General features: G+C 46.5%; 3 protein-coding genes and 1 long non-coding RNA gene across 9 annotated transcripts; 2 read left to right on the top strand and 2 right to left on the bottom strand.

The window, feature by feature from the left end:
• The first annotated feature begins 9,079 nt into the window (after positions 1–9,079).
• FUS (FUS RNA binding protein) lies at positions 9,080–20,020 on the top strand. Of its 6 annotated transcripts, none has more exons than XM_025854051.2 (15): positions 9,080–9,197; positions 10,742–10,766; positions 10,859–11,013; positions 11,754–11,895; positions 12,119–12,309; positions 12,505–12,712; positions 14,326–14,360; positions 15,847–15,879; positions 16,979–17,082; positions 17,488–17,617; positions 18,132–18,233; positions 18,383–18,506; positions 18,840–18,940; positions 19,269–19,416; positions 19,664–20,020. In XM_025854051.2, the coding sequence occupies exons 1-15, from the start codon at positions 9,185–9,187 to the stop codon at positions 19,701–19,703; spliced, it is 1,551 nt and encodes a 516-aa protein (XP_025709836.1). In that variant the 5' UTR covers positions 9,080–9,184; the 3' UTR covers positions 19,704–20,020. The 6 variants fall into 6 exon arrangements, with proteins under 6 accessions (XP_025709836.1, XP_073744283.1, XP_025709838.1 ...); XM_073888182.1 differs by having other exon boundaries at positions 16,976–17,082; XM_025854053.2 differs by having other exon boundaries at positions 11,751–11,895; positions 12,119–12,285.
• An 8,876-nt stretch (positions 20,021–28,896) lies between these two features.
• LOC112810516 (apoptosis-associated speck-like protein containing a CARD) lies at positions 28,897–30,463 on the bottom strand. The gene is made up of 3 exons (XM_025854183.2): positions 30,122–30,463; positions 29,808–29,861; positions 28,897–29,260 (listed from the first exon to the last, which is right to left on the bottom strand). The coding sequence occupies exons 1-3, from the start codon at positions 30,393–30,395 to the stop codon at positions 29,004–29,006; spliced, it is 585 nt and encodes a 194-aa protein (XP_025709968.1). The 5' UTR covers positions 30,396–30,463; the 3' UTR covers positions 28,897–29,003.
• A 10,531-nt stretch (positions 30,464–40,994) lies between these two features.
• On the top strand, positions 40,995–49,092 carry TRIM72 (tripartite motif containing 72). Its single transcript, XM_025854211.2, has 7 exons — positions 40,995–41,150; positions 41,557–41,953; positions 44,908–45,003; positions 45,090–45,320; positions 45,778–45,800; positions 46,696–46,814; positions 47,730–49,092. The coding sequence occupies exons 2-7, from the start codon at positions 41,564–41,566 to the stop codon at positions 48,302–48,304; spliced, it is 1,434 nt and encodes a 477-aa protein (XP_025709996.1). The 5' UTR covers positions 40,995–41,150; positions 41,557–41,563; the 3' UTR covers positions 48,305–49,092.
• On the bottom strand, positions 42,838–43,386 carry LOC112810529 (uncharacterized). The gene is made up of 2 exons (XR_003204849.2): positions 43,227–43,386; positions 42,838–43,058 (listed from the first exon to the last, which is right to left on the bottom strand). It is a non-coding gene; the product is annotated as an uncharacterized lncRNA (long non-coding RNA).
• Positions 49,093–69,649: the final 20,557 nt, after the last annotated feature.

Genomic DNA, 69,649 nt, shown 5'->3' with positions numbered 1-69,649 from the left:
CTAAAATATTTGCTGTCTGCACTTTACAGAAAATGTTTAATTGACTCTTGTTCTAGATGGGCAACTTGTGGACCAAATTCCTATTTATTTATTTATTTTTATTATTTCAAAGATTTTATTTATTTATTTGAGAGAGAGAGAGACAGAGAGAGAGGATCTGAAGCAGACCCTGTGCTGAGCGCAGAGCCCAGCTCGGGGCTTGATCCCATCACCACGAGATCATGACCCGAGCTGAAACCAAGAGGTGGCCACTTAACCAATTGAGCCATCCAGGCGCCCCTAACATTATATAGTTTCTAAAGATTATCAGTGAATAAAACAAAGATCACCAAAAGTTTGAAATAGCTTTTTTAGCTGAATGTGTTTGACAGAAGAAGAAAGTCACTGGGAGGGTTGCTGAGTGGGAGAGGTCAAGAGTTTTAAGTATTAGGAAGGGGTTTTCATGGTAATATGCTAATTAAGAAGGTAAAGTGAACACTTTGGATAGAATGGAATGAATCCATAGGTCTGACCCAGTTGGTTAAAACAAGGCCCATTGCTCATTGGTCAGGAAGGAGTCTTCAGTTTGGTCCCCTAAGGGTCTGGCATCTGGAAGTCACTCAAAGTCCACACCTGTTTATTAGCTTCAGTTGGTTGGAACCAGTTGTGATGAAATACAATATTCAGTTTTGCTATCTCTTAGACAAGTATTGCTCTAAATGGAAATCTTCCCTTTTAAGAGATAAAACTTGGAGCCCCTGACTCAGTCAGTAGAGCGTGTGGCTCTTGATCTCGGGTCGTGAGTTCAAGTCCCACATGGGGATAGAGTTAACTTAAAAAAAAAAAAAAAGAAAAGGAAATCCACCCTAAGTATGTTTTCTGCCTATTTCAATATACTATTTCAGATTGCTAGTGGGAGACCCGACCGGAACAAAAAAGAAAGGGGAAGATGGTGATAGCTATTCCTTTCCTTCCTTCTTGCTGGTCAGACCCCAATTTTGTTGACCCACTGGGTGGGCAGCAATTTGTTCATGGATGTAGGTCCCCTACCCTCTGTCCAGGAGTACGTGACGTTGGTTCTGAGCCTCTTTGGATTAACACTGCTTCTCTATCAGAAACTGGTCAAATTCTGACCCATGGAAAGTCTGGTGGGGCTTCTGAGAAAGAAAAAATCTTTTCAAGGAGAAAGGATCATTTTCACAGGGCAGGATTGTACTTCCTGGCCCCCTGCCTTGTGGTTGAGGAGAGCCATGTGACTAGTACTGGCCAATGAATTGTGAATGGAAATGAATGTACAACTACTGGACCAGAGCTTTAATTCTGAGACCTCTGGCACTTGCTTCCCCCCACCTCACTCCAATAACCAGCAACGTTCTAGTTTGGCCCCATTCTGAGGATGATGCAGAGCAGAGCTCTTGGGGGACATGAAGCATAAGCAAGTAAACTCATGTGTGTTAAACTACTGAGATTTTGGGGTCGTCTATTACTAGAGCATAATTATCTAGCTCAGCAGTTCTCAAAGTGAGGTCCAGGGACCTCTCTGGGTTCCCAAGCCCTTCTAGAGGGGCTGTAAGATCAAAACTATTTTCATAATAATACAAAGAGGTCATTTGCCTTTTTCACTCTCTGGAGTTTTCCAGAGACTACATAACCTGTAATGATAATTAAAAATTTATCAATTTCTTTTTTTTTTTTTTTAAAGATTTTATTTATTTATTTGACAGAGAGAGACATAGCGAGAGCAGGAACACAAGCAGGGGGAGCAGGAGAGGGAGAAGCAGGCTTCCCGCTGAGCAAGGAGCCCGATGTGGGACTCGATCCCAGGACCCTGGAATCATGACCTGAGCCGAAGGCAGACGCTTAACGACTGAGCCACCCAGGCGCCCAAAATTTATCAATTTCTAATATGGTAACTGTAAGTAGCCATAACCTACCTAAAGAAAAGCTTCTTGGGGTTACTTTCTTCTTTCTTCCTTTCCCTACTTTCTTTTCATACATGTATACATCTCCCCAAAATATTTGTTTTATGACATGTCTTACCACACAAAAGTGTATCTTTAAATTACTGTGCTATCCAGAGCTTTGTATTTTATCCATAGGAGAGCATCTTTGCCCATTCCACTTCGGGCTTCTGAAGTACTAACATAATTTATAAACAGAGTAGCTGGCCAGCACATCTGTTGAAGCACATGCAATGGTCCCTGTGGCCTGGGCATCCTGAAACAGCCTCTGTAGTGCACACAGGTCCCAGTGGTGCTCCCAGGGGGCCCATCCAACACTTCCAGCCATAAGGTCCCCAGCATGCCAACTGGAATCCACGCTGTTGGAACCTAATTTTTTTTTAATTAAAGATTTTGTTTATTTATTTGAGACAGCAAGAGAGAAAGCATGAGCAGGGGGAGGGGCAGAGGCAGAGGGAGAAGCAGACTCCCCACTGAGCAGGAAGCTCCATGTGGGGCTGGGTCCCAGGACCCCAGGGTCATGACCTGAGCCGAAAGTAGACGCTTGATCGACTGAGCCACCCAGGCGCCCCTGAACCTAATTTTATATTATTTGATTTATAAAATCATAGGCCCTCTCTGTTACAGGAAGTTTCCTTGTTGTTCCTTTCCCTACGTTAAGGGGGAAAAGCTTACATCCTTGTGTTTTATTTTTCCATCTCTATGTCCCTCTTCCTCTGTTCAATATCAAAACATGTTTTGTCTTCAGGCCTGTGCCCATTTGCCCTGTGTTCCCCCAGTACAGAGATTAAAGATTAAAGGTTTTATTACTCAGACAGTTTAGAAGGTAAAGTAAGTGGCACCTAGGTGGCTCAGTTGGTTAAGCGTCTGACTCTTGGTTTTGGCTCAGTTCATAATCTCGGGGTTGTGGGATCAAGCCCCATCCTGGGCTCCGTGCTCAGTGCAGTCTGCTTGAGATTCTCTCTCCTTCTGGCCCTCGCACTCTCTCAAATAAAATAAATAAATAAAATCTTAAAAAAAAAGGTAAAGTAAAAGTCTGAATTATTGAGGAATTACTAGGTAAAGCAGGTCCTGTACATCTATTTGCTTTTGGTAATAATTAAATAGCTTAGACCAAAGCTGGAACAAAGGTATCTTTGGGGCGCTTGGCTGGTTCAGACAGTAGAGCATGTGACTCTTGATCTCTGGGTCGTGAGTTTGAGCCCCACGTTGGGTGTAGGTATCCTAGATCGTCCTGAGGTTTTTCTGATAAATTCCAATTGCTCTCCGGTACTTGGGTGTATTCAAATGTTTATTACATTCCTTAGGTAACACCACTGATTAACAGTTCTGGAAACTAATTCAAGATTTTTCAGGAAGACTCTCACCCAGGGAGTTTACTTGAACCATTTCAATGTAAATACTACATGACTTGGACCATAGGAGGAGGCTCTGAAATATGAAAACTCTGGTGAATTACAAACCTGTAACTCCCCTACATTTGGGTGCATTTTGGTATGATTATCAGCAAATTTCTACACTATTTTGGTACTGCTCCAGAGGGTTTTGCCTATTGTCATAGAAAAGTAGCAAATAATAATTACACCGAGCAGGGTTATGTTATTTTTCTCTGTGGACTAAAACAAACCATGCCTGTGTCTCCAAATTTACACTCAGTGGTGGTTAGGTTTTCGGGATAATATCTTTTTTCTCCTACCACAGAGAAGAAACACATCTTCTGCTAAAAATCACTAAGGCCAAATTTACCCATAAAAATGTCTTCTTATTTCAGAAAAGACCATCAGGTAAGAAAATGTCTGAAACGAGAAGCAAAATTTCCAGTTTATTATGCCATGTTTATCAGACTTATTTTTTCAGACAAAATTTTCCTAAGTTATCTCATATGAAGCTTTCACTAAAGAAAGGAGTTGCTAAATTCTCTGGTTTCTAATCAGCTAAAAGGTAGGCGCCTTAGGACAAAATTCTTTTTTATTTTTTAAATTTTTTTCCAAAATTCTTAAAAACAACATCACCACCACCATTGGAAAAACAACTGTTTAGTGGGAAACAGAAAAAGCCGTTGTGGAAATGATCAGGGACGTCCTTCTAGGCACGTGCGTGTATCTGTGCCTTTTTGGTGTGTGTAGCCTTTTCAGGCTCATCTTGGTGGCCCCCCCTGATTTCAAGGACTTAGTAGGGAAAAAAAATAATGTAAACTATCTCACTGATTTTTTTTTAAAGATTTTATTTATTTATTTGACAGAGAGACACAGCGAGAGCAGGAACACAAGCAGGGGGAGTGGGAGAGGGAGAAGCAGGCTTCCCGCGGAGCAGGGAGTCCGATGTGGGGCTCGATCCCAGGACCCTGGGATCATGACCTGAGCCGAAGGCAGCCGCTTAACCGACTGAGCCACCCAGGCGCCCTGATTTTTTTTTTAAGATTTTTTATTTATTTGAGAAAGAGAGAGGGCACAAGGAGGGGGAGAGGCAGAGGTAGAGGGAGAGGCAGGCTCCTTGCCGAGCAGGGAGCCCAATGCGGGACTCGATCCCAGGACCTTGGGATCATAACCTGAGCCAAAGGCAGACGCTTAACTGACTGAGCCACCCAGGTGCCCTCATTTGTTTTACTTTTTTTTTTTATGTCACTCCTAGGGGTGCGTGGGATCAAGCTCCTGAGTCGGGCTCTGCACTCAGCGCAGAGTCCGCTTGGCCCTCTTCCTCTGTCCCCCGCCCCTGGCCTCCGATCTCACATGCTCTCTAAATAAATAAATAAATAAATAAATAAATAAAATCTTCAAAACAAAATAAATAAAATGTCACTCCTAGAAAATTTAAAGTACATAGGTGGATCATACTGCTCTAGATAGTTCCCTTGAGACAGCCATTCAAAAAAAGGTTTTCATATTTGTAGTTTTCCTTTTAGTTGCCCCACAGAGAAAGTCAGAACTCTTCTTAATAGTTTTACTTGTATCTTCTTGTCAAAATAAGCAAATGAATCTGAAATACATATATTTTTGGCATGTGAGGGTTCAAATCTTTGCATGAACAAGTCAAGCATAAACGAGTTTTGTCAGATTCTTTTGCATATTTGTCAGGAAGCCCCTATACTGCTGCTCTTTCTTGGCCATTCTTCCTTCTCCTTTGTCTTTAGAGCTGGAAACTCTAGGGTCCTGGGTCCTTGAGAAAGGCGATGATGCCGGAATACCACCAGAGCCTTTTGTGTCCCATCTTTCATGAACCAGGTACCAGAATTCTGGGATGCCCCATTTGTTCCCCCGGCACATCTAACCCATTTGGAAGTAATTGTGGCACAATGATGGGACGATTTCCCACTGTCCCCAGACTCCTCACCCGGTGCCTGTTCAGTTTCCTGGCTCTGCCTCCTGGGAGGCCTTGCCCTTCCTGCTCTGACCCAGTGACCTGTGCGGCCCTTTACCAGCTGGTGCAAGCGGCTCTTCTCTTAGGGCAGCCCAATTATCTGCCCAGTATTTACTTTCCCAGTTCTCTTTACTGTGACAGCCTCTCCTAGAGACACGAAACCTGAGCCGGGTGGGGTGCGGGCCCATAGGGGCACTTCCTATCCTGCCCAAGGAAATAATAAAGCGGGCGCCTGGGTGGCTCAGCTGGTTAAGCCACTGCCTTCGGCTCAGGTCGTGGTCCTGGAGTCCCCGGATCGAGTCCCCGGATCGAGTCCCCGGATCGAGTCCCGCATCGGACTCCCTGCTCGGCAGGGAGTCTGCTTCTCCCTCTGACCCTCCCCCCATCTCATGTGCTTTCTCTCTCTCTCAATCTCTCTCTCTCTCAAATAAAATAAATAAATAAATCTTTAGGAAATAATAAAGCAGTTATTTCTTCCTTGAAGCCATGTATCTTGAAGGATGGGTGACAGAGAAAGGGATATTTATTCACACCTACTATGTTCCAAGCCAAGTACAGATGATTTGCAAATGGAAATATCATTTGATATTTACAATTGATCTACGAGGTCACCTTCTTCTATTCCTGTTTTGAGTGATATGAAGTAACAGAGTCTTTTCATGCCTCGAGGCCTCTGCTTAGGATAGTGTGGGTTTTGTCCTACAGAATAGCTAATGGAGGGGCGCCTGGGTGGCTCAGTTGTTAAGCGTCCGCCTTCAGCTCAGGTCAGATCCCAGGGTCCTGGGATTGAGCCCCGGTCCAGGAAGCCTGCTTCTCCCTCTCCCACTCCCCCTGCTTGTGTTCCCTCTCTCACTGTATCGAACCCCAGGTTGGGAGTAGAGGTTACTTACAAAAAAGAGAAAAAAATTTAAAAAAAATGAAGAAAGAAAGAAGTTCCGCTGCTGCTCCTTTCCCCAAACCTTGAGCCCTGAATTGGCTGCACTGGCCTGGAGGAAGGGGTGCCTTTCTCTACTTAGCACTGCAGGCTGGAAGTGGCCCAGGTCTGGCCTAATGCCAGAACACCATCCCTCCACACTGTTCCTCAGGCTCAGTAAACACTCCTGAGAAGAGGGACATTTTCAGCTCTCCCTTCTGAGCCTTGTAGACAGGGACCCAGCCAAAGTGCAAGGCCAGGACAAGAACTCCGTCAAGCTGTCTCCTCCCTCCTTCTGTTCTTGCTGGTCTTGGGCTGACAAATCCTTTTTCAGCTGGTAAACTCCCAGCTGAAATGTCATCCCCTCAGGGAAGGCTGATCCATCACATTCTACTCACTGCAAAACTAATCACGCCTCCCACCTGGTGGTCCCACCCCGTAACATCCTTTTTCCACCTTTGCCGTACTGTTCTGTAAGAGTCAATTTCTTTTTTGAATTGGTCAATATACATTCATAGTAAGAAATTAAAATATAAAAGAGGATCCAAGGAAAAGTGAGTTTCCTTCATGCACTTGACCCCAAGTTTCTCAGATTCTTTCCCCAGAAATAAACAGTCAGTAGTTTTTCTTTTCTTCCAGATATTTTATGCTTAAACACACACACACACACACACACACACCGGCTGGCTATAATGTCCTGGGGTTCAGGGACTGGATCTTTTTCATCCTCCTCTCTCCAGGTCTGTCCCGGGCTTTGTACATATTATGCAGTGCTTGAGCCATGTTTGCTGAAGCATAGAAGTTAAATAGCAGGAACTGTGAGCTAGGTGGGAACCTGGCTCTGCTACCTTCTGTATAGCTCTGGGCATAGCTTTGGACCTTCTGTGTCTATTTGCTCATCTGTAGAATGTAATCCTCACATCAACCTTTTATTGTGAAAAGTAAGATTAAACTATACTCAAAGCATTCAGAACAGTGTTTGATACTTAGTAAGCCTTGTCATAGCATTACACTATTATAAATATGTTATATATATAAAATATACATGAAATTATCATTATTAAATATTAGTCACATCACTAAATTGCTTATTTTGTACACCAATGTATCTTCAGTGCCCAGAACAGGGTCTGGAACACTGTAGGTGCTCAGTAAATATTTGTTGAATGAATGAATGAATGAGTCATGGACTTCCGTCTTACTCCAGAGTCACACTGTCCTTCCAATCGGGTAGGTGACAAAGTGTTCAAGAACCAACAGGGCCTAAATCAGGAATTTTAGTAGAAGTTTGCGGGCAGGCCTAGGGCATAGTCCTCAATCGTTTCTCTAGGAAAAAGAACCCAGGTCAAAGGTAATTTGAGAAGGAAAATCTGCATGGCAGGTGTAGCAGGAATAACGTCATTTGTCTTATTTAATACTTTAAAATTTCCTTCTCTAGGCCAGGCTGATTAGAACGCAAGTTGCAAGTTAAATTTGAATTTCACTTTTTGTCCTTGTTCTCACAGGGAATGAACAGGCTTCAGAACACTGCAAAGCGTTCATGTAACCAACAAAAACAGTGTTTTGCAGCCACACAGACCTGGACTGGAATCAGGTCAAACCCTCAGCCACTCTACAATCTGGATCGCACTTGGCCTTAGTCTCATGTTTCTTGTCTATAAAATGGAGATACCTTTACTTTCTTCACAAGATGGTGAAGGGAGAGCAATTATCCCTTTTTTTAAAGATTTTATTCATTTATTTGAGAGAGAGAGAGCACATGAGCAGGCACACAAACAGGGGAGAGGGGCAGAGGGAGAGGGAACCTCAAGCTGACTCTGGCTGAGTGAGGAGAAAATGCAGGGCTCTATCTCACCACCTGAGTGGAAACCAAGAGTCCAATGCTTCACCACTAAGCCACCCAGGTGCCCCTAAAGATTTTATTTTTGAGTAATCTCTACACCCAACATGGGGCTGGAACTCATAACCCCGACATCAAGTCACACGCTCCACTGACTGAGCCAGCCAGGCTCCCCTGATTGTACATTTTGAAACCACTTAAACTCTCTATAAATATCAGTCATTAGTGGATCTCCACACTGATTCCTTGGTAGGGCTTTAGGAAAATAAAAAGCTCTTTATCAGTAAAAGGAGTAAGGAGACCCCTAATCTAATCTCAACCCTCTCTGAGGTTCAGAGAGCCTGGGTTTTCCAGGCCCACCGCTAGTCAAAAGCAAAGCCGAGAGGGCTTGGTGGGCGATCAGTGCTGGACCAGATTAGGACCCAGGGGTCGGGGCTAAACTCCAGGTCTTCTTTTAGGTCAACCCTCACAATCCACAAATCCTGGTAGGGACCAAGGAAACGCAGCCCCGAAAGCCGACGAAGTGGAAACCGAGACGCGGGGTTTGTGCTGTCGGGGGAGGAACGTTCCAGCCAGAGAGGGAGGTTGGAGCCGGAGGGACCAAGAGTCTGGTGCAGTAGAAGGGCAGTGGAGCGCAGGGGCTTGCCATCCTGAGTGAAAGTGGGGCCCAGTGAAAGGGGCCAGCCAGAAGGATTTCGGTTCCCGCCCTGCGACTCCCGGCTTTGACTAGAGTTGCGTCCGCAGACGCCCTGGGCCCCTCGCTCCGCCCCCAGAGGGTAATCAGACTGTACCATACCTTTATAGCGGTGGAGGTGAATCGTGGGCTAGTCCTGCAGGGCGAGTCAGAGTGCTTTGCCAAAAAAAAATAGGATTACACATGTTACTTAGAAGGTTATTAGTTAATATGCTTCCCCTCTGTGTGTTAAGATCCTCTATAATCCCTGAAGAGTTGTAGGAGTCCGGCCATGCTCCCCCCCTCTCCTTTCCACATTTGGTGCGTTCCTCCGCGGTGCGTAGGCGGGGAGGCGTACATAAACCTCGACGCAGGAGGCGGGGCTGCTCAGTCCTCGAGGCGTCGGTGCTCCGTGGTGTTGGAATCTTGTTGCTTGTCGGCCTGTGCGCGCGTGCGCGGACATGGCCTCAAACGGTATGTAAGGGCGCGAGGCGGCGTTGGCGTGCCGGCCTGGGGCTTCGCTCCCTCCCAGCTGGGCTTTTGTTTTTCGGTGGGAGCTGGGCGGCGATCGCGTGTAGGGTCTTCTCGCACCACTGTGGCGGGAAGCAGCGAGAGGGGTGGAAGGAGGGAGGCGCATGTCGCCATTTTGTTTCGCTCCTCTGGCGCCTTTCGCCGGGTAGGGGGATCTTGCCTTCGCAGTCCCTTTACTTGAGATGAGATTTAAGAGGGACGCTTCTTGGTGATTTGAAACGTGAGACACAGATGGAAATGCTCGATCCCGAAGGCTTTTTTTCCCCTCGTTCCTGGCCGCGAGCTCGGGCCCGCTTTGTCGCAGTGCTGCATCCGGGCACTCGGTGCGCGCACGCGCTCTGTTGGCCCCTCCCCCCTTTCTCGCGGCGCGAACCCCCTCCCGCCTTGTGTTAGCCCTGTTTTTTGTCGCGATACCCTCCGCTGGAGACTCCGCTGCGCGCGTCCGGTGTGGGCCTCGCCCCCGGGGTCCCTTGGGAAGGGGCGGGACAGCCTGGTTCCCGCCTCGGTTGCCACGCGGCCGGGGGCGGAGGCTCGGGATCGGGGCCGTGCGCCCGCTTAACGGTTTGGGGGAGGCCCTAAGGGGTCGTCTAACGGACTTGGGACCGGGCCCGAGGGTTTTCCCGCCTAAATTTCCGCTTTCTGAGGTGGGAACCGAAAGGATCGGCCACCCGAGGCCACACCCTCTCCCGGTCCTTTGCCCTTTTCCTGCGGGGGAAGCGCCTCGTTTCCTGTACTGAGGAGATGAGTTGATCTGACTGGTGCTCCTTCAGTGGGGCGATGTAAAAGCGCTTTCGCTATCTTTGTTTTGCCAACACTCCCCACAGCCTCGGGGAAGGCAAGGTAGATGAGAAAACGGAATCATTTAGAGCCACGGGGCTCGGGACTTGAGTACCAGTTGATTGGCCTCCCAAGGCGAACTCTCTGATGATCCCTGTCATTTGGGTTCAGAGAGTTCTCTTGGTTACCTGGCTTTGCACTAAAAGCCCATTTTGCCATTCTCCAAGATGGGGCAAGGGGTGAAGAATGCCCTCATTTGAGACGCACCTGTTCTTCGGGCCTTGGTTGAGAGAGTGGGGGCCACATCCCCATCATTGCTGCCTCCAGTTTGCATTAAAATGTCCCACTTAAGTAAGTTTGTGACTTTAGCTTGACTGTTGGTGATACCTTTCTACAGAGTGGGTAAATGTGTAGATTGGTGCAGTTCCTGACATCAGTTGAATTTGCAGAAAATGTAGTTTTTCCACCAAGATTCCAGTGTTTTTTTCCAATAGTAAAAATCGGGTGTTTGTAGGAGTTCGGTTTTTATTTCACTGTAAGAAAACTCGATTGTGACTTGCCAGCTTGTCCTTCCTCTCACAAGGGAATTTTTGCCTTTGTTGCAACATAGTTGATATTATCTGGAGGCCCCAGGGCCTGAGTTAAGAAATTTAATTCTATTCTACTCTCAGGGATGACTGAAGGTAATGTAATTGTATTTTCTTTTGCAGACTATACCCAACAAGCAACCCAAAGGTGAGTTGTCATTTCATGGCTTCTAGTTTGTAGAGTGGTAAGGGGTGGCTAAGGTATCTTTTCCTGATTGCACTGTTTTTTTTTTTTCCCAGCTATGGGGCCTACCCCACCCAGCCTGGGCAGGGCTATTCCCAGCAGAGCAGTCAGCCCTATGGACAGCAGAGTTACAGTGGTTATGGCCAGTCAGCAGACACTTCAGGCTATGGCCAGAGCAGCTATGGTTCTTCTTACGGACAGACCCAGAACAGTGAGTCTCTTTTACTGGGTTACCCCGCCTCTTCCTGCTCTTTTTGAATGTAGCTTTTCTTAATCTTAAACAGTGGTGAAATGTTGAAACAGGCTTTTCCTTTAATTAGTCTGTAATCCTTAAAACTTTGTGGAGTGTGAATCTTTTCAAACAAATACTTAATTGGCTTGTAATTCTGGTTCTTTTTATTTTTGACTTTCTGTCTTTCTGTTCATGCTCTCCTTTTCTCCATTTCCCCTCAGCATGACAATGAAATGTGGGGGGGAGTGTTCCGTAAAGGGCGAGTTTTAGACTTCTCATACAGGGAGGGGATAATTTGCTTTAAGATGTTTGTGTATATCATGATGATACACAAGGGGTGGAATTTGCCCTGAGATCCTGATATGTAAATAATGTGGGTTGTCTTACTTGTATTACACATCTGTGAGCAGGTTAAAATGCTGTTAATGAACAAGACTCTCCTGGGTTATGAGTTACGATTCGTAGTAGTCCTGGAGACTGGCTTTGGGATAGGTGGGATGAGACTGGCACTCCGAAGTTGGTAGAAGTTAGATTATTAGCCTTAGGCTGGAAGGGGAAGGGCATCTTTGACCAAGATTTAAAAGATTTCCAAGCAGCTTTGACTTTTGAAGTACGGGTAGCATTAGGTAGCACATAATGTTTTCTTCAACCTGTTTTCTGCCTTTTTTTTTTTTTTTTTTTCATAGTCTTTGGGATTTCTTTTCTTTTCTTTCTAGCAGGCTATGGCACTCAGTCAGGTCCCCAGGGATATGGCTCAACCGGTGGCTATGGCAGTAGCCAGAGTTCTCAGTCATCTTATGGGCAACAGTCCTCTTATCCTGGCTATGGCCAGCAGCCAGCTCCTAGCAGCACTTCGGGAAGGTAAGGAGTTTTGGGCGGGGGAGGCCTGGAATATGGTTAGGGCTGAAATTTGATAAGGAATGATGTGCTCAGCAACAGGAGCAATTAGGAGTAATGGTGGAGGGAGGGGGGAGGAGTCTTTGAAATGGGGGTTGGGTACAGAGAATGGAATGTGCCAAACACGAAGTTTTAGACATGCTGGCATTATGATTCTGTTTTTTTTTTTTTTTTTCTTTTTCCTTAGTTACGGTAGTGGTTCTCAGAGCAGCGGCTACGGGCAGCCCCAGAGTGGGGGCTATGGCCAGCAGTCTACCTATAGTGGACAGCAGCCAGGCTATGGACAGCAGCAAAGCTCCTATAATCCCCCTCAAGGCTATGGACAGCAGAACCAGTACAACAGTAGCAGTGGAGGTGGTGGCGGAGGGGGTGGTGGAGGTGAGGGGTCTTCAGCTTTGTCTCATCCCTATTTTCTGTAGAGGTTTATATACACTGCTTGGCCTCTTGCCCTAAAAGGTTCTTAAAAATTTTGCTTTCTTGTTTCTTAGCTGTCTTTATTTTCATTGTCTTTTATCTTTTGGCACTGTTTAATGCCGTGTGCGTTTTTTCTTTAAAAAATTCCTTCTCTTACAGGTAACTATGGCCAAGATCAGTCCTCCATGAGTGGTGGTGGCGGCGGTTATGGCAATCAGGACCAGAGTGGTGGAGGCGGTGGCTACGGGGGAGGCCAGCAGGACCGTGGGGGCCGCGGCCGGGGCGGTGGCGGTGGTTACAACCGCAGCAGCGGTGGCTATGAACCCAGAGGTCGTGGAGGTGGCCGTGGAGGCAGAGGCGGCATGGGGTAGGTGTTCTTGTGAGCTAGGGAGTAATATCAGTGGGGAGTGTGGAGGGTTGCATGAATCTCTCTTGAAGCTCAGTTTCTTAGTGCATGGTTAGTTCTAGGAGGGCTTGGAGTTGGGGGTATTGATGATTTCTTTGTACATCCCTATTTTTTTTTTTTGTGAGAATTTGGGAGCCTGAACTCTCACCCACACCTCTATTGACCTCTGAATAGAGATTTGAGTACTGGCACTTGTATTTCCAAAGAAAAAGGAAAAAAATACATAGGTGTATATGGATTGGGAGTCATTGATATCCTAGGCAAGAAACGTGGAAGTAAAGTTTTCTTTCTGTGCAAGGAAAACCGATGATCCCACTCCTGGTAATAGGGAAACTTGTTACATGTCTTCCCATGTGTCCTCTAAAGGAGTTGTTAATGCTTAACCTGATGACTTCAGCTTCCAGGAGTTGGCTACTCTTCCCGTATTCTGTAGTCATTTGAATCCATGAGCTTGATTTGCAGTAATTTGACTGGCAGTAATGATTTTGTGTGTGACTTGGTTTATGGGGCTGTCTGAAGTGTGCAGACCTTTTGGACAAAATATGCTTGACAGTGGTATCCGATCTATTTGCTCCACTGTCCCCCTCCCCTGGTTACTTGTCCAGCTGGACCTTCTCTTTCTTCCCCTTCCCGCTGTAGTTGATTTGAAGTAAAACCTTAGATTTGATGTTAAAGCATTGGTCAAATCTGTTGGTAAATACGATTTGAAGGACCCTCCTCTGTCTCCCTTTGAAAAGGGGAGGAATGTCAGTGTGTTACTCCTTTTTTGGAAAAAGTAGGTTTTTTAAATGAGAGTTTGTGTATGGTAAGTATTCAGAGGTGGGTGGGGGCAATCTCAAAAACTGCACAAAAATAAGGAAAACTCTGTTGTGTGCGTGTGTTTAATGCAAAACTTTAAAAAGAAAAACAACTGTTATGTGACTGTTAACTTGCTCTGCATTTTATGTGCCACAGGTATGAAAGGTGACATTGCAAAATACTCCGCTCTTCTCGCAGTGTAGAAGGGGTGACCCCGGGGGTGGGGGGAGATCAAAAACAGCTCAGTAGTTAGGATAGGGCTTAGCTAAGTTTGTCTTGCTTTAAGGGGAAATTGCCTTTGGTTTTGACTTTTTATGGAATGGGGTTGGGTCTGCTTGCTGCTTTCAAAGCAAAAATCACAAAAGTGTGTTCAGGGCTACCCCAGCCTGGTGTGAAATGTCTTCTGGGTGAATTGGGGGTAGGGTTTTTAAACCAACTACTGGGTTGTCAACCACTCGCAACAAGAGGAAAAAACACCTGCTACATCGGAAGAACGACCAAGGAAAATGGGTCATTTTTTTTTCCAGAGGAAATAGATATATAACCTCTTAAAAGCAAAATCCTTAAAAACTGTGTCTGAGAAATTGCACACGTGTGTGTGACACGCTCAAAGGTCAGACAAGGGGTGGTCAGGAAGGGGAATGTATTTTAGTAGTCACTTGTATCTTTTTCCCAAAACACCTACCCATGTTTGGGGAATGTTAAACAAAATCAAAAAACGCCCTTTTGTAGCCGTTGGAAGCTTCATGTCCTTTCTTCTAACTTGTCTTCTCCAGCGGAAGTGACCGTGGTGGCTTCAATAAATTTGGTGGTAAGTGAACAGAGTTTCCAAAATTCCCAACTCCCAGCAATGCTTTGTCTGATTGTTCATTTGCAGATGTCTTAGCGTGTTTTAAGTGTCAAAGGTTTTGAAGTGTCCAGAACCACCTCCAGAAAGGGGTGGGGTAGAATTCCACCTGCTGCCAGATGTGTGCTAACCTGGAGGCAGGCGGGGTAAGACTCAGCAGTCGTCTGGTGCCAAATTGGTTTGACCCAGGTTAATAAGAGGAGTTTAGTAGGCCTCTGACAGGAGTGTTGCCACCCCTGGCACTTAGTGACCCACCATTATGAGAAACTGGAGAGTGTGTGCTGGAACACGTGGTGCCAACTTGGCTTTAGGATCCTTTTGATCACTGTGTCCAAGGCTAGTGTGTGTGTGTGTGTGTGTGTGTGTAAGTAACAATCTCCAAATGTTTTAATTCTGGAAGGGGGATGTGAAATGCTGCCCTGCCCTGAGGATGGTGAAGTTGGTATATATTTATATATTAAATGCTGAATGGTGTCAATGCAATTCTACGTCTATGTACTTAAACTCAACTCAGATGGGCAAATAGAAACTAGCTCTGGGAAGGAAGGTGTGGACTACTACAAGAAAGGTTGGGAGCATGTGTGGCTCATGGGAAATAACCAGGTCTTAACAGCACAAACAATTCATGGAAAAATGGCAAATTTGAGAAGTCTCCCAGTAAGCTGGAACTTTTCTGGTTTGGTTAACTAACAAAAAGGTTTCTTGATTTGTCTCAACATTTAAAGCCAAAGGCTCGGGTTCATGATTTAGGTGTCATTGAGTGTGGGTACAACATATATGGTGAATTCAGATAAACTTTGGTCAAAGATGGTCTCTGGAAAAAAAATAGAGGCTACATCATGGAAATAAGATTTCTGGTCTGTTCCCTGGGACATGCTTTAAAAATAACAATAGTTATTATGTATGTTTTTTTATTTTTATGTGGTTGGGGAATCAACATGGTTTTAAGAATGGTTTGTAAAGATGAAATTAAAAATTGTTCCACAAGGGATAAGTGTCTTTGGTGTTAAAGTTTGGAGAAACTGGATGGATGCATATCACATTGCTGGTGGTGAGCCCATTTCTCTCTGGGGTGAGAGAATAGGGCCAAGCGATGAGTTGGTTTTGTTAACTGCAATGGGTCTCCCTCCTGACCCCCCCCAGTCTGTGCTGAGGACATTTCCCAGCCTGAGCTGGGGGCGGCAGAATTTTCTGAAGTGTGGAGTTGTCCCTGTGGGGACTCAAGTTACATACAGATCTTAAGAAAAGGGGCCTGTGTCTTCCCCCAGCCCTGTCTAGGATTTTCTCTGGGCAGGCAACCCAGGACAGGGTTTGGATGAGGCTGTGAGCACTTACCTGATAATTTTGCAAGAGTTTGGATTGGTGTTAAATTTTTTCCTTGTTTGTCTCTCCGTGTTGACTAACAGCTTCTTTTTCCTTGTTTGTTTTTTTTTTTTTCATGTCACTTAAGGCCCTCGGGACCAGGGATCACGTCATGACTCTGGTGAGTCCACAGCTGGCATGAAAGAATGGCTAATGTGGTATTGGGATTTTTCTTGGCTGTTCTTTGACACTTCAGGGATCTGAAAGAGTAGGGGTAGAGGGACGCCTGGGTGGCTCAGTTGTTAAAGGTCTGCCTTCTGCTCAGGTCATGATTCCAGGTCCTGGGGTCAGCCCTGCATTGAGCTCCCTGCTCCGGGGGAAGCCTGCTTCTCTCCCCGTTTTTGCATCTGTGCGCGCCCGCGCTCTCTCTGTCAAATAAACAGATATGGTCTTTAAAAACAAAAAAGAAGAGGGGCACCTGGGTGGCTCAGTTGGTTAAGCATCTGCCTTTGGCTCAGGTCATGATCCTGGGGTCCTGGGATGGAGCCCAGCATCAAGCTGTCTGCTCAGCGGGGAGTCTGCTTCTTCCTTGCCTTCTGTGTGCTGCCTCCCTTGGCTTGTGCTCTTTCTCTGTCAGAGTAATAAATAAAATCTTAAAAAAAAAAAAAAAGAGCAAGGGTAGAGAAGAAGGAAAATGAAGGGAAGGGGGTTTAGGTGTAGTTATAATTAGCAGTGATCTGTAAATGAATCTCTTCAATGGTTTCTTTCCCCAGCAACTTAGTAGGTCTGGGAGCATTCTGATAAGCTGCATTTCTAACAAGTCCTAGGAGCTGGTGATATATTTCTTTGTAGACATGTTCTGGTACTGCTGATTTAAAGCAGTGGATTTTAACAACGGGGATCGTGACCAAATTAGTAACGCAAGAGACCCATAAAGGGAAGGATTTAGTCTCTCTTGGTTGTGTGTTGGGTTTTAGTGTAGAAAAGGTTTTTTACCTTGGGTCTTCAGTTGGGAAAATTGACACACACTGGTGTACTTACTATGTGATCTTAGGCAATGAACTCCTGAGCCCTGGTTTCTTTTGGATAGTAACACATTCCAAAGGATAGTTGTAAAACTAAATTTAAATTTGTGAAATGGCTAGCATACAGGCACTCAAATAATAGAAGGGAGATGGATTTCTTTCATTTGACCTTAAATCAAATTGGTTTCTTATCCAGTATTGTTTTTACCTTTGCTGGTTTTCTTCAAATTCACTTTGTTGTTGTTGTTCAAGCAGAACAGGATAATTCAGACAACAACACCATCTTCGTGCAAGGCTTGGGCGAAAATGTTACAATTGAGTCTGTGGCTGATTACTTCAAGCAGATTGGTATCATTAAGGTACTGTGGAACATGGTGTTTTCTTTTGTGTCAGTGCTGCAGGCTTTTGGATTTCATACATTAGTAAAAATAAAATGGTCAGCTTAATCTGTTGAGGAAAGAACATTACATGTTGCTATTTTCTAAAGGAAAGCACATCTTCACACAGAAAGGCACAGTTGATAAAGAAGGGAGTGTCCTAAGCTTTTGAATTTGAGTTTTATATTTGGTTTTATTGGTCAACATTGAAGTGAGAGATCATTGTAATGACTTTAATTCAAGTTATACGTGAGATATAGGAAACAGTAACTGGGAGGAGAGGAGCTGAAATAAGGTTATGATAAACCTCAGGTTTTTGAGAAGGAAGGTGGAATGTGGGTAGTGCTATCTTGTAGGACTCATGTTATCTCATGTGGCTTTTTTCAGACAAATAAGAAAACAGGACAGCCCATGATTAATCTGTACACAGACAGGGAAACGGGCAAGCTGAAGGGAGAGGCAACAGTGTCGTTTGATGACCCACCTTCTGCTAAAGCAGCTATTGACTGGTTTGATGGTATGTATGGGGAGGGAGGCTGGTGTGGGGGTGGGTGGGATAGGGCAACTAGCCTTGGGAAACAGGTTACATTTTGAAGGTTCCTTTTACGTCTTCCAACAGTTTTTATTTGCTACTTTAGTGTATACACTTGACCATTTAACAACATGGGGGTTTAGGGCCGCCCAACCCCTGTGCAGTTACAAATCTGCATATAACTTGACTTCCCCAAAACTCAGTCATTCGCCTACTTTTGACTGGAAGCCTTATTGATGAGTCAATAAACATGTGTTTTGTATATTGAATGTTAAGACGTTTTTAAGAAAATTCATTTAACGTGCTGTGCTCTATTGAAAAAAATGTGCATGTAAGTTCTAGCCCATGTTCAAGGGTAAACTGTTGTCTTTGGCCTCTACGTCTTCTGTTTACAAACTTTTTCAGGAAGGTGTAGAGTCTTCTCTTGATTGTACCAAACTTGCTTTTGGATCCACAATTCTTAATAAAAGGTCTCTTTATATCTTTTTTATTGCATTAGGTAAAGAATTCTCTGGGAATCCCATCAAGGTCTCATTTGCTACTCGGCGAGCAGACTTCAATCGGGGTGGTGGCAATGGTCGTGGAGGCCGAGGGCGAGGAGGTGAGCAGCTACGTGCTGCTGCCGGTATAAAGAGGTGACGGGTAGAGTAAGGAGAGGGGGAGGGATGGTAAGGGCTTGTGTAGGAAAAGGTTAGGTTTAGGCTAAGCAAACTTGTAAGGGGAGCAGACCCATATTTCTGTCTTCCCTAGGACCCATGGGCCGTGGAGGCTATGGAGGTGGTGGCAGTGGTGGCGGTGGCCGGGGAGGATTCCCTAGCGGAGGAGGTGGTGGTGGCGGCCAGCAGCGAGCTGGTGACTGGAAGTGTCCTAATCCGTGAGTGAAACTTTTTTTCTTAGTCCTTTAAATGTGTGCCGTTTGGTACAGTGGCAGAGTTGGGAGGTTTTCTAGACGGATGGTCAAGGTCACACTGTGATGGGGACAGATTTGGCTGAGAGCTTACCTAAGTAAGGTGGTTACAGTGGGAAAGATACTTGACTGGGTTCAGTAATCTGTAGTTTTTGTTCCTGGTTCTGCTGAGAAGTCTCTTTTGCTTTTCTGAGGCCCCCGTTTCCTCACTGTTACCTTTAAGGTCACTGGAATCTTCTCCTACGTCTTGGTCTTGTTTACTCCCAGCCTTCCAAACTAATTTTCTTTCTTTTTTCTCAGTATATGTGAGAACATGAATTTTTCTTGGAGGAATGAATGCAACCAATGTAAGGCCCCTAAACCAGATGGCCCAGGAGGGGGACCGGGAGGCTCTCATATGGGTAAGAAGGGACAGAGCTGGTAATAAAGGAGTTGGGACCACAAAGCCCCCCCTTTTAATGTTTTGTTTATTTATTATAGGCAGGGGGTGGGGGAAGGAGGAAGGGGCAGGGACAAGCTGACTCCACGCTTGGTGTCCGTGATCAGTGTGGAGCTCGAAGCAGGGCTCCATCTCACAACCCTCCCCGACCTGACTGAAACCAAGAATCGGATGCTTTAACTGACTGAGCCACCCAGGTGCCCCAGAAAGCCCTTAACTTTAAGCAGGGAGGTTAGAGGGAAGGTAGGGATTTGGGGGGTATATGACCTATCCTATTTCTTCTGCCCTAGGGGGTAACTATGGAGATGATCGTCGTGGTGGCAGAGGAGGCTATGATCGGGGCGGCTACCGAGGCCGAGGCGGGGACCGTGGGGGCTTCCGAGGGGGCCGGGGTGGTGGGGACAGAGGTGGCTTTGGCCCTGGCAAGATGGACTCCAGGTAAGAGTCTTAAGATTGAAATACATTTTGAGGGCTTGATTGGAAACCTGAGATTATAACCATAGTGTGGGGTATGGAAGGAGGGGTGGGAGGATTATCTTGGAGAACGAATCTGTAGATCCACATTTACATTCTATCCTTATGAAGACGAGACCTTTCCTGGGGTTGGGTTAGCAGGGGAAGATTTTGGGGGTTGGGTGGGTGGAGAGGTTGGCAACTCAGACCTAATAGATACTCTCTTTTGCAGGGGTGAGCACAGACAGGATCGCAGGGAGAGGCCGTATTAGCTTGGCTCCTGAGGTTCTGCAACAGCTTTTCTTCTTGTACCCAGTGTTACCCTCATTATTTTGTAACCTTTCAACTCCTGATCACCCACGGGTTTTTTGTGTCGGACTATGTAATTGTAACCATACCTCTGGTTCCCATTAAAAACCATCGTTTTAGTTAAATTTTTTCCTCTTCCCCCTCTTCACTCCACTGGAGGATTAATATCTGGGTCAGGAATGTGGGGAGTTTTTTTCTTTCAGATCATCCTGCCTAGCAGGAACTGGAATAATTTGTTCCTGCTTAGCAGGAACTGGAATAAAGTGTTTGATACTTGGTCCAGGGGAGAAAAAGTCAAGTGGCATCTTTGAAAGTAGAGATTAAAACTTTTCTGTCATGGCAAAAATTGGATGTATGAATGGGGTAAGTGAAGAACATGTGGTGTCATGACTGTGGCCCCAAATATGTTCAACTATGTGCGAGTTTGTCTTTTACCACGTTTATTTACATGTTGGTCTTAGTTTTTTATTCTATCAGTTTTACCTTTAAGATTCTTGGCTCTTTTGACACCTCTCTAAGGGCGGGGCTCACATAAATTAGATTGGCTTTTGGGGCAGTTTTCAGATTGGCCAGCACACATAGCTAGCCAAAGCGGGTCTTTGGGACCTTTAGGAAGGAGTGTGTACCTATTTCATGGCAGAGGTTCTGTGGCCTCACTCACTCACTCACTTTACAGGCAGAAGATGGAATGCATGGGTTATTTGGCTCTCAGAATCAGAAAATGGTAGAGCCAAGATTGAGGCCTAGTCTTAGGACTTAATTTTCATTTCTTAGCATTTTCATTCTGAAATCATTGTTCTTAAGGGGGCAAACTTCTATCCCAAAACCTTCGTTTGCTTAGGTCTTACGAGGATGCGAAGTTTGAGGGAAGAGGGTTGGGAATGAATTGATGGTAAGAAGAGAAGGTTTGCTGGGAAAGGAAGGTAGAGGTAGCTCCTTCTATTTCAAGGTGAGTGCCCCTCCGCCCGTTTTCCTGAAGGTGGGCATGGGTCGATAGGTGCTATAAGGAGACAGTGTGTCACCTTCGTATCCTGCCTCGACTCAGGGCTGACATCTGGTATTTTGAGATTTTAGGCTGGAGCCTTAATTGGTGGTGGATGGCCCTCCATTTTCAAAGGAGGGTGTTGGGAGATAAAGGGTAAGGGCCACTGAGTTAAAATCTTAGTTATTTCCCCTCTACTTTACCAAATGTGTTTCCTGACCCCCAAAACTTTTTTTTCCTCCAGCTCTCAAGTCTGAGTTTAGAAGACTTGTTTTACCTGTCAATGAGTTGTTGAGCATGAATTTTAGTTAACACAGAACTAAAAATCAGAGCCAACAGCAAAAGTATTTTGCTGTCAGAAGCATAGCTTGTGGAGTTCCTGGGACGACTCTTTGGGAAGTGCTTTCCTCTGTTGAAAGTTGTCAAGTATGTTGAAGGGTGTTCTCTAGAGAAGGATGCTTCATCAAATCTAGTTGTGAGGCAGGGAAGGGATTGCCTTGTCAAAAGAAATCGTTGCTTTACTCTCCCTACTCTGGGGGGTGCTCAGTAACCAAGAATAGGTTGAGAATGGCTGAGGTTCTCCCAGGTAATCCTTTGGTTTGGCTATTGAGTTTGGTACGTGTGAGAAGCCTCTTCTAGAGCCTAAGGCTGTGGCAGTGGTGTGATCAAGCTGCCTTTATATTTCTTTGATCTGTTCGCTTAAGTGATTGGTTTAATAACCTGATCCATGTCTCTGAGAAGTTTGTTTCTGCTTCACGTAAGAGTTCCAGTGTTAGGGTTCAGTTCTGGCTCCTGGATCCCTTCTGCAAGGGGTGAAGGAGGTTGGAGCTCCTTGCGAGCTTGATGACTGACTTGGGACTTGTTAGTATTACAATCTTACATCCTTAAAAGGGCTTGGTGATGGCCTTGCTCTTTTTTTTTTTTTTTTTTTTTTAAGATTTTGAGAGCAGGAGAGCCAAGAGCATGAGCAGGGGGAGGGGCAGAGGGAGAGGGAGGCCAGCAGATTCCCCCAGAGTGGGGAATAGGGAAAGAAAAATAGGGTCCCAGGTGTCGGACTAGTGGGTGGATCCAGTTTGGGGGTTTTTCCAGGACAGTGGGTGAAGATGGAAATACCAGCAGCGGGAATTGGTTGGTTTGGTTCCGAGCAGCTTGTTCTGGTTGCAAGCGCATTGGTGAGAAAACATAAGAGACCCATGGGGTTTTGGAATTTGGACTCTCTCTGTTCTTTGCATTCCCTTGTAATAACCTGGCCAGCACCATGTTCCTGCTATTCCTGTCCAGTTTTTCCAGATTATTTCCTTCCTTTGAACCTTCAGTACTTAGCCTCTTTCCTCTTTATTATTTTAAAAGTTTTGTTTTATTTTTTTAATTTTTTTAAAGATTTTATTTATTTATTCATGAGAGAGAGAGTCTCGAAGCAGAGGGAGAAGCAGGCTCCCAAGGAGCAGGGAGCCCGATGCGGGACTCGATCCCAGGATCCTGGGATCATGACCTGAGCTGAAGGCAGACGCTTAACCATCTGAGTGACCCAGGTGCCCTAAAAGTTTTATTTTTAAGTAATCTCTATACCCATTGTGGGGCCTTGAGTCCCCATGCATCAGGAGTCACATGCTCTTCTGACTGAGCCAGCCAGGTGTGCTTCTCATCTCTTGCTTTCTATTTTGAAATAATTTTAGACTTTGAAGAATTACTTATTCAATTATTATTATTTTTAAAGATTTTATTTGTTGGAGAGAGAGAGGGAATACAAGCAAGGGGGAGTGGAAGAGGGAGAAGCAGGCCTCCTGCCAAGCAAGGGAGCCCAGTGTGGGCCTCGATCCCAGGATTAGGACCTGAGCCGAAGGCAGACACTTAACGACTGAGCCACCCAGGCACCCCTTATTTTTAAATGTTTTTTTTGGCGAGGAGAGAGCATGGTGGCGGAGGGGAGGGCCAGAGGGAGAAGCTGACTCCATGTTGAGCAGGGAACTTCATGTAGGACTCGATGCCAGAACTCCAGGATCATAACCTGAGCTGAAGGCAGTCGCTTAATCAACTGAGCCACCCAGGAGCTCTGTTTGTTAAATTTATTAAAAATTGTCTCATTCACCTCTCTCATGAAATACAGTTCTCATGGTGCTGACACATAAGAGCCAAAGAAGTAAAGTCAAGTGGATCTTGCCAGCACATTTGACACTAGGGCTCGTAGAAATTATTGGGTCCCTAAACCCCTGGTGTTCGTAGTTAGAAAAGCTTTTGGAGGCAGTTCAGTCTAAAATTTGTTTTTTTTTTAAGATTTTACTTATCCGAAAAGGAGAGAATGAGAGCACGAGAGGGAAGAGGGTCAGAGGGAGAAGCAGACTCCCTGCTGAGCAGGGAGCCCGATGCGGGACTCGATCCCAGGACTCCAGGATCATGACCTGAGCCGAAGGCAGTCGCTTAACCAACTGAGCCACCCAGGCACCCCTAAACTTTGTATTAAAGTAGGAATAGGTGAAGTACTCAGGAGCAGAAGTTTGGCTCTGGAAATAGTGCTCCCTCTGCTCTTTGGACGGTGGCTTTTGTCCTAAAATTTGGGGCTGTAGTGCCAGAAGGGCCTTTTTTTTTTTTTAAGATTATTTTTAGAGCGTGTGCAAGTTTGGGGGGAGGGGCAGAGGGAGAGAATCTCATGCAGACTGCTCAGAGCACGGAGGCCATGACCTTGAGATGGAGACCTCAGCCAAAATCAAGAATTTGACGCTGATGCCCAACTGACAGCCATGTAGGGGCACAAGAGAGAAGGGCTCCTTTAACAGAGCAATTGAGAGCCACTAGGTGCGAGGAGCCGGGACTATCCTTAGGTTAAGGATTTGGGATTCTCTGTCCTGCAGTGGGAACCAAATCAGGTGGCTTTAAGTGGAGAAGTCCCAAGGAGGGTGAGTGGGGTGGGTATGGAAAGACGAAACATTGAGAGAACTGGAGCCAAGCATTCCAGGTGGCATCCTGCACCCGTGCCTCAGGGTAGCAGTGTTGCACAACCACACCGATGCCCTGGAGCTTGCTCACCGCGGGGTCGTTAGGGTTCAACTGCAGCCCCTTTAGGAAGTGAGGACCTGTCAGACCTAGACTGACGGGGCTTTTATTTTTATTTTTCCAGAGTTTGAGAGAAGGCTGGCCTATTCTGTACTGTTTCCATGAGTAAAACACATCTGCATCCTGATAGAGGAAGGCCTCTGCAAACCTCAGACTGAGATGGTGGAGCCGGATCCTCTCCAGCAGTGTGTCTTTTTTTTTTTTTTTTTTAAAGATTTTATTTATTTATTCATGAGAGACACAGAGAGCGAGAGAGAGGCAGAGGGAGAAGCAGGTTCCCAAGGAGCAGGGATCCCGATGCAGGACTCGATCCCAGGACTCTGGGATCATGACCTGAGCCGAAGGCAGACGCTTAACCATCTGAGCCACCCAGGCGCCCTCCAGCAGTGTGTCTTAAGTTGAACACATGAATCATTTGGGAATTTTGTTAGCATGTGGATTCTAATTCACACACGTTCTCTGGCAATATTGATGTTGCTGGTTCAACTGCACACTTAGATCCATACTTTGTAAGTTTTGCAGAATTTCCTTTTCTGCTATTTTCCTCTCTTCCTGTGAAGGGGAACTTGACTGTAAAACTGTATAAATGGCGCTAGCTAGGAGCTAAGCTAAATGTCACCTTACGGAAAGTTGGGTCCTGCTTTATAGATTTTTCTAATTAGCACAGGCCTAGCCAACACTAGCTTTTGTTCTTGTTCTCTTTTTTCCTTTTTATTTTTAAAAACATTTTATTTATGGGGCCCCTGGGTGGCTCAGTGGGTTAAGCGTCTGCCTCCAGCTCAGGTCCTGATCTCGGGGTCCTAGGATTGAGCCGCACGTTGGGCTTCCTGCTCAGCAGGGAGTCTGCTGCTCTCTTTCCTCCTGTCCCTCCCCACTGCTTGTTCTCAAAATCTTAAAAAAGATGTATTTTTTTGTCAGAGTGGGAGGCACAAGCAGGGGGAGCGGCAGGCAGAGGGAGAAGTTCTGCTCAGTGGGGAGCCTGATCCCAGGACCCCAGCAGACGCTTAACCAACTGAGCCACCCAGGTGCGCCCCCCCCCCCCGTTTTTTAAAAGGTCTTATTTTTAAGTAATTACACCCAACATGGAGCTCAAACTTAAAGCTATGAGATCAAAAGGTTCCACCAACTGAGCCAGCCAGGCACCCCTGTTACTTGTTCTTTTTTCAGTCTTGGGATGCTTGGAGATTAGAGCAAAAGTTGATTCAGGTGTTATTTGTGGTTTTTTATTTTTTTAAGGTTTTTTATTTATTTGACAGATACACAACACAAGTAGGGAGAGCAGCAGGCAGAGGGAGAGGGAGAAACAGGCTCTCCCTGAGCAGGGAGCCCGATGCGGGGCTCAGTCCCAGGACTCTGGGGTCATGACCTGAGCCGAGGGCAGATGCTCAACCGACTGAGCCCCCCAGGACTCCCCAGGTGTTAATTATGTGAAGTCATCAGGGAGCTCAGGAACGAAAACATCCTAGTGGAGATATTTGCTAACACTAATGTGTACTAGCTATGGACCAGTTTGCTGTTATCCCTACTTTATAGTTGGGGATGCTGAGGCACAAACTGGCCCTAAGGCTCAAAACTGATGTGAAGTGGAGCAGGGATTGGAGTTCATATCCTTTGGCTGTAGAACTTCTATCTTTGACCACTATGTGCTGTGCTTAAAGACTTCAGGCAGAGTTCAGTTGTCCAGGGGTACCTTGGGTGGTGCAGTAGGTTAAGCATCTGACTCTTGCTTTCTGTTCAGGTTGTGATCTGGGATTGAGCCCCCTGCTGAACCCTGTGTCAGACTTTGTGCTCAGTGTGGAGTCTGCTTGAGGTTCTCTTTCTCACTCTCCCTCTGTCCCTCCCCCTGCTTGTGCTCTCTAAATAAGATAACTACAAAAAAGAAATTCAGTTCTCCCGTGCTTCTCCCCTGCCCCCAATCTCCCCAAGAAAAAAGGCCCCAAAGGGGCGCCTGGGTGGCTCAGTCGGTTAAATGGCTGCCTTCAGCTCAGGTCATGATCCCAGGGTTCTGGGATCAAGCCCCACATCAGGCTCCTTGCTCAGCGGGGAGGCTGCTTCTCCCTCTCCCTGCCTCTCTGCCTACTTGTGCGCTCTCTCTGTCAAATAAATAAATAAATAAAATCTTAGAAAAGGGCCCCAAGAAATTTTAACCTAGGGAGCAGTTTCTTAGAGCCATTTATTTTGCTTCAGGCCTGCGTTGGTTTTTTAACTGCTTTAAAAAAAAAAAAATTGTCAGAATAAGGGGGAGTGGCAGGCAGAGGGAGAAGCAGGTTCCCCGCTGAGCAAGGAGCCTGATGTGGGACTCAATCCCAGGACCCTGGAATCATGACCCAAGCTGAAGGCAGACGCTTAACCGACTGAGCCACCCAGTGTCCCTGTAACTGCTCATTTTAAGGATAACTGTTGTGCAAGAAAGTGTTAACTATGGCACCATCATCTGAGAATCCGTTTTATGTGGAGTTTGTTTTTTTATTAAAGATCTTTATTTATTGAGAGAGAATGGTAGCATGAGAGGGAAGAAGGTCAGAGGGAGAAGCAGACTCCCTGCTGAGCAGGGAGCCCGATGTGGGACTCGATCCCGGGACTCCAGGATCATGACCTGAGCCGAAGGCAGTCACCTAACTGACTGAGCCACCCAGGCGCCCATGGAGTTTTTTTTTTTAAGATTTTATTTGAGAGAATAAGAGCAGGGGAGAGGTGCAGAGGGAGGAGAAGCTGCCCCCCGCCCCTCGCCCCGGGTAGGGAGTCTGAAGCGGGGCTACCTGAGCTGAAGGCAGATGCTTAACTGACTGAGTCACCCAGGTGCCCCTTCATGTGGAGTTTTACAAAAAAATGGTTAAGACACCGGAGATTCAGAGGAGTTACCGTTTATTACTTTTTGCATGCAAGGCACTTGAGAGGTTGAAAAGCTGCCTTTTTATGAGGGCTCAGTCCTATGTAAAAGACTAAAAAAGGTTTGCTTTACCGCGTGACCCTGGGAAATACCACTGGAGCCCAGATAACGGCATTCCTGTGAGTACTCTAGGACAGATTGCAAGGTGTCCAGAGTTAAGGGATCAGCATGTTCTAGGCAATGGGGTGTGAGCAGATACTGCTGGGATCATGGGATATGTGAAAGGAAGACAGGTTGGATGGAGTCCTTAAAGGTCAAGGTGAAAGAGTTTAGGTGTCCTAATGTTAGCAGTGAGGCTGTCCTTTCCGTGGTCAGTTTTGATCACTGTAGCCCGTGAAGGTAGACTGGAGGTAGAGAACGTGTTGGAGGTAAGGCAGGCATACGCCCGGTGGTGGCAGTGAGGTTGAAAGAAGGCAGTTGGGGGTGAGTCGGAAGAGCTAGCGAGCGTAGGCAGCATTAGTCTCGCATGCTAGTCTTTTTCTTTTTAAGTAGGCTCCACGTGCAACATGGGGCTTGAACTCAACAACCCTGAGATCAGGAGTTGCGTGCTCCACGGACTGAGCTAGCCAGGCACCCCTGATGTTATTCTTGGAAGTTAGTTGGAAGAGCTAGCATCCACAAGACTGACTAAATTTGTGCTTTGTTGGAACATGTTAGGGTTTACTGTTTCTACTAGTTAAGGTGATACCATTTTATGTCAAAATACGGGGATGATGAAGACCGCTTCAGTTTTGGATATGGCAGGGTCCTTGCAGAGCATGTAAGTGACATATAAGAACGTACTAACATCTCAGGATTGAGTATGGAATGGGGATCATGAGCATTTATTTTATGGGATGGCTGGCTAAAGAACGACGAGCCTGTGGTGCATGGGTGGCTCAGTGGGTTAAGCATCTGCATTCGGCTGGGGTTATGATCCCGGGGTCCTGGGATCAAGTCCCACATCAGGCTCCCTGCTCAGTGGGGAGTCTGCTTCTTCCTCTCCCTCTGCCCCTCCTGCACGTGTTTGCTCGCTCTCAAATAAAATCTTAAAAAAAAAAAGCCTACAGGAAGCTGGTAGGGCTGATTGCTGCATTTGGAAAGTTTTGGATTCCTCCCGGAGTCCCACCTAGCATTAGGAGCATTTAGTCCCATGTGATGAGTGGGTGGCCTTGACATATCTTACCTTGGTGCTTCCTCTTGTAGCAAACTACCTGTTTTCTCTGGTGATTCAGTAGATCAGGATAGGGACGTTTTATACAGACTGTCGGAATATTGTGTGTACACCCCTAAGGAAGTGTGTGGAAGCATAAACACTACATTTCTAGTTGTGTCCTCTAGGTGAGTGATTCCAGGTGAAGTCTGCACAGCTTTGTTCATTGTGAACTGGTGTATCACTGAGTGGCACAGAACCACTCATGTACCTGCATACCTGGATCACCTGCATCTGATGATCTATCCCTTACGAATAGGACACTGGGCTGGTGTGCCTGCTTGTTGCTTTGTCTACCTACCCCTATCTTGCTTCAAAGCCAGAAAGAATTTGGGTGCAAAGGGTATGCAGGATGTAATCCTAGCATCCTGGTTCCCCAACAGCCTTTGCAGACAGCACTCCATAAGTGCTGTTTCCTGGTGAAGAATACTTATATTAATAATACCTCTGGAGGCAAAAATTCAAGAGAAGAAAGGGCTCTTAGAACTCATTCCCAAAGTTTTGGTTTTGTCCTTGGCCTGTTTTCTGGGCAAAGTATAACCTGTAACCCCTTCCTCTAGGGGGCGGCAGGGAGCAGAGGGAGCAGTGAAGCCTGCTGGAGTCTGGGCTAGTGCCAGAAGGAACCCTAGAATTCTGCTTGATTTCTTGTGCTCTTCCTGTGTGTAGAGGGTACTGTCTCTCCCCTTGAAGTGTGCTCTAACTTTACATTTTTTTCCTTAAGGAAAAGTGAAAGAGAAGCTGTGTAGACTCGTCTGTTGTCAAATGCCTCTGACAGCTGACCCATTACAGTTCCAGAACTTTTGTACATACGTCTGTTTTCGACCTTGGCCACAGGGCTAACCATGGGTAGCACTGGAGGAGTTACCAAATGGTAAATGAGGGGATATTCCACGGTGACTCTGAGGCAGAAAGGATAAAGCGGGGAGCCTGCTGCCCTAGGACCAGGCAGTAAAGTAGAGCTTTACTTGGCCTCTGTGGCATTTACATCTGTAGCTTAGCTCTGCATGTGCTTCCAGGCTGGAAGTAGGAAAAACACACAAGTACAAGTTGGCTTTTCATATATTGTGTATAAAAAAAGATTCAGATTTGGGGTGAGTTGGCTGGAACTGCCAGGGACTCCATATGGGGCTGCTGTTGGGGAAGACACCTCAACTTTTCTCCAGGTCGACCACCAGGTAGGGGTGGGTGTTCTTCAGGGCCTGAAGGAGCAGATCTTTGCAGGTCTTGTCCCAGGCTGGAGCAAAGCTGAGGAGCTTCCTCATCTTCATTGGGTTGGTGGACTCTGCCCGCACTGCCCCGTACTGCTCCTCTGACAGGACTTTCCCGTACAGGTCGTCCAGCACCCCATCCACGTCTGTGACACGCGTGATGAGGGCTGCCCGGTGCTGGTCCACGAAGTGCAATCCTGCGGGCAGAATGGAGGCGAGCAGCTGAGCCAGTTCCCAGGGTGGATACTGGGGTCTGTTCCAGCTGAGCTCTGCTTTCTTCAGAAATTGCTCTGTAACCCTAAGGGGTGGGGCTCAAGGTGGGCAGCCCACCCACACTACAGATAAGGTGGGATGAGTGTAACTTTGTTTCTCTCTCCCTCCCACCAGCCCCGTACCCCCCAACCAGGTGTGGCCCAAGGGGTACGTCTATGGGTGGGAAGGGTAGGCCCAAGCTTGCTCCCTTTGTTCCTGGCTCTGGGGGACAGCTCCAGGCTGTGCAGGGGTGTTGTGGGGTGTGGCTGAGAGGTTGGCAGTGAAGGCCTCGCTTGGCTTGGCTGCCATCTTTTAAGAAGCCTGGATCTCAGCAGGTGCCCCTCAAATAGGTGTGGCCCAAGTGGTGTGTGGGTGGGTAGGAAGGGTAGGCCCAATCTTGCTTTCCCAGAGCTGCTGGCTGTGGGACACAGCTCCAGGCTGTGCTGGGGTGTGCTGGGGTGTGGCCGGAGAGGTGGGGAGTGAAGTCCTCACCTGGCTTGATTGCAGTCTGGTGATCCTGGATCCCACCAGGCCCTGGAGTGGGACCTATAAGGAAATCAGTCAGGTGGTCCCCTTCCCTTCCATTATCATAGCTCCAGTCTCTCTGGGGCCAGGGGCCCCTTGGTCCGGAAGCCAAGTTCAGGGCGAAGCACAGGAAACCCTTCCCAGCGGGAGGACCTTTTGTAATTTTTAGAGGGTAGGAGGAACTGAAAGCAAAAGAGCCCAAGGGGCAAACGTTGGGGTGGGGGCTGGTGTGGTGAGGGGACAGAGGAGGCCCTTGCAGAGCGTGGAGGGGGTGTGCTCACCTTTGCGCGTCATCTCCTGCAGCTGCTCCGCTGTCTCTTGCATGCCAATCTCACGCAGCACGACCGCGGTGAGCTCTGCGCTGTACTCTTCCAGATAGAAAGAGACGAGCTTGTCTGTGAGGTCCATGGCGTCCATGGACATCAGTGTCCCCCGCGGGATGCGCCCATAGCCTTCGCGCAGCGGCACTGAAAGTAGCTTCAGCTTGAACTTCTTGAACTCGTCTGCAGTCAGGTTCTCCAGCGCGTCCAGGATGGCGTCGCGAGTGCGCCCCATGGCTCTGGGGTCCTCTGCTGCTGTTGCTCACCCGGGATGTCTGCAGACCAGGAAGTCTGCTCCAGGGCGGGACCTGGAACTCCCCGCCTTCACCCGATTCCCGCCTTCGCCCCGGCCCATTGCCCGGTGGCATAGGGCGCCCCAACCATTCCATTGGTTCCCACCCACCAAGGTCTCCAGACTCACTAGCCTGGCCATCAGGGGGCGCCGGGATTGCGTCCTCCAGCTGATGTGTGAGGTGGGACCTGGGAGATGGCAGAGGGGCTCATGGGGTAGTGCCTCCATCTCCAGGCTTGCAGTAACTAGCACAGACCAGAACCTGGTTTATTGAAAGTGTCAAGGTTTAGAATCTTGAAATTCTAGAACACTAAAATGTCCACATATCCCTGAATCTTAGCATCCACTCTCACAATGTCATAGAATCTTAGAATCCTAACAACCAGAACCATGTAGCTTACCAAATTTCACACACAGAGAAGAAAAGATGTAAAAAAAGGGTAGAGGGGCACCTGGGTGGCTAAGTTGGTTAAGGGTCTGCCTTCAGCTCAGGTCATGTTCCCAGAGTCCTGGGATCGAGCCCCGCATCAGGCTCCCTGCTCAGCAAGGAATCTGCTTATCCCTCTCCCTCCACCCCTCACTCCTGCTCATGCTCTCTCTCAAAACCTTAAAAAAAAAGTGTACTTTCTCTGTGCCTCAGTTAGCTTATCTGTAAAATGGGATCATAATACTCATGCACTTAGTAAATATTCCAGCGTAACATGGGCTACCTGATGGCCTCTGAAACCTTGCCAGACACTTCTGTGACAGCCAGGATTTGGTCCCAGGAGCTGAATTTCTGGGGAATTGTTGATGAGACACTTGTAATGAATGGTTGAGAAACTTCTTGATGGAGGGAAAGTCATGGGTGCAGAGTCACCCTGGGCCCAGTGGGCTTGACCTAGAAGAGCAAGTGAAAGGTGGCATGAGTAGGCATTGGAACCCAAGCTGTGCCCAGAATCCTTAACTTGCCTTTAACATGTCTGGGAAGGCCCTGCTGGTCTGGCCCCCGTGGACCTCACCAGCCTTGTCTTGTGCCACACCCTGTTCTCCGTCTGTCTCTGAGTTTCAACCACACTGGCCTCTCAGTTCCTCAAATGTGCCACACTCCCTTGCTTCTCCAAGCCTTTTTTTTTTTTTTTTAGTTTTGCTTTTTAAAGGTTTTATTTCAGAGAGAGAGAGAGCATGAGAAGGAGACTCCCTGCTGAGAAGCAGACTCCCTGCTGAGCAGGAAGCCTGATATGGGATTCGATCCCAAGACCCTGGGGTCATGACCCCAGCCGAAGGTAGATGCTTAACCGACTGAGCCACGCAGGTGCCCCTCTCTAAGCCTTTCAACGTGTTCCCTTGATCTGGAAATTTCTTCCCTCACTTTTTGCCTGGTAAATTCTTGAAACTTTAGGTTTCCAGTTAAATGTCACTTCCTCTGGCCAACCAGGTTTAGAATCCCTCCCAGACTAGTTCATAACACCTGCTCTCATAGCAATTGTGACTGAATTGTGACTATATGGATTTGTTTAGCATCAGTCTTCCCTGCCGGTCCGTAAGTCATGCCTGTCCAGATCGTTGTTGCATCCACAGCATCCAGAACAGCGCTTGGCCTATGGTGGTGGTTCAAGAAATCTTTGTGGAACCAGTAATGAATGAAGGGGCCTTGTGGGAAATGAATCATGAGCAACTCTTAACTATAGAGAACAAACTGAGGGTTGATGGAGGGAGATGGGTATTAAGGAGGGCATGTGTTATGATGAGCACTGGGCATTATATGTAAATGATGAACCACTGAACTCTACTCCTGAAACCAATATTGAACTATATGCAACTAACTAGAATCTAAATTAAAAAAACAACAACAACAATGAAGGCACCTTGTGGTTCAACGGAGGATACCAGAGGCAGCTGCCAGGAGCTGGAAGACTGGGCTTGAAGCTGTCCAGTGTCTAGTTTGAATCTGGGCTCTCCTTCCTAGGTGGTTATTGGGAATCCTTCATTTTTCCATTTCAGCTGGGTTGTAACAATCACCATTCCTTTTACTGATGTGATCCTGACATACACATTTATTTATTCATTTATTGAACATCCATCACCCAGCTGTGAGCTCGGTGAAGGCAGGGACCTTGTGTGTCTTGTTCATTGTTGAATCCCCAGCATCAAGACAGTGCTTGATCCCTAGGAGGTGCTCAGTGAAGATTTGCTAAATGAAGGAATAAATGAGGCCGTGTCACCTGCAGCATGTTGTATTCAAGAGCTTCCAGCAAGGGTAGTGGCGGGGCTCACTCCCCATCCTTGTGCATGTTGCCTCATGTGGTCTAGGTATATTATGTGTCAACGGCCTCACCATGGGTGACACTTGTGGTCCAATAACTAGTGTTCCTTGGCTTATGGCTGTTTATTATTGTGCTTCTTCACTGGTCTTTATCCTTTTACAATCTCTGATTCATTTTGTACACTGTGGCCAAAAGGCTACATCTTCCTAGCCCACACATTGATCTTTCCCCTTCCTGCTCAGAAACCTGTGACTCTCCAGTGCCCTCAGAATCAAGTCCAAGCTCCTTGGCTTGGTCTTCAAGATTCTTGCCAACCTCCTCAGCTACACCTTCGACCCTGTTGGCCTCTGGACTTCTTTCCACAAGTGGCACCTGTTCTTTGCTTGGCCTCTTTAAAGTCCCTTCTGGTTGCCTTGATGAGTTACTGCTTGTCCCAACATCCATCAGGAGTCACTTTTTCGAAGAAATAATAAAAATTTGAGCGCCCTCTTTAGGCTGTGATCTTTTACATGCATTATTTCGAAGCCTGACAACAATCCCTGTGGGACAGGGTCTAGTAGCCCTATTTTACCAATGAGAAGACAGGCTCAGAGAGGTTGAGGGACTTGCCGAAGGTCATATAGCTGAGGGGATCATATGGCTTGTCTGTCTGGATTCTGAATTTGTCTTCTGTCTACGCTTCCCTGTTGACTTTTCTGTCCTCTGTGCAAAATGAACTATTCCTTTACACGCCTGCAGGATGCCTTTACGATGCTTTTATCATACAGTGTGTCTGTTCACTCTGTTTTCCCACCAGACTGAGAGCTCCTTGAGGACCCTCTGTGATCCACAGCACCCACCACAGGGCTTGGCATAACTCCAGCCATTATAAGCCTTTATGGAATGACAAAAGAATCCTAGAATCTAGAATAATAAAAACCTGCTCTTTTCACATTGGTAGAATCTTACATGCTTTAAAAAAAAAAGATTTTAGGGGAGGCTGGGGGGCCAGTCGTTGGGCGTCTGCCTTCGGCTCGGGTCATGATCCCAGGGTCCTGGGATTGAGCCCCACATTGGACTCCTTGCTCTGTGGGAAGTCTGCTTCTCCCTCTCCCATTCCCCCTGCTTGTGTTCCCTCTCTTGCTGTGTCTCTCTGTCAAATAAATACATAAAATCTTTTTTTTAAGATTTTATGTATTTATTCATGAGAGACAGAGGGGGAGAGAGAGAGAGAGAAGCAGAGGGAGAAGCAGGCTCCCAAGGAGCAGGGAGCCTGATGCGGGACTCGATCCCAGGACCCTGGGATCATGACCTGAGCCGAAGGCAGACGCTTAATAATCTGAGCCACCCAGGTGCCCTAAATACATAAAATCTTAAAAAAAAAAGATTTTATTTATTTATTTTAGAGGGAGAGAGTGAGTGTGCATGAGCAGGGGTGAGGGGAGGAGCAGAGGGAGAGACGGGGGTAAGAATCTCAAGCAGACTCAAGCCCATGTGGTGCTCCATCCATGATCCTGAGATCATGAGCTGAGCCGAAACCAAGAGTTAGATGCTTAACCAACTGAGCCACCCAGGTGCCCCAGTACTTTGGGTTTTTGAGTCATGGAATTTTAAAAATGATTGCCTGACTCAACCCCCACATAGAGCAGGGACTCCCTAACCACATGGCCATATTTCTGTATCTCTTGAACCCTTGTTTGGATGGGATGGCCTTGGCTTTAAGTAAACTCAATGTAACGTATTTCAATGGAACTCGTGGGACTGTGGGAAATTGTGCCTGGGGGAATGTGTGTCATCACTAGGAGGAGAAGGTGGGCTTCTCCTTACAGCTGGCTTCCTGGGGGCAATGGGGCTGAAGATGTGTGACATGGCACAAGGGTCATGTGCCCTTCCCTTGTTCCTGCATGTCACCACCCAGGACCCTTTTGGGCCCAGCTTGTCCCTGGCATCCAACCCCAGTCACATTTCTGCTCACACATATTCAGACTGGGACACGGAAGATCCAGGCTGTGATTTTCATCCGACATCTCAGAGCACGTGCTGGCCCTGTGGTGTGATGTCATAGGGAGGCAAGGGACAAGGGACGGGAGAATAGCTATTCCTTTCATGGAACTGGAAGCCTCACCAGCCGGTGGTTTTAGGATTCACCTCAGTTAGAAGAAGTGACACTTTTTGGAGGGTGGATGTGCTCTATGAGCATATTGTAGACTCTGAACTCAGAAGGGAACATAGGTTTTGGAGAATCTATTTTATTCTATTTTTTAAAAATTAATTTTTTAGAGAGAGAGAGAGCATGTGAGTGAGGTAGGGAGAGGGACAGAAAGAGGGAGAGAGAGAGTCTTTTTTTCTGTTTGTTTTGTTTTAAAGATTTTATTTATTTGACAGAGAGAGACAGAGCGAGAGAGGGAACACAAGCAGGGGGAGTGGGAGAGGGAGAAGCAGGCTTCCCGCCGAGCAAGGAGCCCGATGCGGGGCTCAATCCCAGGACCCTGGGATCATGACCTGAGCTGAAGGCAGATGCTTAATGACTGAGCCAGCTAGGCTCCCCTGGAGAGAAAGAATCTTAAGCAGGCTCCATGCCCATCGTGGAGCCTGACACGGGGCTCGATTTCACCATCCTGAGATCATGGCCTGAGCCAAAATCAAGAGTCAGAGGCTTAATGGACTGAGCCACCCAGGTGCCCCTATTTTATTCTAAATAGATGTATTAAGGATCTACTAGACGCCCACCCACATGATCAGTGCTGGTGGGAGACAGTAATAGTAGTAATAATAGCTTCCATTCTTTAGAATTTACTGTGTTCTAGGCTCTGTGCTAAGCAGTTAACATGCATAATCTCATTTAAACCTCCCGACATCCCTGTGAGTGTGTGTATTTATCACACCTTACAGAGGAGAAAACTGAGATTTTCAGAAATTACTCTGGAAGCCAACAATGGTAGTAAATGAAGAAACACAGATTGAACCATCTGACCCCCAGGCCCAAATTCCAACCACCATCCTAAATGTCCTACTTTCCTTAAAAATTGACAAACGGCTTGAAGCGATTATGTATATGGAAATTTATGCCTCCTCCAGACTGTCCACAAACATCTTAGGAAGGTAGATGTTAAGAGAGTAGTAATGTTAACACTAACCTCCTCCTCTTTGCAGAGAGCTCTAGAACTTGCATTCAGAAGATTGTGGAATAGTGGGAAAAGCAGGAGATGAGTGGTGTCAGACCCACTCAGATTCGATTCCCAGATCCTCTTAGCTGTGTGATGTAGGGAGGTCACAGCCCCTCCCTGGGGTCTGCATTCTGTAACATGAATGTGCTCACCTCATCAGCCTGTAGGGAATCAGGACCCCAAAAAGGGCAATGACTTGGCCAACGTCCCCAGGGATGTAGAGGCAGAGTCTACTTGTTCTTGGACACTGCCAGGGTGATTTCCATCTCGGGAGGTGGGGAATAGGAGCTTTGGGCAGCTCTCCGGGAAGCCATGATAATCCCTTCTCCCTCAACACCTCCTTTTCTGGGGGGAGTGCTCAGAGCTGCGAACTTTGATCCCTGGCAAGGAAAGAAACTTCAGGTCTTACCTCAGGCCCACCTTTGCCCCTGGACTAGAACCAGGGATCTTGGTGGTGGTAAGATGTCTCCTGGGTGTGATTCTCCCCACCCAACCAAAGTAACCCTTGATCACTGGAACCAGATTGCTGCTTCTGCAGCCAAGACCATAGATTGTCAGAACATTGGGCAAGCCACTTAATCTCATTCCTCATGGCCCCCTTGTAAAACAGGAACAATGGTGGGTTGTTACAAGGTTATAAATGAGGTTATGAGGTTATAAATGGATTAAGAATGGTGAAATGCTTGGAACAGGCCTGGCATATTGTAGGTGATTTTGTCATTGTTAAAGTTTCTGAGCCTTAGCTTCCCAGTCTCTGAAGTAGGGATGATGTTATTGACTTTACAGGGTTATAGGGATGATTCCTTGGAATACTTAGTAATAATAATTGTAATAATATCAATAGCCAACATTTATTGAACATTTCCTATGGGCTTGGCATTGTTCTAAGAATTTTGTATGAATTAGCTTGTTGAATCCTCATAACAATCCAAGAATCTGGTTTTTTTTTTTTAAGATTTATTTATTTATTTGAGAGAGTGCGTGAGTGAGTGAGCGGGGGCGGGGGTTTGTGAAGGGGCAGAAGGAGATGGAGAATCTTCAGCAGACTCCTCCCTGAGAGCACAGCCCGATGCGGGGCTTGGTTTCATGACCCCGAGATCATGACCTGAGCTGAAACCAAGAGTTGAACGCTCAACCAACTGAGCCACCAAGGTGCCCCAATCCAAGAGTCTTTTTTTTTCTTTTTAATATTTTATTGATTTATTTGACAGAGAGAGAGAGCGCAAGCAGGGGGAGTGGCAGGCAGAGGGAGAAGGAGAATCAGGCTCCCCGCTGAGCAAGGACCTCAATGCGGGACCCTGGGATCATGACCTGAGCTGAAGGCAAACCCTTAACCAACTGAGCCACCCAGGTGCCCCCCAATCTAAGAGTCTTAATAAAAATCCTTACATGATTCCCATTTTACAAATAAGAAAATCAGGTTAAGTGACTTGCCCAAAGTCACAGGAGGAAAGAGCAGAGTCAAGATTTGAGCCTGGTGGTGGCAGTCACTGCCTCCTAAGCCCCTGGCTGCCAACACACTGTCCCTGGTGTTTATTTAGTATAATGTCTAGTTTCATCCTCATAACAACCCGACAGGGATGGTATTGTTATCCTACTTATCTTCATGTTGTAGCGGAAGATGCTGGAGTCCAGAGAGGTAGGTGATCTTCCTGGTGGTACCCAACACGAGTTTGTGACATCAGCATTCAGGTCCTGCTCCCTGATTGGAGGATTTCTGCCTTCTTTCTGCATTTATCCCATACAAGGAGCTCTCACCTTCCATGGCATTTATGACTTCAGCCGCTGGGAAGCTCTCCCTTAGGACAAGCCAGAATCTGCTCCTTCTGAGCTCTGGCTGCAGGGACTTCACAGAGCTCCATCGTATCGTAGGGTTAGCATCACAGGTCCTTACTTTCTCCTCCAGATATGTTCCCTCCAACCTGCTGTAGACAATCAATGTCCCTCCCATGGGTCAGAGTTCAGATCTGGCCCACCCACAGAGAGAGATTGAATTGACTGTCACCTCCTTGTCCTGAGCACCCACTCTTATTGACCAAAATCTTCAGCCTCAGCCTGGCAGTGATGGAAACTCCAGGTGAGATTGACATTCAGGATGATGACTTTTTGAGTGGAAGTAAAGTGGTTTGTGGTTTCAGAGACCAGCTCCAGATATGCTCTCATCCTCACACCCTCCTGTTTGGGGAAATCCAACTTCCCTGGGTTTCTCAGGGTTCTGGTAAAAAGCCTTAGTAGCTTCCTGAGACTTTTCTTTCCTTTTTTTTTTTTTTTAAAGATTTTATTTATTTATTTGACAGAGAGAGACACAGTGAGAGAGGGAACACAAGCAGGGGGAGTGGGGGAGAGAGACGCAGGCCTCCCGCCGAGCAGGGAGCCCGATGTGGGGCTTGATCCCAGGACCCTGGGATCATGACCTGAGCCAAAGGCAGACGCTTAACGACTGAGCCACCCAGGCGCCCCTTCCTGAGACTTCAATGCTGTAGTCATTTGTGTAGTCAATTGCTCTGATCCAAAAGAATAATAAAACTTATCTCTTCCTGAGAGGCCTAAATGATGATAGCCTGTACAAGGTTCCTAGGTTAAGCCCAAAGGTGCCAGGAAGCCTGGGGCAGCTTCCTAAGTGGGCCAGGATGCAACATGGAAGAGCTTCAAGTGTTTTAGAAGAAATGAGCCGCAGAACTTGGAGACAAGTCCAAAGGCTTGTAATATTTAGGGTTTACTTATTTTTTTGAGATGCAACTCATTGTTTATCTGGATATTGCTTTGGGATTTAACAAACTATTAAAAGGAATGGGAGGGGGTGGGAGGGATGGGGTGGCTGGGTGATGGACATGGGGAGGGTATGTGTTGTGAGCGCTGTGAATTGTGTAAGACTGATGAATCACAGACCTGTACCCCTGAAACAAATAATACATTATATGTTAACAACAACAACAACAAAAAACCAAACCAAACCAAACCAAGACAAAACGAAAAGCAAGCATGGGTTGGGAGGGAGGGTTGGAGAAGGTACCAGAAAAAAAAAAAAAAGAATGGGAGGTTCAGTTCATAAATATAACTTTTTTATATAAATACAAGAATACTCTGCTTAAAATAACTGAGTTCTTCCACCACCCCAAATTCTGCATTTTCCTAGGATTTTGATCAAGCACATGAGAGCAAATCTATATTTAATCAACAAGGCTTAATAAGACAATCTTTAATATTAATCTAAGATCATGGAGATTATAGAACTGTGCTGTCCCATTTGATAACTACTATAAACATGTGGCTCTTGAGCAATTGAAATGAGGCGTCTGAAATGAGATGTGCCCTCAGTGTAATATACACACCCGCTTTCAAAGACTTAGTATGAAAAGAGGAATGTAAAATATTTCGTTAATAATTTAAGTAAGCTCTACGCCCAGCATGGGGCTTGAATTCATGACCCCGAGATCAGGAGTTGCATGGTCTACCGACTGAGCCAGTCAGATGCCCCACATTAATAATTTTCATATTGGTTACATGTCAAATGATAATATTTTGGCTCCACTTGGTTAAATAAAATATATTTGTGAAATTTAAAAAAAATAATAAAACCAAAGACTTGAGCGGAGATGTGTAGGGAGCTATCTGGCTCCTGGGGAGATTTATTTACTTGCCGAAGAGTTGGAGTAAGAAGATCTTTAAGCAGGGGAGAGGGGCAGTTGCTTTCTCCTCCTTAATAATCAGGGAAAGGAATTCTTCCTTGTTGCTCCTATCTAGGGTGTCTGGCTACCGTCATGGGCCAGTTAACTTGGCTCTCATCCCATCATCCTAGGGCACAGGGAGCCAGACATTTACTATTTCCTGGGAGAGATTTAGTAAGTCTGTCTCTGATCCAGAACACCTCATGTGCACATCTGGGATAAAATTAATAAAAACGAACATTAAAAACTCAAGAGAGAGGCAAAAAGAGGTCCAAAGGGGGAGATAAAACTGAAACATAAGCAGAAACTCAGATTAAGACCGGACAAATCCAGGGAAAGGCTGAGAGAAAGTGTGGCTGAGAGGCCAAAAGAGAAGGGTCCGGTGAATCTGTGTGTTTATTCATCCACTGAGTATTTATTGAGCACCTGCAGTGTGCACACGCTTTATTCTAAATTGGAGACAAGCAGGGTACAAAATTCATATTCTGGTAGGAGGAATCGGTCGAAAAAACCAGTAAGTAAAATTTTGCTTGTCAGATGGTAATGAATGTTACAGGGAAAAACAGAGCGGCGGGAGGGAGATATGAGATTTAAAATCGCGGAGTTAGGCAAAGCCTCACTGAGAGTAGGATGGAAACCATGTCCGAGAGAGTGTTCCAGGCCGAGGGGCCAGCAAGCCCAAAGGCCAAGGCTGGAGTGAGCAGGTGGGGAAGGTAGAGAGAAGAATGAGATCAGCTTCAGTAGGTCCTTGTAGGCCACAGTGAGGACTCTGGTTTTCATTCTGAATGCAATTTAAACTGAGTTTTGAAGGCTAAGCATGTAAAAGCCCAAAGCTCTCGGGACAGAATCAACTTCTGGGCTGCAGGCTGTGGATTCAGTTCCTTCATTTATCCAACTGTCCCTCTATCAATCATTTCCCAAGCACTTAGGGAGGCCCACTCTGCCCCAGGGCCTGTGCTGGGCACTGGAGAGACCGGCAGGGAAAAGACCTTCCCCTCACCTCTGGAGGAAGAAGATCTTTCAGGGTAGTCTGAGGTCCTGTCCTCCTGCAGATGGAGCTCATACGGTCACTGTGATCTCGGAGAGCTATAAACTTGGGGAATTAAGTGGGTGACAAACTGGAGAGGGGCCACAGGCAGGGACAGGGGAGGCTGGAGAGTGTGGAATGGGGGGGGTGGGGGGGAAAGGAGAGACTCCTCCCAAACGTGTTTCTGTCTTTTCTGTGGTATGAGAGGCCCCATCTCCCTGCTTTTGTAATTTCTGGCTCCAGGCTGAGCCAGGGAGGGGCCAGTGGATGGACCGGGACAGGTGGCCTTGACATGTGATGCTTGTCCGCTGACCACTCCGTCCTCACTTTTAGAACGGTTTCCAGAAGTGATGGAATGGGGTGGGCAGGACAACTAAAAATAGTCCTGGGGCCAGGACTCAGTCTGGGAGGGTCTGTCTGCGATTCACTGCGTGTCCTCACCCGCGGTGTTCTCTCCCAGCTGTGCCTGTGGGTCCCCTGTCCTTGCTCTGAGCTTGCTGCTTGCCCTTTGCCTGTCTCCAGACACAACTCTGACACCCACCTAAGGTTAGGCCTGACCTTGAGTGGGCCTCCTGGGAGTCTCTTTTCGCCCAAGATCTCCGTCCAGACCTGTGAGTCCTGTGGGTCTTGTGGGCCTGGAGATATGGGGGAGGGGAGGCCTGGGGCTCCCGGAGAGGTAGGAGGGTAGGCGGTGGGGGCTCTGCGGAATTTGGGGCAGGGGCTGAGGCCTGGGCCTAAGACCGGGGAAGGACGGCAACCTGGACTCCTGTTTAGGGCCTGGGCTTGAGACAAGGTCCCTGTTAGTGGCTATTTTGGGGGCTGGGGCTGAGAAATGCAACTGAGACTGCTTTTGGGCTCAAAACCGAGTCCCCCCTTCCCCGTTGGCCAGAACCAGAGGCCTGTTCTGTACGAGACGTGAGGTCTTTATAGGCTGGGGAATCCTCCCTGTCTGGGTCTGGGGCCGGGCCTGGTTCGCGGCTCCGCTGAGCCTCCCTGACTGAGCCCTCCTCTACTCAGGTCCGTCATGTCGGCTGCGCCGGGCCTCCTGCACCAGGAGCTGTCCTGCCCGCTCTGCCTGCAGCTGTTTGACGCGCCAGTGACGGCCGAGTGCGGCCACAGCTTCTGCCGCGCCTGCCTGAGCCGCGTGGCTGGGGAGCCGGCGGCGGACGGCACGGTGCCCTGCCCGAGCTGCCAGGCACTCACGCGGCCGCAGGCGCTCAGCACCAACCTGCAGCTGGCGCGCCTGGTGGAGGGCCTGGCGCAGGTGCCGCAGGGCCACTGCGAGGAGCACCTCGACCCGCTCAGCATCTACTGCGAGCAGGACCGAGCGCTCGTGTGCGGCGTCTGCGCCTCGCTCGGTTCGCACCGGGGCCACCGCCTGCTGCCCGCCGCCGAAGCCCATGCGCGCCTCAAGGTGCGGGGATCGGGTGGCCTTCGGCGGCGGGGGGACCGGGGTGGGACGGGGTTGTTGGCTGGAGCGGGGTCTGGCCGATCTGGAGGTCGCCGCATTGACCTGGATTCTGAGCTTCAGGGCCGGGGGCACCTGGAGTGGCGGGGGACGCGGGGCGGGGGCGAGGCCGCTAGGGAATGGGGGCTGACGAGCGGCAGGCGGAGCCGGGCGGAGAAGGGAGCCTGGAAGAGGCACTCAGGGGCGGGCCCTGGGGAACGGTTGCGGCCCCAACCTAGATTTCCCGGGCTTAGCGGCTAGAGGGCGCCCAGAGATGCAGGGGCCGCCGCCACACCGCGGACTTGGCTGAGCAGGGAGGAGAGCAAGTGTCCGCGGCCCGCGAGCGCCGCCCCTTCCGCGGGCGTAGGCGGGGCAGATAAGACTAGCCGGGCGGGTCTTGGAGGCGGGTCTTGGGGGCGGGCGGCCGGGGGCGGCGTTGGCCGAGGCCGCGGGCCTGCTTCGCAGAGGCCCACGTTCTCCCCCGAGCTGCAGAACTTGTGCGGGCCCGAGGGTCACTACATCCCGCGGGGAGGGCAAAGGCAGGCCTGGGAAACCCACCTCTGTGCGCAGGCCCAGGTTGGCACCGAGACCCTAAATCCGGGCTGTTTTTCTCCATGGAGCTGGAAGTCTCGAACGCTTGCTTACAGAGCCCACACACAGTTGTGCGCACCCCAAGGTTTGCCATTCCCACGGGTGCCCAGAAAAGATACCCAGACATTAGCAAATAGACACACACACACACACACACACACACACACACACACACACACACTGGCTCGTCCGTGTCAGACGTGTGGCAAATCACACGCATGTAGTGACAGGAGAGTATGTGTCTACACAGGCCCAGGAAGTTCTGCCATGAAGCATTTGTTGGGCTGTAGAAGAATAAACGACAGGTGAGGGAGCGGGACGAGGCGGGTTCTGGAGGCAGGGAGCGGTCCTTAGCCCCGGCAGGGAAGCTGCCATCGTCTTCCTGCAAGTGATGAGCGGGGTGGGCTTCTGCGGGTTATCTTTGCCCCCAAACATCAGCGTTGCACTGCACTTCTGCTTGGCCCCCAGACTTCTAAAGAGACTAGACCACCGTCCTCAGGCGGGTATTCGAGGCCCCCAGACTCCCCGAGGGACCCAGCCTCACCGTCCCTCCCCCTCCTGCCTCGCCCAGTTCTGCCCAGTGCCGACTGGTGGTCTTCTAGACCAGCGCAGGAGCTTCTTCCCGGGAGCCTTCCCAACCCAGGCTTACCTTTGCTGGTAACCCCAGAACTCCCAATGTGGGCCGAAAAGCGAGATCTGCCAAGAGGGAAGAGAGTCCCCGACATGAAACAGAGCACCAGGGGACCCAGGAGCCTTGAGGGAACAGATGGGGCGGAATACATTCTGCCCGGATCCACATCAGCCCCGCCCTAAGCCACAGAGAGGGCCTGGCAGGAATTCTGAAGAAGGAACCCAAGAAGGTTCTGACGGAGGAGGGAGACAGGAAGGCTGGGGCGCGCGGCTGGATACCTGGGTCCTTGGCGACGAAGAGGGGCTGTGTCCAGAGACCATGTGCCAGGACTCAAGAGTGGTTGAATGGGATCTGCCGGGAGTGGGGGACTGATGTGACCCCTTGAAACCGAGCTGCCTCCTCCTGCATGCCAATGTCGCGCAGCCTGACTGCCTTGGGCTCAGAGCAGAAGTGCTCCTGCAGAGGGCAACCAGCTTTGTGGGGCATCTCGCTGCCGGAGCAGCCCCGCGGGATGCTCTGGAAGCCTCGGCGCAGCGGCTCCGCTTCCAGCTTCAGTTTGAACTTCTTGAACTCAGCCACGGTCAGGTTTTCCCCGTGCAACCAGGGTGGCGTCACGCATCTTCCTCATGGCTTAGCCCTGTCGCCACTGAGCCTTTGATGGCTCCATGCTAAGAGCCACCAGGTCTGCCCTGTCTTGCAGCAGGCCGGAGCATGACCTGGCGGCTGGCCACGGGGGCCATGGGCTGGCTAATCCTGGGGCTTCCGCTAAGACGGGGACTCATCCGCAGACAGAGCCTAGAGGGTCTCTCAGTTTCCCTTCAGCGGAGTGGGGAGGAGGCCACAGATCTGTCACAACCCCGGGTGAAGTGAGGAAGACTGCTCTCATTCTGCAAAAGAGGAAACTGAGGTTGGAAGCCATGGAGGAGGGACTGGGACCGTCTGATTGCAGGGCCATACACTTTCCCGGCAAAAAGTGACTTTGGCAGGGGCTCTTAAGAGTTTCCCTACACCTGCCTTTCAGGACTCACAAATTGGCAGGCCTAGGGTAGGATTCTGCCCACAAATCTGTTTGGTAGACACAGCAGATATATATATATATATATATATATATATATTTTAAAGTAAGCTTTACCCTCAGCGTGGGGCTGGAGCTCCCCACCAGGAGATCAAGAGTCATGCTGTACCGACTGAACCAGCCAAGTGCCCCAACACAGCAGCAATTTTTATTAAATTGCCTGCCCCCACAGCCCTTGGGGGGGTAGGAAGGCAGATTGGGGTGTTTTGTTATTGTTCTGCTTTTAAGGATGGGGTAAAGCCCAGGGAAAGGAGGAGGTTGCATTTCTTCTTCATACATCCTACACTCACTCCAGGAGGCCTGCTGTGTCAGCGCTGTATCCCTCTGTTTGTCACCCTCACAAAGACCTGTGCTAAGGGTGCTAACGGCCGAGGGTGTGGGGTCAGGGAAAGGAGGCCAGGGAGGATTTCCCTAACTAGGCAGTGGGAGGGTAAGGCGTTCTCGACATCAGGACCCGTGCCCGCGAGGGCCTAGAGATCTGCACACGAGTTCGGGGAATGGTGAGATGCCCACCTGACTGGAGGATGAGCCGGCATTGAGGCTGAGCCAGAAAGGGCAGGTTTAGGGCAGCACATGGGGGGCGGGTGCCGCCCCTTCACTTCTTTATGCTTCACCCCCTCTCAGACACAACTGCCGCAGCAGAAGCTGCAGCTGCAGGAGGCGTGCATGCGCAAGGAGAAGAGTGTGGCTGTGCTGGAACATCAGCTGATGGAGGTGGAGGTGAGGGGCTCAGCACAGCAGGGCCAGGGGACTGGGCATCGGCCTGGGGCTCCCAGCCCATTGCTTTTGCCTGTTTGCTCCCCCAGGAGACGGTGCGTCAGTTTCGGGGGGCTGTCGGGGAGCAGCTGGGCAAGATGCGGGTGTTCCTGGCGGCACTGGAGGGCTCCTTGGACCGGGAGGCGGAGCGAGTGCGGGCTGAGGCAGGGGTCGCCTTGCGGCGGGAGCTGGGAAGCCTGAACTCTTACCTGGAGCAGCTACGGCAAATGGAGAAGGTCCTGGAGGACGTGGCTGACAAGCCCCAGACTGAGTTCCTAATGGTGAGCACTGGATGACCTTCCCTCTCTGCTTCTCAGCCAGGGTTTGGGGCCTAGAGACCTCGTCCCATTGTCAGACATGGACTTGGAGGTCCAGAGAGGACGAAGCCAGGTCACACATCGGGGGAGGGGGGCAGGACTGCTGTTATGGTTGTTTAGGTTGGACACTGCACATGGACACTGAATTTAAGTGGGCACCATTCATATAGACACTGTAGGTTTGTATGTTTATTTGGACAATCTTCTACCCAGTGGAATTGGTCTCTTGAGGAAAGGGAGTACGTTTTTATAGCTCACACAGAGGTAAAGGGCTAGGGTTGGCTTTAAATTCTGGGTTTCTTTTGGCTTTCCTGATTCTTCCTGACCCCATACTTAGCATTCCCGGTGGTCCATCCATCCTCAGAAGTCCTCAGCGTCTCCCCTGCCTGCCTCACCTCCATCTCTTTATCTCTCTTTCCAGAAATACTGCCTGGTGACCAGCAGGTGAGATCCACTTGGCCCTGCCCCTTTTCCCAACTTGCCCTAGTCTTCAGGGACACTGGCTGGCTCACCCTCTAATCACAGCAAGCCTGTACACCCCATTCCGTCCACCGCCATCTTCCTGCATTTGTGTTGAGTACAGAAATGACCCTGACCCTGACCTGGTCTTTCTCCTCAGGGACCTCCCAGACTGGCGCTGGGGATGGACGTGGGCGGGGACACAGGTGTCCGTAGGGGCTCAGTGCTGCCGGGGCGGGAAGGGGGTGGCCGGGGCAGGCTTCGCAGAGGGGGCGCTGGAGGAATGCCAGGAGTGGGGAGGTGAAGAGCTGGGGGAAGAGGCGGGCCAACACTGGTAAGAGGGAGAGAAGGTGAAGCCACTGTGGTAGGTGAGGGCAAACTGAAAGCCTGAGGAGCTTGGCCCTTATACCAACAGAAGATTCTTCTTAAAAAAAAAAAAAATTGTTTTTTGTGGGGGTGCCTGGCTGGCTCAGTCAGTGGAGCCTGCGACTCCTGATCTCGGGGTGGTGAGTTTGAGCCCCATGTTGGGTGTAGAGATCACTTAAGTAAGTAAACAAACAAAAAATTTGTGGTAAAATATATATGATGTAAACTTTGCCATTTTAACCATTTTTTGACCTGTACATTTTAAGTTCAGTGGCATTAAGTACATTCATGTTGTGCCACCATCCAGCACCATCTCCCTCCAGAACTTCTGCATCCTTCTAAACAGAAACTCTCACAGAGTTTTAAGCCCAGGTGTGATGCAGGAGAGATCCTGGAACTCCACCACAGCCCCTGTCCTCCTCTCTTTGGGGTAACGTCTCGGGCCCTGCCCCTGCTCCATGCCTCCTCCAGGAAGTCCCTCCACACACAGCTGCCCCCACCTCCCCACCCCCAGGCTACAGAAGATCCTGGCAGAATCACCGCCGCCTGCCCGTCTGGATATCCAGCTGCCTGTCATCTCAGATGACTTCAAATTCCAGGTGTGGAGGAAGATGTTCCGGGCTCTGATGCCAGGTACTGGGGAGGGGCTGTCTCCGGGTTTGTGTTTGTAACTGTGCGGTTGAGGGGAGGTCCTGGCTACGCAAGAGAGGCCTCTCGGTCCCAGCTGGGAGGTCATCGAAGAAGGTGCCTGTTGCCCCTTTACCTCTGGGGTTTGCCTTGCACCCTTGTAACCTGTGCTCAGAGAAGGACCTTTGGGGGCATGGGGTTTACGGGTGGGGGACTGATGTGAGGAGGACCCTGCTTACCGTTGGCAAGCCCTGTGTGATCCTGGGTCAGTTCCTGCCCCCTCTGGATGGCGGAGATGATCATGGCTGCCAGTTGGAGGCTGAGGATGTGCAGAACAGACACCCTGGGGATGGGCCTAGGCCAGACATTGACTCTGGTGGCCTGTGGCTGGGGAGGCCCCTAAGGGTTCTGCCTCCTCTCCCCGAGAGCTAGGTCACAGCGGGGTGCCATCGGTTACAGAACTCCAGGACACACACCCATGGCTGGAGTAGCCCTGACCGCCTTGTGGGAGGAGGGGTGGGAGGAGATTCTGTTTTATCCACGGCAAGACTAAGTAAGGCCCAGAGACGGGCTCAAGACTGACTGAAGCCACACAGCTGGGTGAGGTGGGGGCCGGCCTAGGACCCGGCTTCTTGACTGTCTCCTGCTTTGGGACCTGGACCTCAGCTACTGACTTACATGCCTTGTATCCCCCGGGGTCCTCCCTACCTTGGAAGGAGGCAGTTACGGCGGCCTTTTCCAGCCAAGCGGACTGAAGCTCAGACAGGTCCAGTCTTTGGCCCAAGCCAGGAAGCAGAGAGGGTCTCACCTCCCAAAGATGTTGGGGGGATTAGAGCAGACCCGTTGGCCCCCAAGTTGGTTGGGAGAAGCTTGCGGGAGGGAGGCAGACACGCAGGGGCCTGACCACTCTCCCCTTCGCAGTTATGAAGGACCTGACCTTTGACTCGAGCACGGCCCATCCGAGCCTGGTGCTGTCTCCCTCCGGCCGCCGCGTGGAGTGCTCGGACCAGAAGGCGCCGCCGGCCGGAGAGGACCCGTGCCAGTTCGACAAGGCTGTGGCGGTGGTGGCGCACCAGCTGCTGTCCGACGGCGAGCATTACTGGGAGGTGGAGGTGGGCGATAAGCCGCGCTGGGGCCTCGGCGTGATCGCCGCCCAGGCCAGCCGCCGCGGCCGCCTGCACGCCGTGCCCTCGCAAGGCCTCTGGCTGATCGGGCTGCGAGACGGCAAGATCCTGGAGGCGCACGTCGAAGCCAAGGAGCCGCGCGCACTGCGCACCCCGGAAAGGCGGCCGTGGCGCATTGGGATCTACCTAAGCTTCGGCGACGGAGTCCTCTCCTTTTATGATGCCAGCGACGCCGACGCCCTCGAGCTGCTCTTTGCCTTCCACGAGCGCCTGCCCGGGCCCGTGTACCCCTTCTTCGACGTGTGCTGGCACGACAAGGGCAAAAACGCTCAGCCGCTGCTGCTCGTGGGAGCTGAGGGCGAGGAGGCCTGAGCCGACCACTGGGTTGGGGAGGGGTGGCAGGGTACTGCAGGCCTGGAAGGAGACGGGGCGCGCAGGGGTTGTCAGGACTGAAGGCAGGGCCACGGCGGGGGGGGGGGGGGGGGGGGGGGGGGGGGCCGGAGACTCTAAGAGTTCTGAGAAGTTGGAAGTTTTAGGGGTTGGAATGGCTGTGGGTAAGGGAGATCTAAAGTTAGGTCAGTAAGGAAATCCCAGTTTGGGAACCAGGAAGCCCAAAGTTTCCAGGAAGAAATTGAAGTTGAGGGAAGGCGTGAAAAGGGTCAGGTGTCTGGTGGAGGGGGGGTGGCGGGGGGGGGTCTGAAGAACTCTGTAGAGCAAGTAGCTCCTTCAGCCTCATGTTCCCCTCCTTCTTGGTGGCCTTGGGGCAGGGGGTCCAGACCCACCATACAGAAAGGTCTTTCCCTTCATGGTTCTCCAACTTGGGCGTGCATCAAAACCACTTTTTCAAAGCATGTAACAGTGACTTGTTAAAGCAGAGTGCTGAGCTTCTGGTTCACTAGGTCTGGGGGCAGGCCAAAATTTTGCTTTTCTAACAAGTTCCCGGGGCTATGCTGTTGCTGCAGGTTATAAGTGGGATCACCTGGAGAATTCCGGACTTAGACACTGGTCTGTTCAGGCAACTCTCCATTACACAGAATCGGTTATTAGATAGCTATCAGCTCTCAGGAGTAGAAAACACAAACTGTATTCCTCTGGAGATCCAACAGTCATTGAAAAACTGCCAGAGCCCATGCTAAGTGAATAAACTGACCCCCCAACTATTTCCCTTTTGCCTCTGGAATATGTTTCCTGAGTGTCTTGGACATTGAAGAAATCTCTCAAGTTGCCAAGCAAGAGAAAGAGCCTGATGCCAATCCCAGCCTGGGCCCTGCTGCTTGTGGAGAATAGAAGGCTCCCTCCACCCCACCCGTCCCCACTTCTCCTGGGTTGGCCCCTTGCTGCTTACTCACTGGTTCACACCTTCTTTGGTTTTAGCTCAATGGCCCATTTCTTGGGCTCTGGAGTTACCACTGAGGCCCAGAGTGAGAGTTCTTCTTCCTTAGAGGGAAAGGCCTTTGGGGACTCAGGCAGGTGGGACTGCCCCTCCTTTCTTGAGAGAAGATGATGGTGTGGGGCCATTTGCTCTCTGTGTTGGGATGTTGCTGCTGGTGTGTGAAAGAGCCTGGGAACTCCTGGAAACAGGTGACAATATGGGAATTTTCTTGGGGGATAGAGTGAAAGGAAAGTGTGGGTAGGGTAAGAGAGGCCTCAAGATCTGGCTGGGGGCATGCCACATTCCTGGCTGTGTCTCCCAGAGGAATAGCTCTCAGACACCAAAGAGAGGATTAATTTGAGAAGCTGTTTCATGCTAGAGTAAAGTAAAAGTAAAAAGATTATTTGGTTATAAAATTCAGCAGCATTAATAGAGACGATTATATTCAGACTCCTTCCCCATTAAATCTGTGCAAAGCGACAAGTGACCTATTGCTAGGCCTAGTAACCTCCTCTTTTCCACCTGGCTTTCAGTCTTGACCCATCTCATCTTTCCAAAATCACAAATGTGGTGGTAGGATCCAGTTGCTCAAAACTTTCAACAGCTCCATGTTGCCTGCAGGAGAAAGCCCTAGATCTTTGGCTCAGCATTTGAGATACCCTGCTATTCTCCAGCCACATCTACACTCTGGCCCTACTGACCTCTTGGGCTCCCTGCACCACCACATCACATAACTGTCTGTTAAGAATGCTTTTTTGCCTCCCACTCATCCTACAGGAATTCCCCAAAACACCACTATTTTCTATCTTCTCCAGACACCAGCTCATCTTTACAAGGTGCATTCCAATGCCCTCCCCTGTCACGGGCTGGCAATGTCCAAGAGCCCAAAGCCCCTTCCTGAAGAATTAGGTGCTCTGAGAAACAGATGCCAAGACAGCATTAAACGTGCAAGGGTTTTATGAGGGAAGATGCTCATGTGGGGGCAAACGGGGCTGTCAGATTATGATGCTAGTCTGACCCTGAGTGAAGGAGAGAGTGAGGGAAGGTTGGGTGAAAGTGTCGTTGATGGTTGTGGGGACTTCCCCACAGGTTGCCTGTGCAGGGAGCCCTGTGTGTCCCCAGTGTGGGCCTGCCTTTGCATCCCTGCCATGTTTGCATCATTGCTGGGAGGTGGCTGCGGGAGCTGTGCTCGGCACAGATGCAGGGATGGGTTTCACAGCTCTTCAGCTTCTGCCCTCAGTCTTTGCTCCCCTTTGTTGGAGTTCTGTCAGGAAAATGTCTTTTCACAGCCACTGCAGGTTCTTTCTACATAAAGTTACCTTGGCTTGAGCTGTGTGCATGGGGGGAAATGACCCTGTGATCTTACCTATCTATGGCTGACTGAGTGAGAGAGGGGGTCCCTGAGACAAAGGCTGTCATGATGTGACAAGTTTGTGGGAAACTTTGCCTAGTCAGAGTGTTCCTTGTTGTATGGTGGCCACCTGGCCCATCCAGAATCTTCCTGGCGATGTAAGAAGGGGAAATGGAAGCACAGAGCTGAGTTCCTCCAGCACCCGTGTCTCCAAAGACCAGAATCTTCTCCTTTACTACTTCCCCCTCATGGAGACTCTGGGAACCCAGAGCAACCAGCTGCTGAGAGGTTTCCTGTGCCTCCTGACTTCCTTATGTATAAGAACAAACTGGCACCTGCCAGGGCCATGCTACACTTCAAGCAAAACCTTTTATTGAGAGCTTGTTATTTGGTATCTTATTTGTCCTCATAGCTCTAGGCCTCACAATGACTAATGCCCCTACTAGGCTCTGTTGCCTCTTTCAAATAATTAATTAATTAATTGAATGATTAATTTGAGTGAGCGAGAGAGTGAAGCACACGACCTAGGGGTGGGGAGAGGCAGAGGGGGAGAGAGAAGCAGGCTCTGCTGAGCAGGGATCCCGATGCAGGGTGATCCCAGGATCCTGGGATCATGACCTGATTGGAAGGCAGATGCTTAACCTACTGAGCTATCCAGATGCCCGGGCTCTGTTGCCTCTCTGTCCAAGGTTCAAGTAACCCCTGGGAACATGATGGTATGACCATGAATCCACAGGTGCATGATGCATCTTGGAGTATCAAATTTATACCAGGATTATTATTATTCTTGATGGTGGTGGTGAGAAAGTTGTATAATTTAACCAATAAGTAAACATTGAAAACGTGTTCATATTAAAACAAACATATTATGGAGTACAGAATTGACAGGAATTTTTGAGATTAAACAAGAGATGTTCACTAACTTTTGTATTTGTACTGGCTGTTTGGATCTAGTCTTCTAGACCCTCAGGGATATGAATTCCTAAAATTATTTTAAAAAATTTAAAAAAATGAGGGGCACCTGGGTGGCTCAGTCGTTAAGCATCTGCCCTTGGCTCAGGTCATGATCCCAGGGTCCTGGGATCGAACCCCGCACTGGGCTCCCTGCTCAGTGGAAAGCCTGCTTCTCCCTCTCCCACTCCCCCAGCTTGTGTTCCCTCTCTTGCTATGACTCTCTCTCAGTCAAATAAATAAATAAATAAATAAATAAATAAATAAATAAAATCTTAAAAAATTAAAAAATGCACAAATATACTTAATAATATCTTACAGATAAGAGGAAAGTTCTCTGACCATGTTTCCCTCCCCCACCCATTCCTGATTTCTTCTCTTTTTTCTTCATCAGAAATAATGTCTGTTGTCAGTTTGGGGAGTAGTTTTCCAGGACTTCCTGTACATATACATGTTCCACAGAAAATACATAGTATTATATTTTTCTTTCTATATAAATGATGTCATACTCTACATGAACATGACATATTCTACAACATGATTTTTTCATTTAGTCATATAGTTAGGAGATCTATCCATGTCACTATATAGAGTGTACTTTCTCCTTTTTAACTGCTCTGTAGTATTCCACTATATGAATGTGCCTTTGCTTACTTAATCATTCCCTGATTAATTGGCCTTTGTTTCTATCTTTTTGTAATTACAAACAGTGCTGCAATGAGCATCCTTGTATATGCCCCTGTGTACACATGCACAAGGGTTTCTCTAGGGTAGATTCTGAGTGGTGGAGTAACTGTGGCCTAGCGTGTATAGCTTTAAAATTTGAGTAGGTGGAGTACTAAATGAGAAAAATATGCAGCCAAGAATACTTTATCCAGCTAGGCTGTCACTGAAAATAGAAAAAGTGATAAAAAGATTCGAGGACAAACAGAAACTAAAAGAATTTCTGATCACCAAAGGAGCCCTACAAGAAATATTGAAAGGGGTCCTCTAAGCAAAGAGAGAGCCCAAAAGTAACATAGACCAGAAAGGAACAGAGACAATATACAGTAATAGTCACCTCACAGGCAATACAATGGCACTAAATTCACATCTTTCAATAGTTACCCTGAATGTAAATGGGTTAAATGCCCCAACCAAAAGACACAGGGTATTAGATTGGATAAAAAGAACAAGACCCTTTGATGTCCTGTCTGCAAGAGACTCATTTTAGACCCAAAGACACCTCCAGATTGAAAGTGAGGGGGTGGATAACTATTCTTCATGCTAATGGACACCAAAAGAAAGCTGGGGTGGCAATCCTTATATCAGACAAATTAGATTTTAAACCAAAGACTGTAATAAGAGATGGGAGAGGACACTATATCACACTTAAAGGGTCTATCCAACAAGAAGATCTAACAGTTGTAAATATCTATGCCTCTAACATGGGAGCAGCCAATTATATAAGCCAGTTAATAACAAAATCAAAGAAACATATTGGCAATAATACAATAATAGTAGGGAACTTTAACACCCTCCTCACTGAAATGGACAAATTATCTAAGCAAAAGATCAACAAGGAAATAAAGGCTTTAAATGACACACTGGACCAAATGGACTTCACAAAACAACAGAATACACATTTTTCACTAGTGCCCATGGAACATTCTCCAGAATAGATCACATCCTAGGTCATAAATCAGGTCTCAAACAGTACCAAAAGATTGGGATGTTTCCCTGCATATTTTCAGACCACAATGATTTGAAACTAGAACTCAATCACAAGAGGAACGTCGGAAAGAACTCAAATACGTGGAGGCTAAAGAATGAATGGGTCAATCAGGAAATTAAAGAAGAATTAAAAAAATTCATGGAAACAAATGAAAATGAAAACACAGCTGTTCAAAATCTTTGGGATACAGAAAAAGCAGTCCTGAGAGGAAAGTATATAGCAATACAAGCCTTTCTCAAGAAACAAGAAAGGTCTCAAATACATAACCGAACCTATACCTAAAAGAGCTGGAGAGAGAACAGCAAATAAAGCCTAAGCCCAGCAGGAGAAGAGAAATAATAAAGATCAGAGCAGAAATCAATGAAATAGAAACCAAAAGAACAGTAGAACAGATCAACGAAACTAGGAGATAGTTTTTGAAAGAATTAATAAGATTGATAAACCCTTGGCCAGACTTATCAAAAAGAAAAGACAAAGGACCCAAATAAAGTCATGAATGAAAGAGGAGAGATCACAACCAACACCAAAGAAATACAAACATTTATGGGAACATATTATGAGCAACTATATGCCAGCAAATTAGACAATCTGGAAGAAATGGATGCATTCCTAAAGATGTATAAACTACCAAAATTGAACCAGGAAGAAATAGGAAACATGAACAGACCCATAACCAGCAAGGAAATTGAAGCAGTCATCCAAACTCTCCCAACAAACAAGAGCCCAGGGCCAGATGGTGTCCCTGGTGAATTCTACCAAACATTTAAAGAAGAGTGAATACCTATTCTTCTGAAACTGTTCCAAAAAATAGAAATGGAAGGAAAACTTCACACTGATTGTATGAGGCCAACATTACCTTGACCCCCAAACCAGATGAAGATCCCACCAAAAAGGAGAACTACAAACCAATATCCCTGATGAACATGGATGCAAAAATTCTCGCCAAAATACTAGCCAATAGGATCCAACAGTACATTAAAAAGATTATTCACCATGACCAAGTGGGATTTATCCCTGGGCTGCAAGGTTGGCTCAACATCTGCAAATCGTCAATGTAATACACTACATTAATAAAAGAAAGAACAAGAACCCTATGATCCTCTAAATAGATGCAGAAAAAGCATTTGACAAAGTATAGCATCCTTTCTTGATTAAAACTCTTCACAGCGTAGGGATAGAGGGCACATACCTCAATATCATAAAATCCATCTATGAAAAACCCACAGCGAATATCATTCTCAATGGGGAAAAACTGAGAGCTTTCCCCCTAAGGTCAGGAACATGGCAGGGATGTCCTCTATCACGACTGCTGTTCAACATAGTACTAGAAGTCATAGCCTCAGCAATCAGACAACAAAAAGAAATAAAAGGCATCTGAATCAGCAACAAAGAAGTCAAACTCTCACCCTTTGCAGATGATATGCAGATGATACTTTATGTGGAAAACCCAAAAGACTCCACCCCAAAACTGCTAGAACTCATACTGGAATTCAGTAAAGTGGCAGAATATAAAACCAGTGCACAGAAATCAGTTGCATTTCTATACACCAACGAGACAGAAGAAAGAGAAATTAAGGAGTCAATCCTATATAATTGCACCGAAAACCATAAGATACCTAGGACTAAATCTAACCAAAGAGGCAAAGAATCTGTACTCAGAAAACTATAGAATACTCATGAAAGAAATTGAGGAAGACACAAATAAGTGGAAAAAGGGTTACATGCTCATGGATTGGAAGAATAAATATTGTTAAAATGTCTATGCTACCTAGAGCAATCTACACATTTAATGCAATCCCTATCAAAATACCATCAACTTTTCCCACAGAAATGGAACAAATAATCCTAAAATTTGTATGGAACCAGAAAATATCCCAAATAGCCAGAGGAATGTTGAAAAAGAAAACCAAAGCTGGAGGCATCACAATGCAGACTTCAAGCTCTATTACAAAGGTATAATCATCAAGACAGTATGGTACTGGCACAAAAACAGACACATAGATCAATGGAACAGAATAGAGAGCCCAGAAATGGACCCTCAACTCTATAATTAACTAATCTTCGACAAAGCAGGAAAGATTATCCAATGGAAAAAAGACAGTTTATTCCTTCTGCATCTCTAATTAGTCTTTAGCTTAAAATCTTATTTGTCTGATATAAGAATTCCTACCCCAGCTTTCATTTGAGGTCCGTTGGCATGAAAGATGGATCTCCATCCCTTCACACTATATCATTCTTTTTTTTTTTTAAAGATTTTTATTTATTTATTTAATTGACAGAGAGAGAGAGAGAGATAGCGTGAGAGGGAACACAAGCAGTGGGAGTGGGAGAGGGAGAAGCAGGCTTCTGGCTGAGCAGGGAGCCTGATGTGGGGCTCGATCCCAGGACCCTGGGATCATGACCTGAGCCGAAGGCAGTTGCTTAACCAACTGAGCCACCCAGGCGCCCCCACACTATATCATTCTTAAAGGGGCTATCCAACAAGAAGATCTAACAATTGTAAATATCGATGCCCCAACATGGGAGCAGCCATCTACATAAGCCAACTGTTAACCAAAATAAAGAGTCATATTGATAATAATATGGTAATTGTAGGAGACCTCAATACTCCACTCTCAGCAATAGATCATCTAAGCAGAAAATCAGCAAGGAAACAAGAGCTTTGAATGACACACTGGACCAGATGGACCTCATAGATATATACAGAACATTCCATCCTAAAACAATAGAATACTCATTCTTCTCAAGCGCACATGGAACTTTCTCCAGAATAGACCACATACTGGGTCACAAATCCGGTCTCTACTGATACCAAAAGATTGAGATAATTCCCTGCATATTCTCAGACCATAATGCTTTAAAACTGGAACTCAATCACAAGAAAAGATTTGGAAGAAGTTCAGACACTTGGAAGCTAAAGACCACTCTGCTCAAGAATGTTTGGGTCAACCAGGAAATCAAAGAAGAACTTAATTCATGGAAACCGATGAGAATGAAAACACATTGGTCCAAAAATCTATGGGATACTGCCAAGGTGGTCCTAAGGGGGAAATACATAGCTATCCAAGCCTCACTCAAAAAAAATAGAAAAATCCCGAATTCACCATCTAACTTTACACCTTAAAGAACTGGAGAAAAAGCAACAAATGATGCCTAAGCCACGCATTAGAAGAGAAATAATTAAGGTTAGAGCAGAGATCAAGGAATTAAAAACCAGAGGCGCAGTAGATCAGATCAATGAAACTAGAAGCTTGTTCTTTGAAAGAATTAATAAGATCAATAAACCACTGGCCAGACTTATCCAAAAGAAAAGAGAAAGGACCCAAATTAATAAAATTATGAATGAAAGGGGAGAGATCATGACTAACACCAAGGAAATAGAAACAATTATTAGAAATTAGTGTCAACAACTATATGCCAAAAAATTAAGCAACCTGGAAGAAATGGAGGCCTTCTAAGAAACCTATAAACTCCCAAAACTGAAACAGGAAGAAACTGACAACTTGAATAGGCCAATAACCAGTAACGAGATTGAAGCAGTGTTCAAAACCTTCTCAAAAAACAAGAGTCCAAATCCTGATGGATTCCCTGGGGAATTCTACCAAACATTCAAAGAAAACATAATACTTATTCTCCTGAAGCTGTTTCAAAAAATAGAAACAGAAGGAAAGCTTCCAGACTCATTCTATGAGGCCAGCATGAGCTTAATCCTCAAACCAGGCAAAGACCCCATCAAAAAGGAGAATTTCAGACCGATATCCCTGATGAATATGGATTCGATAATTCTCAACAAAATCCTAGCTAATCAGATGCAATAATACATTAAAAGGATCATCCACCACGACCAAGTGGGATTTATCCCTGGGATGCAAAGGTGGTTGAACATTCGCAAATCAATCAATGTGATAGAACACATTAATAAGAGGAGAGAGAAGGACCATATCGTCCTCTCAATTGATGCAGAAAAAGCATTTGACAAAATACAGCATCCTTTCCCGATTAAAACTCTTCGGAGTATAGGGATAGAGGGAACACTCCTTAATTTCATCAAATCCATCTATGAAAAACCCACAGCGAATATCATCCTCAATGGGGAAAAGCTGAGAGCCTTTCCCTTAAGATCAGGATCACATCAAGGATGCCCACTCTCGCCACTATTGTTCAATATAATACTAGAAGTCCTAGCAACAGCAATCAGACAACAAAAAGAAATAAAATGTATTCAAATTGGCAAAGAAGTTGTCGAACTCTCTCTCTTTGCAGATGACATGATACTTTATGTGGAAAACCCAAAAGACTCCACCCCCAGATTACTAGAACTCATACAGTAATTCAGTAATGTGGCAGGATACAAAATCAATGCACAGAAATCAGTTGCTTTCTTATACACTAACAATACAACTGTAGAAAGAGAAATTAGAGAAATGATTCCATTTACAATAGCACCAAAAACCATAAGAAATCTTGGAATAAACCTAACTAAAGAGGTAAAGGATCTATACTCTAGGAACTATAGAACACTCATAAAGAAATTGAAGAAGACACAAGATTTCAAAACATTCCATGCTCATGGATCGGAAGAATAAACATTGAAAGTGCTGGAACAAATAATCCTAGACTTATATGGAATCAGAAAAGACCCCGAATTGCCAAGGAAATGTTGAAAAAGAAAAACAAAGCTGGGGGCATCATGTTGCCTGATTTCAAGCTATATTACAAAGCCGTGATCATCAAGAGAGCATGGTACTGGCACAAAAACAGACATATATACCAGTGGAACAGAATAGAGAGCCCAGATATGGACCCTCAACTCTATGGCCAAATAATCTTTGACAAAGCAGGAAAAATATACAATGGAAAAACGACAGTCTCTTCAATAAATGGTGCTGGGAAAATTGGACAGTTATATACAGAAATGAAACTCGACCATTCTCTTACACGACCCACAAAGATAAACTCAAAATGGATGAAAGACCTCAATGTGAGACAGGAATCCATCAAAATCCTATAGAAGAACATAGGCAGTAACCTCTTCGACATTGGCCACAGCAAGTTCTTTCAAGATACATCTCCAAAGGCAATGTGAAACAATAGCAAAAATGAACTTTGGGACTTCATCAAGATAAAAAGCTTCTGCACAGCAAAGGAAACGGTCAACAAAACAAAGAGGCAACCCACGGAATGGGAGAAGATATTTGCAAATGACACTACAGACAAAGGGCCGATATCCAAGATCTGTAAAGAACTTCTCAAACTCCACACCCAAAAAGCAAATAATCAAGTCAAAAAATGGGCAGAAGACATGAACAGACACTTCTCCAAAGAAGAGTACAAATGGGTAAGAAACATATGAAGAAATGTTTATCACCATTAGCCATCAGGGTAATTCAATTCAAAACCAGATTGAGATGGGGGGAAAGATGGCAGAGGAGTAGGGGATCCTATTTCAAATGGTCCCCAGAATTGAGCTGGATATCTACCAGACCACTCTAAGCACCCACGAAATCAGCCTGAGATGTAAGAAAATCTGGATCTCTACAAAGAGAATATCGCAGGTGGTTGGTTTAGAGGTATGAAGTGGGGAGCTGTGATTCCATGGGCAAATATCAGAGGATAAATGGCAGCAGGAGGGAGCCTGGCCATGGGGATCCTGCCTGCAGGTGAACAATAGCCTCCCGTGATGGGGACAAGGCACAGACTTGCAGACCACTAGCAGCAGGGCACAGACTCACAGACTGGTAGGGGAGGGGAAAGGACTTTAGGGCAGCCCCCCTGCGGAAACCGAAGTGGAGGGATCACGTGTGCGAACTGGGAGCGGCTGGCGGTTTTAGAAGCACAAAGGGCAGAGACGAGCCCCGACCTGGAGGCAGGACTGGGAGCGCTGTGGAGGGGCACACAACTTAGGATGCTGCAGTTTATAGCAGCACAGACAGAAACGGAGATAGTGTGGCCTGGAGAGCTCAATGAAGAACAGACTGCAATCTCTCTATGCTCTGAGCAGAGGGTTGGAAACGGTCTCTTCTGCTCTGACTCCTGGAAGAGACGTGGAAAGCCACCAGGGAAAGCCGCCAGAGAATAAAAGCCCCAAAAAACTGGTTCCCACTGAGTCTATCCCCTGCCACAGGGGGGCAGGGCAACTCCGCCCAAACAGGGTTGCCTGAGTAACAGTGCGGCAGGCCCCTCCCCCAGAAGACAGTCTGAGACAAGAGGTCAGCAACCCTAAGGTCCCTAGAAAACAGGTGCATCTTGCCTGGGTTCTGGTCAATAATTTGGACTCTATACATTCCCTCAACCACCCATCAACAGAATGACTAGGAGGAGGAAGCCCCCAAACAGGAAAGACTCAGAGATTATGATTTATGCTGCAGATTTACAAATGGATGCAGATATAACCAAGATGTCAGAAATGGAATTCAGGCTAGCAATTGTGAAGACAATAGCTAGAATGGAGAAATCAATTAATGGCAGCATGGAGTCTCTAAGGGCAGAAATGAAAGCTGAATTGGCAGAACTTAAAAATGCTATCAGTGAGATCCAATCTAATCTAGATAATCTAACAGCTAGGGTAAGTGAGGCAGAAGAATGAATTAGTGATCTGGAAGACAATATAATAAAGAAAAGGGGAAAAGAGGAGGCCAGGGAAAAACAACTCAGAATCCATGAAAATAGAATCAGAGAAATAAGTGACACCATGAAGCATTCCAATGTCAGAATTATTGGAATCCCGGAGGGAGTGGAGAGAGAGAGAGGACTAGAAGATATATTTGAGCAAATCATAGCTGAGAACTTCCCTAATCTGGGGAATAAAACAAACATTTTTGTCCTAGAGGCAGAGAGGATCCCTCCCAAGATCAAGGAAAACAGGCCAACACCTCGGCATGTAATAGTAAAACTCGCGAGTCTTAGAACCAAAGAAACCACCTTAAGGGCAGTTAGGGGGAAGAGATTCCTTATGTACAGAGGGAGGAACATCAGAATAAAGTCAGACCTATCCACAGAGACCTGACAAGCCAGAAAGGGCTGGCAAGACATATTCAGGGTACTAAATGAGAAGAGCATGCAGCCAAGAATACTTTATCCGGCAAGGCTGTCATTTAAAAGGGATGGAGAGATGCAGAGCTTCCAAGACTGGCAGAAACTGAAAGAATGTGTGACCACTAAGCCGGCCCTGCAAGAAATATTAATGGCGGCTCTATAAAAGGAGAAAGACCCCAGGGGTGATATACAACAGAAATTTACAGGGACAATCTATAAAAACAAGGTCTTCACAGGCAACCTGATGACAATTAATTCATATCTTTCAATAATCACTCTCAACGTGAGTGGCCTAAATGTTCCCATAAAATGGCACAGGCTTGTAGATTGGATAAAAAGAACCCATCCATATGCTGCCTACAAGAGACTCATTTTGAACCTAAAGATACATCCAGACTGAAAGTAAAGGAATGGAGATCCATCTTCCATGCCAACAGACCTCAAAAGAAAACTGGAGTAGCAATTCTTATGTCAGACAAATTAGATTTTAAACTAAAGTCTGTAGTTAGAGACACAGAAGGACACTATATCATTCTTAAAGGGTCTATCCAACAAGAAGATCTAACAACTGTAAATATGCCCCCAACATGGGAGCAGCCATCTACATAAGCCAACTGTTAACCAAAATAAAGAGTCATATTGATAACAATATGTTAATTGTAGGAGACCTCAATATTCCACTCTCAGCAATAGATCATCTAAGCAGAAAATCAGCAAGGAAACAAGAGCTTTGAATGACACACTGGACCAGATGGACCTCATAGATATATACAGAACATTCCATCCTAAAACAATAGAATACTCATTCTTCTCAAGCGCACATGGAACTTTCTCCAGAATAGACCACATACTGGGTCACAAATCCGGTCTCTACTGATACCAAAAGATTGAGATAATTCCCTGCATATTCTCAGACCATAATGCTTTAAAACTGGAACTCAATCACAAGAAAAGATTTGGAAGAAGTTCAGACACTTGGAAGCTAAAGACCACTCTGCTCAAGAATGTTTGGGTCAACCAGGAAATCAAAGAACTTAAACAATTCATGGAAACCGATGAGAATGAAAACACATCAGTCCAAAACCTATGGGATGCTGCCAAGGTGGTCCTAAGGGAGAAATACATAGCTATCCAAGCCTCACTCAAAGAAAATAGAAAAATCCCGAATTCACCAACTAACTCTACACCTTAAAGAACTAGAGAAAAGCAAAAAATGATGCCTAAGCCACACATTAGAAGAGAAATAATTAAGATTAGAGCAGAGATCAATGAATTAGAAACCAGAAACTCAGTAGATCAAATCAACAAAACTAGAAGTTGGTTCTTTGAAAGAATTAATAAGATCGACAAACCACTGGTCAGACTTATCCCCCCCCAAAAAGAGAGAGAGAGAGAGAGAGAGAGAGAGAGAGAGAGAGAAAGGACCCAAATTAATAAAATTATGAATGAAAGGGAGAGATAAGGACTAACGCCAAGGAAAGAGAAACAATTATTAGAAATTATTATCAACAACCATATGCCAATAAACTGAGTGGCCTGGATGAAATGGATGCTTTCCTGGGAACCTATAAACTCCCAAGACTGAAACAGGAAGAAATTGACAACCTGGATAGGCCAATAACCAGTAACGAGATTGAAGCAGTGTTCAAAAACGTCTCAAAAAACAAGAGTCCAGATCCTGATGGATTCCCTGGGGGATTCTACCAAACATTCAAAAAAGAAATAATACCTATTCTACTGAAGCTGTTTCAAAAAATAGAAACAGAAGGAAAACTTCCAGACTCATTCTATGAGGCCAGCAGTACCTTAATCCCCAAACCAGGCAAAGACCCCATCAAAAAGGAGAATTTCAGACCAATATCCCTGATGAATATGGATTCCAAAATCCTCAACAAAATCCTAGCTAATAGGATCCAACAATACATTAAAAGGAACATCCACCACGACCTGGGATGCAAGGGGTGGTTCAACATTTGCAAATCAATCAATGTGATAGAACACATTAATAAGAGGAGAGAGGAGGACCATATGGTCCTCTCAATTGATGCAGAAAAAGCATTTGACAAAATACAGCATCCTTTCCTGATTAAAACTCTTCAGAGTATAGGGATAGAGGGAACATTCCTCAAGTTCATCAAATCCATCTATGAAAAACCCACAGCGAATATCATCCTCAATGGGGAAAAGCTGAGAGACTTTCCCTTAAGATCAGGATCACGTCAAGGATGCCCACTCTCACCACTATTGTTCAACATAGTACTAGAAGTCCTAGAAACAGCAATCAGACAACAAAAAGAAATAAAAGGTATTCAAATTGGCAAAGAAGAAGTCAAACTCTCTCTTCTCGCAGACGACATGATACTTTATGTGGATAACCCAAAAGACTCCACCCCCAGATTACTAGAACTCATACAGCAATTCAGTAATGTGGCAGGATACAAAATGCACAGAAATCAGTTGCTTTCTTATACACTAAGAATGCAACTGTAGAAAGAGAAATTAGAGAAACGATTCCATTTACAGGTGAATGGATAAAGAAGATGTGATATATATATACACAATGGAATATTGTGCAGCCATCAGAAAATGAAATCTTGCCATTTGCAACTACGTAGACACTAGAGAGTATTATGCTAAGTGGAATAAGTCAATCAGAGAAAGGCAATTATCATATGATCTCACTGATACGTGGAATTTGAGATACAAGGCAGAGGATCATAGGGGAAGAGAGGAAAAAATGAAACAAGGTGAAACCAGAGAGGGAGACAAACCATTAATCTCAGTAAATAAAATGAGGCTTGCTGGAGTGGATGGGTGGTGGGAGGCATGGGGTGGCTGGGTGATGGACACTGGGGAGGGTGTGTGTTGTGGTGAGCTCTGTGTATTGTGTAAGATTGACGAATCACAGACCTGTACCCCTGAAACAAACAATACATTATATGTTAATAATAAAAAAAATTGAATAGGTGTTACCATTAAATTGTGGGCTTGAAAAAGTGGTGGACTTGAAGGATTACATCAGGAAACTATCTTTTACCACTGGTTTCAGCCATGCTTTGGAGGATTACACAGCTTTTTGGTCATTTTCAGCTTTAAGAACAGTCTCATTTTCAGATATAAACAAGTCCAGTCCAGAATAATTCAAGATTTCAACATCATACCCAGTTTAAAGTGACCTGAAGTGGAAAAGAGAGGGAAATCTATCTTTCACTCTCCTCTCAATCACTCTTCTTCTCCACCTCTGCTTTGCTAGATTCTCAAGGTAAGGTTGCTTAGAGGAAAAGAGGCAGAGTACCACATGATTGGTGTGGCTATAATTTGGGACCCCACTCATGACAGGACAGGGATCCCAATACTGCTGCTTTCATGGGAGGTATTGTTGGGTTCTCCAGAGATGATGTAGGCAGACACTCTTGAGCTTATCTCTTGTAACAATCCCTCAGCTCCTGCTCTGTAGCTCCCCCTCTCCCAATTACACTATTGAAGTGGTTATACTACTGCCATGTCCTTTCACCAAGGCAGGTGGCTGTCTTAGGCAGGGGTCGATCACAGCACTTTGGGACCCAAATACCTTGGTGGCATTTACGTGGCCTAGGGTGTCTCATATAAGTCAAGGGCATATTTCTATCTCTCTCCTTGCCTGCCCATCTTAGAATGCTCTGTATACTCTGTTCCTCCTCTGGAACCCTCCAGGTGGGAAGCCAGGTCTAGTCTCCATAGTCTTGTAGCTCTCCAAACTCTTTGGGACATGTGTCAAGTTCTCCTGAGAACTCACTAGCCTTCGTCTGGGAAGTCCAGGGAAGACGAGTTACATCTAATATCCATGAGGGGTTGTTTTGGAGCAACCCTCTCATTTGCTTTGAGGCTGGAGAAGCACTATGACTCTCTCTTCCATTAAGGTGGGTGATGATGATCTCAATAGATGCAGAAAAAGCGTTTGACAAAGTACAACATCCTTTCTTGATCAGTCATTGCAAATGGCAAGATTTCATTCTTTTTGATGTCTGCATAATATTCCATTATGTATATATACCACCTCTTCTTTATCCATTCATCTGTCGATGGACATCTTGGCTCTTTCCACAGTTTGGATATTGTGGACATTGCTGCTATAAACATCGGGGTGCACATACCCCTTCGGATCCCTACATTTGTATCTTTGGGGTAAATACTCAGTAGTGCAATTGCTGGATTGTATGGTAGCTCTATTTTCAACTGTTTGAGGAACCTCCATACTGTTTTCCAGAGTGGCTGCACCAGCTTGCATTCCCACCAACAGTGTAGGAGGGTTCCCCTTTCTCCGCATCCCTGCCAACATCTGTCGTTTCCTGACTTGTTAATTTTAGCCATTCTGACTGGTGTGAGGTGATATCTCACTGAGGTTTTGATTTGGATTTCCCTGATGCCGAGCGATGTTGAGCACTTTTTCATGTGTCTGTTGGCCATTTGGATGTCTTCTGTGGAAAAATGTCTGTTCATGTCTTCTGCCCATTCCTTGATTAGATCATTTGTTATTTGGGTGTTGAGTTCTAGTTTCAAAGCATTGTGGTCTGAAAATATGCAGGGAATGATCTCAATCTTTGGTACCGGTTGAGACCCGATTTGTGACCTTGGATGTGATCTATTCTGGAGAATGTTCCATGGGCACTAGAGAAGAATGTGTATTCTGTTGCTTTGGGATGGAATGTCCTGAATAGATCTGTGAAGTCCATTTGGTCCAGTGTGTCATTTAAAGTCTTTATTTCCTTGTTAATCTTTTTAATCTTTTGCTTAGATGATCTGTCCATTTCAGTGAGGGGGGTGTTAAAGTCCCCACTATTATTGTATTGTTGTCAATGTGTTTCTTTGCTTTTGTTATTAATTGCCTTATATAATTGGCTGCTCCCATGTTAGGGGCATAGATATTTACAATTGTTAGATCTTTATGGATAGACCCTTTAAGTAGGATATAGTGTCCTTCCTCATCTCTTATTACAGTCTTTGGTTTAAAATCTAAGTTGTCTGATATAAGGATTGCCACCCCAGCTTTCTTTTGGTGTCCATTAGCATGGTTTTCCACCCCCCTCATTTTCAATCTGGGAGTGTCTTTGGGTCTAAAATGAGTCTCTTGCAGACAGCATATCGATGGGTGTTGTTTTTTTAATCCAATCTGATGGCCTGTGTTTTTGATTGGGGCATTTAGCCCATTTACATTCAGGGTAACTATTGAAAGGTATGAATTTAGTGCCATTGTATTGCCTGTAAGGTGACTGTTACTGTATATTGTCTGTGTTCCTTTCTGGTCTATGTTGCTTTTAGGCTCTCTCTTTGCTTAGAAGACCCCTTTCAATATTTCTTGTAGGGCTAGTTTTGTGTCTGCAAATTCCTTTAGTTTTTGTTTGTCCTGGAAGCTTTTTATCTCTCCTTCAATTTTCAATGACAGCCTAGCTGGATATAGTATTCTTGGCTGCATATTTTTCTCGTTTAGTGCTCTGAAGATATCATGCCAGTCCTTTCTGGGCTGTCAGGTCTCTGTGGATAGGTCTGTTGCCAATCTAATGTTTCTACCATTGTAGGTTACAGATCTCTTCTACCGAGCTGCTTTCAGGATTTTCTCTTTGTCTCTGAGACTCGTAAGTTTTACTATTAGATCTTGGGATGTTGACCTATTTTTATTGATTTTGAGAGGGGTTCTCTGTGCCTTCTGGATTTTGATGCCTGTTTCCTTCCCCACATTAGGGAAGTTCTCTGCTATTATTTGCTCCAAGATACCTTCTGCCTCCCTCTCTCTTCTTTCTTTTTCTGGGATTCCAATTATTCTAATGTTGTTTCATCTTATGGTATCACTTATTTCTCGAATTCTGCCCTCGTGATCCAGTAGTTGTTTATCTCTCTTTTTCTCATCTTCTTTATTACCCATCATTTGGTCTTCTCTATTGCTAATTCTCTCTTCTGCCTCATTTATCCTAGCAGTTAGAACCCCCATTTTTGATTGCACCTCATTAATAGCCTTTTTGATTTTAACTTGGTTAGATTTTAGTTCTTTTTAAAAAATTTTTTATTGTTATGTTAATCACCATACATTACATCATTAGTTCTTGATGTAGTGTTCCATGATTCACTGTTTGTGCATAACACCCAGTGTTCCACGCAGAATGTGCCCTCTTTAATACCCATTCCCAGGCTAAACCATCCCCCCATGCTCCTCCCCTCTAGAGCCCTCTGTTTTTTTTTCAGAGTCCATCGTCTCTCATGGTTCGTCTCCCCCTCCGACTTACTCCCCTTCATTCTTCCCCTCCTGCTATCTTCTTTTTCTTAACGTATGTTGCATTATTTGTTTCAGAGGTACAGATCTGTGAGTCAACAGTCTTGCACAATTCAAGAGCGGTCACCATAGCACATATCCTCCCCAATGTCTATCACTCAGCCACCCCATCCCTCCCACCCCCCACCACTCCAGCAACCCTCAGTTTGTTTCCTGAGATTAAGAATTCCTCATATCAGTGAGGTCATATGTACATGTCTTTCTTTGATTGACAGATTTCACTCAGCATAACACCCTCCAGTTCCATCCACGTCGTTGCAAATGGCAAGATCTCATTCCTTTTGATGGCTGCATAATATTGCATTGTGTATATATACCACATCTTCTTTTTCCATTCATCTGTCGATGGACCTCTTGGCTCTTTCCACAGTTTGGCTATTGTGGACATTGCTGCTATAAACATTGGGGTGCACGTACCCCTTCGGATACCTACATTTGTGTCTGTGTGGTAAATACCCAGTAGTGCAATTGCTGGATTGTAGGGTAGCTCTATTTTCAACTGTTTGAGGAACCTCCCTACTGTTTTCCAGAGGGATTGCACCAGCTTGCATTCCCACCAACAGTGTAGGAGGGTTCCCCTTTCTCCACATCCCCGCCAACATCTGTCGTTCCCTGACTTGTTAATTTTAGCCATTCTGACTGGTGTGAGGTGGTATCTCATTGAAGTTTTGATTTGGATTTCCCTGATGCCGAGTGATGTTGAGCACTTTTTCATGTGTCTGTTGGCCATTTGGTTGTCTTCTTTGGAAAAATGTCGGTTCATGTTTTCTGCCCATTTCTTGATTGGATTATTGGTTCTGTGGGTGTTCACTTTGATAAGTTGTTTATAGATTTTGGCTACTAGCCCTTTATCTGATATGTCATTTGCAAATATTTTCTCCCATTCTGTCGGTTGTGTTTTGGTTTTGTGGACTGTTTCTTTTGCTGTGAAAAACTTTTTATCTTGATGAAATCCCAATAGTTCATTTTTGCCCTTGCTTCCCTTGCCTTTGGCGATGTGTCTAGGAAGAAGTTGCTGCGGCTGAGGTCGAAGAGGTTGCTGCCTGTGTTCTCCTTTAGGATTTGGATGGACTCCTGTCTCACGTTTAGGTCTTTCAACCATTTGGAGTCTATTTTTGTGTGTGGTGTAAGGAAATGGTCCAGTTTCATTCTTCTGCATGTGGCTGTCCAATTTTCCCAACACCATTTGTTGAAGAGACTGTTTTTTCCTTTGGACATTCTTTCCTGCTTTGTCGAAGATCAGTTGACCATAGAGTTGAAGGTCCATTTCTGGGCTCTCGATTCTGTTCCAGTGATCTATGTGTCTGTTTTTGTGCCAGTACTATACTGTCTTAATGATGACAGCTTTGTAATAGAGCTGGAAGTCCGGAATTGTGATGCCGCCAGCTTTGCTTTTCTTTTTCAAGATTCCTCTGGCTATTCGGGGTCTCTTCTGGTTCCATACAAATTTTAGGATTACTTGTTCCATTTCTTGGAAAAAAGTGGATGGTATTTTGATGGGGATTGCATTGAATGTGTAGATTGCTCTAGGTAGCATTGACATCTTCACAATATTTGTTCTTCCAATCCATGAGCATGGAACGTTTTTCCATTTCTTTGTGTCTTCTTCAATTTCTTTCCTGAGTATTTTATAGTTTTCTGAGTACAGATCCTTTGCCTCTTTGGTTAGATTTATTCCTAGGTATCTTATGGTTTCAGGTGCAATTGTAAATGGGATCGACTCCTTGATTTGTCTCTCTTCTGTCTTGTTGTTGGTGTATAGGAATGCCACTGATTTCTGTGCATTGATTTTAAATCCTGCTACTTAACTGAATTCCTGTATGAGTTCTAGCAGTTTTGGGGTGGGTCTTTTGGGTTTTCCACATACAGTATCCTATCATCTGCAAAGAGGGAGAATTTGACTTCTTCTTTGCCGATTTTGATGCCTTTGATTTCTTTTTGTTGTCTGATTGCTGTGGCTAGGACTTCTAATACTATATTGAATAGCAGTGGTGAGAGTGGACATCCCTGCCGCGTTCCTGACCTTAGGGGAAAAGCTCTCAGCTTTTCCCCATTGAGAATGATATTCGCTGTGGGTTTTTCATAGATGGCTTTTATGATATTGAGGTATGTACCCTCTATCCCTATACTCTGAAGAGTTTTGATCAAGAAAGGATGTTGTACTTTGTCAAATGCTTTTTCTGCATCTATTGAGAGGATAATATGATTCTTGTTCTTTCTTTTGTTAATGGATTGTATCACGTTGATTGATTTGTGGATGCTGAAGCAGCCTTGCAGCCCAGGGATAAATCCCACTTGGTCATGGTGAATAATCCTTTTAATGTACTGTTGGATCCTATTGGCTAGTATTTTGGTGAGAATTTTTGCATTCATGTTCATCAAGGATATTGGTCTGTAATTCTCCTTTTTGATGGGGTCTTTGTCTGGTTTTGGGATCAATGTAATGGTGGCCTCATAAAATGAGTTTGGAAGTTTACCTTCCATTTCTATTTTTTGGAACAGTTTCAGGAGAATAGGTATTAATTCTTCTTGAAATGTTTGGTAGAATTCCCCTGGGAAGCCATCTGGCCCTGGGCTTTTGTTTGTTGGGAGATTTTTGATGACTGCTTCAATTTCCTTGGTTGTTATAGGTCTGTTCAGGTTTTCTGTTCCTTCCTGGTTCAATTTTGGTAGTTGATATATGTCTAGGAATGCACCCATTTCTTCCAGGTTATCTAATTTGCTGGCGTAGAGTTGCTTATAATATGTTCTTATAAATGTTTTTATTTCTTTGGTGTTGATTGTGATCTCTCCTCTTTCATTCATGATTTTGTTTGTTTGGGCCATTTCTCTTTTCTTTTTGATAAGTCTGGCCAGGGGTTTATCAGTCTTGTTAATCCTTTCAAAGAACCAGCTCCTAGTTTCGTTGATCTGTTCTACTGTTCTTTTGGTTTCTAGTTCATTGATTTCTGCTCTGATCTTTATGATTTCTCTTCTCCTGCTGGGTTTAG

The sequence above is a fragment of the Callorhinus ursinus genome, unplaced genomic scaffold (genome assembly GCF_003265705.2).
Source record: "Callorhinus ursinus isolate GAN/ISIS: 27379988/994484 unplaced genomic scaffold, GSC_fseal_2.0 scaffold87, whole genome shotgun sequence".
NCBI classification, from domain to species: Eukaryota; Metazoa; Chordata; class Mammalia; order Carnivora; family Otariidae; genus Callorhinus; species Callorhinus ursinus.
This window is presented reverse-complemented; position numbering and strand designations above follow the sequence as displayed.

What these genes read in the sequence shown, in the direction of transcription:
- LOC112810516 (XM_025854183.2), bottom strand. Translation starts at nt 30,395, where the DNA reads ATGGGGCGCACTCGCGACGCCATCCTGGACGCGCTGGAGAACCTGACT. An exon ending in GCAGGAGATGACGCGCAAAG is followed by an intron (nt 29,862 to 30,121) that starts GTGAGCACACCC and finishes ATTTCCTTATAG; the next exon opens with GTCCCACTCCAGGGCCTGGT. An exon ending in CCAGACTGCAATCAAGCCAG is followed by an intron (nt 29,261 to 29,807) that starts GTGAGGACTTCA and finishes TTCTGCCCGCAG; the next exon opens with GATTGCACTTCGTGGACCAG.
- FUS (XM_073888181.1), top strand. An exon ending in TGGCTTCAATAAATTTGGTG is followed by an intron (nt 14,361 to 15,846) that starts GTAAGTGAACAG and finishes ATGTCACTTAAG; the next exon opens with GCCCTCGGGACCAGGGATCA. An exon ending in AGCAGATTGGTATCATTAAG is followed by an intron (nt 17,083 to 17,487) that starts GTACTGTGGAAC and finishes GGCTTTTTTCAG; the next exon opens with ACAAATAAGAAAACAGGACA.
- TRIM72 (XM_025854211.2), top strand. Translation starts at nt 41,564, where the DNA reads ATGTCGGCTGCGCCGGGCCTCCTGCACCAGGAGCTGTCCTGCCCGCTC. An exon ending in AAGCCCATGCGCGCCTCAAG is followed by an intron (nt 41,954 to 44,907) that starts GTGCGGGGATCG and finishes ACCCCCTCTCAG; the next exon opens with ACACAACTGCCGCAGCAGAA. An exon ending in CCCAGACTGAGTTCCTAATG is followed by an intron (nt 45,321 to 45,777) that starts GTGAGCACTGGA and finishes CTCTCTTTCCAG; the next exon opens with AAATACTGCCTGGTGACCAG.